Below are 72,089 nucleotides of genomic sequence, written 5' to 3'. Positions count from 1 at the left end.
TCCTTAACTTCATTAACTTCGTGAACATCAATCCTGATGTTAAGTTTCTCGCTGTTCTCATTTCTACTACTTCTCATTACCTTCGTCTTTCTCCGATTTACTCTCAAACCATACTGTGTACTCATTAGACTGTTCATTCCGTTCAGCAGATCATTTAATTCTTCTTCACTTTCACTCAGGATAGCAATGTCATCAGCGAATCGTATCATTGATATCCTTTCACCTTGTATTTTAATTCCACTCCTGAACCTTTCTTTTATTTCCATCATTGCTTCCTCGGTGTACTGATTGAAGAGTAGGGGCGAAAGGCTACAGCCTTGTCTTACATCCTTCTTAATACGAGCACTTCGTTCTTGATCGTCCACTCTTATTATTCCCTCTTGGTTGTTGTACATATTGTATATGACCCGTCACTCCCTATAGCCTACCCCTACTTTTTTCAGAATCTCGAACAGCTTGCACCATTTTGTATTGTCGAATGCTTTTTCCAGGTCGACAAATCCTATGAAAGTGTCTTGATTTTTCTTTAGCCTTGCTTCCATTATTAGCCGTAACTTCAGAATTGCCCCTCTCGTCCCTTTACTTTTCCTAAAGCCAAACTGATCGTCACCTAGCGCATTCTCAATTTTCTTTTCCAGTCTTCTGTACATTATTCTTGTAAGCAGCTTCGATGCATGAGCTGTTAAGCTGACTGTGCGATAATTCTCGCACTTGTCAGCTCTTGCCGTCTTCGGAATTGTGTGGATGATGCTTTTCCGAAAGTCAGATGGTATATCGCCAGACTCATATATTCTACACACCAACGTGAATAGTCGTTTTGTTGCCACTTGCCCCAATGATTTTAGAAATTCTGATGGAATGTTATCTATCCCTTCTACCTTATTTGACCGTAGTATTCTTACGCCAGCCTTTCAGACTTCCCGACGTTGCACACCAAATTCCCGCCATAATGACTCGTGCTTTTTGTACATGCCTTTTCCCTCCTGATGTAAAATGGTTTCGCGTTGCATACACAGTGTGCTATTTTCAACTCTCTTGACTTTTTCTTCACCTTCTCCATTTATACGTAGGGGTTCATTTTAGCAGAAGACGTTGAAATATCTCGAAAACTGCACAACGAACTAAAAAATTTATGATTCCTATTTGTTTGCCTCGCACGGGGTCATCCAGAGGTGCGACACTCGACCACCCAGTTCGCAGCTCGTGGGCTCAGGGTCGCGTTCTCGCTTCCCCAGCACGAGGTACCGGGTTCGATTTCCGGCGGGGTCAGGGATTTCCACCTGCCTCGAAATGACTGGGTGTTTGTGTTGTCATCATTTATCACCATTCAAGAAAGTGGCGAGATTGAGCAAAAGTTGGGAATTGGTACGGGCGCTAATAACCGCGCAGTTAAGTGTCCTACATACCAAACATCACCATAATCATCATCATCGACCACCCACCCCAAATCGTGCGTGGGTGGCGGGGGCATCTTTGAATCTTCAGTGGGAACTCCAGTTTCTTATTGCAGATTTCGGTTCTACGACCAAATCTACATACGTTTTGTTTGAAGAATTTTCTTCGTCTCGCCACGGATAGTGCTCTAATCGGAGGGACATAAACAGGCAGGTACACGATCGTAATTTATCACATGCCACTCAATGGCCCTTGAATGTCCAACGATACGTGGGATTCCACCTCGATACTGCGAGGGTAGAACAGGCCAGTATTTCATAACTCATAATAGGAAATTCCATTCGCAGAGTTGTATTTCTCTGATATATGTAACTGGTGGCTACTCGACGCGCCACTTTGGCTGTGGGTCGAGACGAACGCTACTCTACTTTTCCAATTAGAGTAAGCGTTCAAAATTAGTACTGCCAGCTTCAATACATTTAGTGATCTGCTTGTCAAATGAACGTACACAGGACAGAAGCATATTGGCGGGAATGCCAGCTGAGGTGTTTCTGACTCGGTCGACCACGTCTTCACGGCCTGTTAGCACTAGTTGGTACACCTTATCTCTTAAATGTTCTCACAGAAAGAAATCCGGCAACGACAAATCCGGCGACGTCAAATCTGGCGACCTAGTGAGCCAATTAATTGTGACACCTCTGCTGATCCATTACCCAGCATAAACACGGTCTAATTCCTGCCATGCTTCAATTGCGTAATGCACTGGGCAACCGTCATGCTGAAGTCGTGTACGTTGTCGAACGTCCAGCGGAACATCCTGCAGCAGTACCGGTAATTCCTGTTCCAAAACATTTCTCTGTTTACGTCCATCCAACGAGCTGTCAATAAAATACTAACAATGAGTTTGTTCACCATGATGCGACACCATACGTCAACCGACATACGATGTCGGTGGTCAACTTGGCTTAATCAGTGGGGACTGTCTACACTCCAGTAATAGATGTTATGACAGTTAAGCTACCATCGTTTGTAAACGTAGACTCATCGGAAAATAGTTGCTGAGCAAAGAACAGGGGCGCCGTTCGCATTTGTTGACGTGCCATTCACAAAACACTACCCGGTTATGGAAATAGGCACCATGAAGTTCTTGACGCAGTGACACGTGCCGTGGAGAATACTTGTGACGATGCAGTATTGTGACAATACTACCTTCGGACATATCGAAATAGCAGTGTAATTGCCGTGCGCTTATCCGTGAGTTGTAGTGCATTACTGCTTGTACAACTGGTTCAATAGCTTCTCCTGTAACACGTTTCCTTCGATCCCTTTAGCCGGTCTGTTCGCTGCCATCAAACTTAAACGCGGTCACAACCTTGTAAAAGAACGAACGAGAGCGCGCTTTATCTGGAAAACGCTCGGCATACAAGGCAACAGCAGCCACAATATGTCCTATAAATTCTTCGTAAATCAAGATCATTTAAATTCATCGTTCACTTGCAGCTGTGTTCTCCAAATGATTGTTAAGTGTGCTGGCAATGAACACTGCAGAGGTGTTTTAATGTTTAGAAAAAAATGGTTCAAATGGCTCTGAGCACTATGGGACTTAACAGCTATGGTCATCAGTCCCCTAGAACTTAGAACTACTTAAACCTAACTAACCTAAGGACAGCACACAACACCCAGCCATCACGAGGCAGAGAAAACCCCTGACCCCGCCGGGAATCGAACCCGGGAACCCGGGCGTGGGAAGCGAGAACGCTACCGCACGACCACGAGATGCGGGCTAATGTTTAGAGCTGCTATCTATTCCACGTCTGCAGGATACGTGAGATCCGGTCGCGGTGTACTGCCCGTCATGATGCGTCTTAGTTCGCTACACGGCTACGGTGGCGCGTAGAGTAGTCCCCTAGGTCCACGGACACTATGTGATCAAAAGTATTCGGACATCTGGCTGAAAATGACTTACAAGTTCGTGTCGCCCTCCATTGGTAGTGCTGGAATTCAGTATGGTGTTGCCCCACCCTTAGCCTTGATGACAGCTTCCACTCAATCAGGCATACGTTCAGTCAGGTGCTGGAAGGTTTCTTCGAGCATGGCAGCCCATTCTTCACGGAGTGCTGCACTGAGGAGAAGTATCTATGTCGGCCAGTGAGGCCTGGTACGAAGTCGGCGTTCCAAGACATCCCAAAAGATTTGTATAGAGTTCAGGTCAGGACTCTGTGCAAGCCAGTCCATTACAGGGATGGTATTGTCGTGTAACCACTCCGCCATAGGCCGTGCATTATGTACAGGTGCTCGATTGTTTTGAAAGATGCAATTGCCATCCCACCCCCCCACCCTTCAACAGTGGGGAGCAAGATGGTGCTCAAAAATCAATGTAGGCCTATGCTCTAATAGTGCCATGCTAAACAACACGGGGTGCAAGCCCACTCCATGAAAAACACGACCACACCATAACGCCACCGCCTCCGAATTTTACTGTTGGCACTACACACGCTGGCAGATTACGTTCACTGGACATTCGCCATACCACACCCTGCCATCGGATCGTCACATTGTGTACCGTGATTCGTCACTCCATACAAGTTTTTCCTATGTTCAATCGCCCAATGTTTACGCTCCTTATACCAAGCGAGGCGTCGTTTCGCATTTACCGGCGTGATATGTGGCTTATGAGCAGCCGCTCGACCATTAAATCCAACTTTTCTCTACTCCCGCCTAACTGTGATAGTACTTGCAGTGGATCCTGATGCAGTTTGGAAATCCTGTGCTACGGTCTGGATAGATGTCTGCCTATTACACATTACGACCCTCTTCAACTGACGGCGGTCTCTGTCAGTCAACAGACGTGATCGGCCTGTACGCTTTTGTGCTGCACGTGTCCCTTCACGTTTCCACTTCACTATCACATCGGAAACAGTGGACCTAGGGATGTTTAGGGGTATGGAAATCTCACGTACAGTCGTATTACACAAGTGGCACTCGATCACCTGATCATGTTCGAAGCCCGTGATTTCGGTGGAGCACCACATTCACAATGTCTAATGACTACTGAGGTCGCTGATATGGAGTTCCTGGCAGTAGGTGGCAGCACAATGCACCTAATACGGAAAACGTATGTTTTTGGGGGTGTCCGGATCCAGTTGATCACATAGTGTAGATACTCCGTAAGCCATGTACGGTGCCTGGTGGAATGTACGCTGTACCTATATCAGTCATTTCCTTTCCTGTTCAACTCGCACATAGAACGAGGGAAAAACATCTGTCTGTATGCCCCCGTACAAGCCCTAATTTCTCCTATCTTACCTCCGTGATCCTTGCGTGCAGTGTATTCTGGCGGCAGTAGAATCATCCGTGAGTCAGCTTCAAATGCCGGTTGTCTACATTTTCTCAACAGTGTTCCTCAAAATGAGCGTCACCTTCCCTCCAGGGATTCCCACGTAAGTTCCCGAAACATCTCCGTAACAGTTACGTGTTGCTCGAACGTACCGGTAATACTTTTAGCAGCCTGCCTATGAATTGCTTCGATGTTCTCCTTCAAACCTACTTGGTACCGATACCAAGCACTCGAACAGTATTTAACGTTGCGCATGGGATTTCCGATTAGAAGTTATGAAATATTCCCCTGTCCTACCCTAGCAGCATGGAGATGGGGTCCCATGTGCCATTGGATATATGAGGGCCATGAGTAGTATGTGTAAGTTACGATTGTATATCCATTTCTATTCCTCCAATTTATATGGCGAAACGAGGAAAATTCATCAGACAAAACGTATGTATATTTTTCCGTAGAATCGTAATCTGAAATAAAACACGAGGGCTCCCACTGGCCGGCCGGAGTGGTCGAGCGGTTCTGTGCTCTTCAGTCTGGAACCGCGCGACCATTACGGTCGCAGGTTCGAATCCTGCCTCGGGCATGGGTGTGTGTGATGTTCTTAGGTTAGTTAGGTTTAAGTAGTTCTAAGTTCTAGGGGACTGATGACCTCAGATGTTAAGTCCCATAGTGCTCAGAGCCATGTGAACCATTTGAAACCGTTCCTGCAGGATTTTTTCCGGTCGTAGCTATGTCGGAGATTTGATGTTTTACGGGATTCCTGATATTCACAGTACACTCGTAAAATGGTCGCACGCGAAAATCCCCACTTCATCGCTGCCTGGGAGATGCTGTATCCCAAAGCTCGTGCGCCGACTGTAACACCACATTCAAACTCACTTAAATCTTGATAAAATGCCATTGTAGCAGCAGCAACCGATCTAATAACTACGCCAGACACTTGTGTTATGTAGGCACTGCCGACCGCTGCGCCGTATCCTGTTTATACATCTCTATACAGGGTGTTACAAAAAGGTACGGCCAAACTTTCAGGAAACATTCCTCACACACAAAGAAAGAAAATATGTTATGTGGACATGTGTCCGGAAACGCTTACTTTTCATGTTAGAGCTCATTTTATTACTTCTCTTCAAATCACATTAATCATGGTATGGAAACACACAGCAACAGAACGTACCAGCGTAACTTCAAACAATTTGTTACAGGAAATGTTCAAAATGTCCTCCGTTAGCGAGGATACACGCATCGACGCCCCGTCGCATGGAATCCCTGATGCGCTGATGCAGCCCTGGAGAATGGCGTATTGCGTCACAGCCGTCCACAATACGAGCACGAAGAGTTTCTACATTTGGTACGGGGTTGCGTAGACAAGGGCTTTCAAATGCCCCCATAAATGAAAGTCAAGAGGGTTGAGGGCAGGAGAGCGTGGAGGCCATGGAATTGGTCCGTCTCTACCAATCCATCGGTCACCGAATCTGTTGTTGAGAAGCATACGAACACTTCGACTGAAATGTACAGGAGCTCCATCGTGTATGAACCACATGTTGTGTCGTACTTGTAAAGGCACATGTTCTAGCAGCACAGGTAGAATATCCCGTATGAAATCATGATAACGTGCCCCATTGAGCGTAGGTGGAAGAACATGGAAAATGAGCTCTTACATGGAAATTAAGCGTTTCCTGACACACGTCCACATAACATCTTTTATTTATTTGTGTGTGAGGAATGTTTCCTGAAAGTTTGGCCGTACCTTTTTGTAACACCCTGTATTTGAATTCGTATGCCTATACCAGTTTGGCGCTTCAGTCTAAATTACGGCTCACGTTGCTCCGGAAGCATGTAGTAATACTGGCAGTACTTTAGTTTAGATATATACCACTAGTGTGAAACTTCTTACAGACTTTTAAACTGTTCAGTGGCAGTAGTATGGAAGTCGCGAAACAGTACCATTGGTTCTCATCTGCGATGCAGCTGAGCGGTTGTGCAGAGAAAGACGACCGGGGAAGGAAAGAGGAGAAGAGCCGGGGAGCAAAGTTTGTCCTCGGCTGCCGTGAGGCGCGGCGGTCCCTACAAAGAAGGGCGGCCGTAATGGCACACTGCACCTCGACTCGCCCGTCCCGGAGGCTCCACCCAGGCCATCGTCACGCGATCCGCCACTACTCTACTAGTCCGGTCGCACGGCAGGCGCCCGTCTTCACTCCCACGTCACCGGCGGGCTGGACGGTCGATACCATGGTGGAGCGGAGTCTCTAAGGAATCAGGAAAAATTAACACGGTTTGCCTGATTCGTAGAAGACGTCTCGCAAACAGTAGACGGAGGTTGCAGTATTCCAGAAATGGTTCGCGAGCACCAATACTCTTTCCCGCGTTAGCTAGAACAGGTGAAACATATCGCGTGTGCCCTGCCTATAGCGTAACTAATGCATTTTGTGATATTTTGTCTCATGTGACGAAGTCTGGCACGGAGTGGCAAGCTGGCGAACAACACAAGTAAGACACCGGAAAGCAGTACTGTTCATCCCTAGTGCAACGATTAACATCATCATTTGAGAGAGTAATGCTGCACTGTCATGGTCCGCCTGTGCTGGGTGTTAATTACATTACTCACTAGCTGTTACCCGCAGGTGTGCTCGCGTGTTAGTAGTTTTGTTATGCTGATGACGGTGAGTGAGTACGCTACTGTACGTGCAGTAACATCAGCTGACCTCACGTGTCTGCTTGTTCGGATAAGCATAGCTCGTGATGTGCGCCCCACTCTACCCTCTCCCAAGCTGCTTCAACGCACTGTGTGTCGGCATCCGTGACGTCGCTGCTGAGCAGTGCATACCATGGAAGTAAGAATAGAGGGAGACACCGTGACGTCACAGCTATGAAGCTATGTGAAGCCGAGGGTAGCCATCTCAATCCGACCAAAACTGTAAGCGTGTGTGCATAGGCTTGTCGCTCGCTTTTGGAAGGATTTTGCGCTATTATGGTGACTTGTGTGGTGTTCGGATGTACGAATCGTTCTGATTGTGATGCGAAATCGAAGGGAATAACATTTCATGTGTAAGTTGTCTCGTTAAGTGTGATTTTACAACCTCATTTTGAATGAACGTGTGCTACATCGGTACTTGCACTATAACGTGTTTTTCTCCTGTATGATTTTAGATTTCCTAAAAATGAAAGTCGGAAAGCTCTGTGGGAGAATGCCGTGAGGAGGAAGAATTGGCGTGCGTCTAAATGGAGCACTATATGTTCTCAGCATTTCCGAGAAGAGGACATAGACCGAACTTCCCTTTCAACAGTAAGGCTCCGAGAAAATGCTGTACCATCAGTTTTCCCTACACACCCAAAACATTTGCAAAAGGTATGTTAATTCAAAGAATTAAATTCTTAATTTTCACGTTCACGTTTCAGTATAATACGTACGTATCGTCGATAATCGAAGTGTTGAGTAACTCACTTTGTCTTCATCATGTACCAAATTAAAAGCTAACACTACATTAACTGGCGTAAAGTATAGGCCTAAACAGGACACTGTGTAGATTTGCCATTCTATGTACCGTATTTCAGTAAATACTGGTGGTAATGAACAGTGTTTCCCAGTAATGTAACGTAACTGAAATGTCCCAGTACGTATTACAAACAAGATGTATTTATGGGTCTTTGGAGGGAGGGTATAGATAACTTAGTTTTCTGTTTCTATTATTTAGTTTGTGATACACGTTTATTACTGAATTAACAAAATTGTATCGTTTACATTGAAGGCTAGCTATTCGTAATATTACATTAAAAACTATTTTTAATCAGAAGAAACGCGGAATTTCGTCTTTACGAGATTTTATTTTAAACAAAAACTTTGAAACAACCAATCTGATGACGTTACATGCGTATATGGTACAATTAGCGACTGTAATACACGCAGCGCTATAGCACACTGGCAATGTTTTGGTCAGATTGTCATGGCAGCGAGCCACGTCCCCATGGCTTCAAAACGTAGTACGGCTGGGATACGTAGCGCCATCTCCCCTTATTCTTACCTCCATGGTGCATACACAGGGAAATGGGAGGGAGCGTGCATCTCTGCATAGTGTTACTGAAGAACCTATGTTTTATACTGTGTGTACATTAAGCTACACACAGAGTGGAAATATGGATTAACCACACTCAGAATTCAATAACCACTACAGTCAATTCATTACTTTTAATGGTATCATGTAGCACCTATCAACAAACAAAAGCATTCTCACAAATATGATAAAGACCAAACGTCGAAGAACAAATAGCTTTCTGAAAGAGTAAATATGTTTGCCGAATTCTCGTGATGTTCTCCAAATTAATAAACGTAACGTACTACGCAGTTTATAAAGTAGCCTTCACACTTCTTCATACCAAATTATGACCAACTTGTCCGCGGCTCGTGGTCTTGCGGTAGCGTCCTCGCTTCCCGCGCGCGGGGTCCCGGGTTCGGTTCCCGGCGGGGACAGGGACTTTCTCTGCCTCGTGATGACTGGATGTTGTGTGTCTTTCATCATAGTTGACTCGCAAGTCGCCGAAGTGGCGTCAGCTAAAAAGGACTTTCAATTTCGGTGGTCGAACACCCCGCATGGGGTCTCCCGGCCAACAATGCCATACGATCATTTCATTTTTTCGACGAAATTGGTTCAGCAAGTTACTCGTGAAAAGTTGCTCTTACACTTATAGTATTAATATCGATAAAACCTTACATTATTAAATTTTTTAAGTTTTCGTGGTCCGATTCTGATGAAATGAAGCCTATACGGTGCCCCAAGCTATGTTCAAGTTACGAGTAAAAACCACATGAAACAAATTAGTTTGTTCAAACAGAAGAAAATACAGATACGAATGGTTTAGATAAAGCTTTAAATCACGGTATTATTTCCAGTGATCCGATTTTGAGTAAATAAAGCCTGCACGGTGCACCAAGCTATGGTCAAGTCACACGTGAAAACTATTCGAATATTCGTCTATCACTTTTGGAGATTAGCATGTTCAGGTAGACAGATACGACAGTTTTAGATAAAACTTTAAATCATGATATTTTTCTTCGTGATCAGATTTTGTTATGTCTCAAGTTATGCTCACGTTAACTCTGAAAACCTCTTGAAAATACGCCTAGTACTTTTGGAGAAGCGCGTTAAACAGACAAATGTTAAACAAACAGACAGACATGACAATTTTATACATTTATTATTAACATATATTACGTAATTTACTCTATGGAGCATCGGGCATGGTGGTCTACTGAAAAGCGAAAGGTCGAGGGAGAAATTCCCGGTCGGAAGACAGAAAATATGTCTGCCTTCAACTTCTCAGTGTTACTAAGATTCACCAGGAACGATATTGTTGTGGTCTTCAGTCCAGAGACTGTTTTGATGCAGCTTTCCATGCTACTCTATCCTGTGCAAGTCTCTTCATCTCCCAGTAACTACTGAAACATACTTTCAAGACACTGTCCATTCCGTTTAACTGCTCTTCCAGGTCCTTTGCTATCTCTGACAGAATTACAACCTGAAAGGTTTCATTTCATCTCTATGGATTTTTAATTCCTACTCCAAATTTTTCTTTTGTTTCCTTTACTCCTTTCTCGATATACAGATTGAATAACATCGGGGATAGGCTGCAACCCTGCCTTACTCCCTTCCAAGCCCCTCCTCACTTATAACTGAGGTCTGGTTTCTGTACAAATTGTAAATAGCCTTTCGCTCCTTGTATTTTACCCCTGCCACTTTCAGAATTTGAAAGACAGTATCCCATTCAACATTGTCAAAAGCTTTCGCTAAGTCCACAAACGCTAGAAACGTAGGTTTGCCTTTCCTTAATCTATCTTTTAAGATAAGCCGTAGGAACAGTATCCAAACTGAACTTCCCCGAGGTCGGCTTCTACCAGTCTTTCCATTAGTCTGTAAAGAATTCGTGTTAGTATTTTGCAGCCATGACTTATTAAACTGATAGTTCGTTAATTTTCATACCTGTCGACACTTGCTTTCTTTGAGATTGGAATCATTATATTCTTCTTGAATATACATGTCTCATACATCTTGCCCACCAAATGGAGGAGTTTTGTCATGGCTGGCACTCCCAAGGCTATAAATATTTCTGCCGGCTGGTGTGGCCGTGAGGTTTTAGGCCCCTTCAGTCTGGAACCGCGTGACCACTACGATCGCAGGTTCGAATCCTGCCTCGGGCATGGATGTGTGTGATGTCCTTAGGTTAGTTAGGTTTAAGTAGTTCTGAGTTCTAGGGGACTGATGACCACAGATGTTAAGTCCCATAGTGCTCAGAGCCATTTGAACCATTTTTTTTTATCAGTACTTCTAATGAAACGTTTTTGACTTAGGTCTTTCAGTGTTCTCTCAATTTCTTGACGCAGTATCATACCTACCATTTCATCTTCATCTACGTCGTCTTCCATTTCCATAATATTGCCTTCAAGTAAATCGCCCTTGTAGAGATCCTCTATATACTCATTTCATCTTTCTGCGTCGGCCGACCGGTTCTAGGCGCTTCAGCCTGGAACCGCTCGACCGCTATGGTCGCAGGTTCGAATCCTGCCTCGGGCACGAATGTGTGTGATGCCCTTAAATTAGTTAGGTTTCTAAGTTCTTCATTTGAACCACCTTACTGCTTTCCCTTCTTTGCTTAGGACTGATTTTCCGTCTGAGCCCTTGATATTCATACAGGATGTTCCCTTTTCTGCAAAGATCTCTTTAATTTTCTTGTAGGCAGTATCTATCTTACCCCTAGCGATATATGCCTCCACATCTCTACAGTTGTCCTCTATCCTCCTTGCTCAGCCATTTTGCACTTTCTATCTCATTTTTGAGACGCTCGTATTCCTTTTCACCTGCTTCATTTACAGAATTTTTATATTTTCTCCTTTCATCAATTAAATTCAATATCTCTTCTGTTATTAATAATAATAATAATAATAACTATATCAGTATCTTACAAAATTCTATTCCAGTGCCTTCTCGATAGAACACAACAACAACTAGGACCAAAAACTGGAGAATATCAGGCAGGATTCAGACCAGGCCGTTCATGTCCAGAGCAAATTCTGAACCTAAAACTAATCTCAAGACATCAGAGAATAAGTGGAAAAGATGTGGTTTGCACATTTGTTGACTTTAAAAAAGAATACGATTCAGTTGATCGTCAATCATTATTCCAAATATTAAAATAACAGGATTCAGATTTTGAAACACTTGCAATCATACACAGACATTGATAGACACAAAATCTAAAGTCAAATTTATGGGGGAAATTTCTGAACGTTTTCTGATCAAAACAGGAGTAAGACAAGGAGATGGACTCTCTGCACTACTGTTCAACTGCGTCCTTGAAAAGGAGATACAAGAAATCAGTCCTCAAGATTGACCACCAGTTACTCTCGGCAGAGGAAAATTAACAGTATATTGCTTAGCATTTGCAGACGATCTAGCCATCTTAAGTCACAATGTTTCAACAGCAAAAAAAAAAAAAAAAAAAAAAAAAAAAAAAAAAAGAACTGAAAGAAACTGCGGAAAAAGTCAGCCTGCAAGTATTTTGAAAAGACAGAATGTATGACTTGCAACAAACAAGCACCAAAATTCATGGAGACAAAATATGGCAAAATCAAACGAGTCCCGCAATTTAAACATCTCGGTCAAACGATTCAGGAAAATGGAATAGAAACAAAAGCCAACGAAGTCAAATGCCGAGAGATGGACACTGCTTGTCGACTCACTCAAAATATCTACAGTAAAAAATGTGTCTCCAAGCACACAAAACTGCGACATAACAATACTGTCACAAAACCTGAATGCCCATATGGTTCAGAGACACTAACTTTATACAGGAAAACAGACATAGAAAACATTCAGAAAAAGGAAGGGAAGATCATAAGAAAAATGTTAGGCCCAAAACTTGTAGACGAGCAGTATCGGCTCAGAGGCAAATAGGAAATCAAACAATACTCTAATATTCACAGTGACGTTAGAAGACGCAGATAAGATTTTATGGAAACATCAAAAGAATGAATCCGGACAGACTCACAAAGCAAAGAGTTGAATTCTATGAAAACAGGAGTAGATCTAAAACAGACCCAATGAAATGGGTTGGCTAAATCAAAACAGATATGAACATAGCAGGAATTACACCAGAGGATATCCAAAACAGGGAAATTTTCAGATCCAAAATTCACAAGTGGCCAATTGACCAAGAGGAGAAACCAAAGAAGCAGACTGGAACAACGTGGTCTCAAGAAAGAAAAGAAGCCCACAGCAAAAGATTGAAATTAGTATAGTCACAGAGAAAGGGAAATCCACGCCACTAAGTACTCTGCGTAGTCCTAATGGGCTCATTCGCGCATATATATATATATATATATATATATATATATATATATATATATATATAATCATTTAAGACTGATTATGCCTTTCAGCGTTCAGTCTGGAGCATAGCACCACTTATACAGTTCATCCATGATCCCCTATTCAGTGCTAACATTGATGCCTCTTCTGATGTTAAACCTATTACTTCAAAATCATTCTTAACCGAATCCACGTACCTTCTCCTCGGTCTGCCCCGACTCCTCCTACCCTCTACTGCTGAATCCATGAGTCTCTTGGGTAACCTTGCTTCTCCCATGCGTGTAACATGACCCCACCATCTAAGCCTGTTCGCCCTGACTGCTACAGCTATAGAGTTCATTCCCAGTTTTTCTTTGATTTCCTCATTGTGGACACCCTCCTGCCATTGTTCCCATCTACTAGTACCTGCAATCATCCTAGCTACTTTCATATCCGTAACCTCAACCTTGTTGATAAGGTAACCTGAATCCACCCAGCTTTCGCTCCCATACAACAAAGTTGGTCGAAAGATTGAACGGTGCACAGATAACTTAGTCTTGGTACTGACTTCCTTCTTGCAGAAGAGAGTAGATCGTAGCTGAGCGCTCACTACATTAGCTTTGCTACACCTCGCTTCCAGTTCTTTCACTATGTTGCCATCCTGTGAGAATATGCATCCTAAGTACTTGAAACCGTCCACCTGTTCTAACTTTGTTCCTCCTATTTGGCACTCAATCCATTTATATTTCTTTCCCACTGACATTACTTTCGTTTTGGAGATGCTAATCTTCATACCATAGTCCTTACATTTCTGATCTAGCTCTGAAATATTACTTTGCAAACTTTCAATCGAATCTGCCATCACAACTAAGTCATCCGCATATGCAAGACTGCTTATTTTGTGTTCACATATCTTAATCTCACCCAGCCAGTCTACTGTTTTCAACAAATGATCCATGAATAATATGAACAACAGTGGAGACAGGTTGCAGCCTTGTCTTACCCCTGAAACTACTCTGAACCATGAACTCAATTTACCGTCAACTCTAACTGCTGCCTGACTATCCATGTAAAGACCTTTAATTGCTTGCAAAAGTTTGCCTCCTATTCCATAATCTTGTAGAACATACAATAACTTCCTCCTAGGAACCCGGTCATATGCCTTTTCTAGATCTATAAAGCATAGATACAATTCCCTGTTCCACTCATAACACTTCTCCATTATTTGCCGTAAGCTAAAGATCTGGTCCTGACAACCTCTAAGAGGCCTAAACCCACACTGATTTTCATCCAATTGGTCCTCAACTAATACTCGCACTTTCCTTTCAACAATACCTGAGAAGATTTTACCCACAACGCTGATTAAAGAGATACCTCTGTAGTTGTTACAATCTTTTCTGTTTCCATGTTTAAAGATTGGTGTGATTACTGCTTTTGTCCAGTCTGATGGAACCTGTCCCGACTCCCAGGCCATTTCAATTATCCTGTGTAGCCATTTAAGACCTGACATTCCACTGTATTTGATGAGTTCCGACTTAATTTCATCCAACCCAGCCGCTTTATTGCACTGCGATCTATTGACCATTTTTACCACTTCCTCAAATGTGATCCCATTTCCATCATCATTCCTATCCCATTCTACCTCGAAATCTGAAACATTACTGATCGCATTTTCACCTACATTGAGCAACTCTTCAAAATATTCCCTCCATCTTCCCAAGGCATCCACAGGATTCACCAGCAGTTTTCCTGACCTGTCCAAAATACTTGTCATTTGCTTCTTACCTCCCTTTCGAAGACTGTTAATTACACTCCAGAATGGTTTTCCAGCAGCTTGACCCATAGTCTCCAACCCGTTTCCAAAGTCTTCCCACGATTTCTTCTTGGATGCTGCAATTATCTGTTTGGCTTTGTTTCTTTCTGCAACATAACTTTCTCTGTCTACTTGGGTTCTGGTATGTAGCCATTTTTGTTACGCCTTCTTTTTCCTTTTACAGGCTGCCTTGACTGTATCATTCCACCAAGCTGTTTGCTTCTTCCTACTTTTACACACTACTGTTCCAAGACATTCTTTAGCCACTTCTAGTACTGTGTCCCTGTACCTTGTCCATTCCTTTTCCAATGACTGTAATTGGCTACATTCAACTAACTGGTACCTTTCTGAGTCGCTGTTATGTACTTGTGCCTGATTTCCTTATCCTGAAGTTTCTCCACTCTTATCCTCCTACATCGGGACCTAACCTCCTGCACTTTCGGCCTCACAATCCCAATTTCACTGCAGATTAAATAATGATCAGTGTCATCAAAGAATCCCCTGAATACACGTGTGTCCCTCACAGCCTTCCTGAATTCCTGATCTGTTATTATATAGTCAATGACAGATCTGGTTCCCCTGCCTTCCCAAGTATACCGGTGAATGTTCTTATGTTTAAAAAAGGAGTTTGTGATTACTAAGCCCATACTGGCACATAAATCCAAGAGTTGTTTCCCGTTCCTGTTGGCCTCCATATCCTCTCCAAATTTACCCATAACCTTTTCATACCCTTCTGTTCGATTTCCAATCCTGGCGTTAAAATCACCCATGAGCAGAACACTGTCCTTGTCCTTTACTCTAACAACTAAATCACTGAGTGCCTCATAAAAACTATCCATCTTATCTTGATCTGTCCCTTCACAATGCGAATATACTGACACAAAACTAATTTTCTTGCTAGACACTGTCAAATCTATCCACATCAGTCGTTCGTTTACATACTTTATTGCAACTACGCTGGGTTCCATTTCTTTCCTGATGTAAAGCCCTACACCCCATTGTGCTATTCCTGCTTTGACTCCTGACAGGTAGACCTTGTATTCTCCCACTTCCTCTTCTTTCTCACCCCTTACCCGAATGTCACTAACAGCTAAAACGTCCAGCCCCATCTTACTTGCAGCCTCTGCCAGCTCTACCTTCTTCCCAGAGTAGCCCCCATTGATATTAATAGCTCCCCATCTCATTACCATTTGTTTGCCAAGTCGTATCTTAGGAGTCCCTGGTTTGTCAGTTAGAGGTGGGACTCCGTCACCTCCAAAGGTCCGAGGCATTTTGCCCTGATTGTTGCCAGCATCATATTTAAAGTACCAGGGAAGCAGGTTGCTAGCCTTACTTGCCCCGAGTCCCATTGGGTTTTACCCCTAACGGCTGAGGGACTAACCGGTGGATTTGGTAGTCTTTGCCGTATGAGCACAAAGGTGACCACGACTCAGAATATGTCCGAGATGCCCAGCCTTATTCCAAAGTAATTGGTATCCCGACTGTCGGGACCACTTACTTGGCCACTCATACGTTGCCCGTGGTTCATGAACTAGGACATGACTACAGGAACCCACACCATGAATCACACACACACACACACACACACACACACACACACATATATATATATATATATATATATATATATATATATATATAATAAAAATTTACGCATTCATTCATGCCTAGTTTACAATACAACGAACACAGTTCAGTTACTGTTTTCTACAATGGCTACAGATTTTGGTGAAGTAACTTTATATGACTTGAACTGCCAAACTCCCTATTGCTCCATGGTGGTAGGTTGTAGAATTAAACGAGGCGAGTTCCTTACATGAGGTTATGTCGAAAGAAAGTTACTAATATAGTTTAACCTACACTTTACAAGTTTTCTAACTTGGCTGAACTTTTGCGTTGTTGTTGACGTGGACGTTGCGTATTGTAGTAGCATTTCTGCGACACTTTTACATGTCGTCATACAGGGCAATAAATTTCTTCTTCCCTCCTTAGCATATCGCCACCACAATTCTGACAAGCAACGCTGTTCTTTCAAATATCACGTTTTCACACCACATTACAAATACACGTACCGCCACGCTGTGAACCAGCCTCAGACTATTACAACTCGATGCTTTTGCAGTAATCAACGTGTTTGTCTAAACAGTGCAGTTTTCTTACAGATATAATAAAAATGTTTACATACTTCCATTTTATCACCACACGTTCTACTGTTACTGTACTGATTAACTTTATCTACGTCGGAATCGACAATGCTTCGCAGATGCTAAATGCAGGATGGGTGAGAAGTCGCTTCCTAGTTATAAATGTCCTTATGGTTTGTCATTGTTGATATTTGCTAACGAACGCTGTTGTTTTGTTACAGGATCCCTGAAAATCCACTGGCAGTCCGTAGCATCTTTTTACGGTGAACGAAGAGATGGCAGGGAAGCTGACTTTACAAGAGTGCGCCCAGGTCGCTTCGCAGTATTAAGTGTGCCGATCGGTAGCCGTTGTTCAACGATGGTGGCGGGGTGTTCGTGGCTCTCATGACACAACTGATGCTAAAACCATTAGAAATTATCACACCAAGCTAATAATAAATGGGCCAGTTGTGGAAAAAACCACGAAGAGAACGACCTTCGGTAGCGCAATCTCCATAAATCGTAGCGGCAGTGAGGGACATCTTTACGGACTGCCGTGGTAAATCAACACGCCACGTAGCTCGTGAGAGTGGAATCCACAGGCACATGATGCATATTGTGTTAAGGAAGAACCTCATCTGGAAACAATGAAAACGCTTTTATGTTCCGAAGGTATCGTTGGAGGACTGCGACAGGCGGATGGAATATGGGGAAATTATGCGTTATAGCATAACAATTGGCCGGATTTGTTCATGAACATTATTTGGGGCGATGAAGCGGTTTTTCTCGTCGGGAAATTCGTCAGTCGATACAGCTGCCACTCTGGGCAGAAACAATAACAATTGAAAAACTACAAAATCGACCAAAATTTACAGTCTGGTGCGGTATGAGTACGGGTCGCTTCATTGATCCATTCATATTGCGAGAAGCCATGAACAGCGACCGGTGTCATCATATGTTGAATAATATTGTGTGGCCACTGATATCACAATGGGACAATGTTGTGGGTACCTTTTTCGGCCAGATGGAGCACCGCCTCATTTTTCCTGCGATCGTTCGTGACTCTCTAGACGAACAATTTCCAGGACGCTGGCGGGAATGGCGGCCACCACATGTATGGTCTCTAACAGGTCCAGACCTCACCACTTGTTACTGCTTCTTCTAGTGTTGGGCCAAAGAAGAGGTGTACCGAACAAACCAACGCTCTCCGGACGAATTAGATGAGAGGATCACAGTTGTCCTTGGGAATGTACCTATGACTTTCCTGAACGAATTAGTTGATGACATTCCTGTACGTTTACACCATTTGGTCGACAACGCAGGAGCGTATCTGAAATTGTGGGGTGGTACCCGTATTCTCATGGTCCTGAGAACCGACTACAGCTTGTTCCTTATGCAAATACCTGTTCATAAAAAACTACGGAAATTTGAAACTCAGGGGCGACTTCTCAACCAACTTCTACGTATGGGCACTGAATATACCTCCTAATCTGGCTATTCATGGGGATTGTGTCAGGATGAAAATTTCAGTTCCTCGTTGCTGTTTCGCCCACTTTGAAGGTGCGGAAGTCGAGATTAATCTTCTACATAAATAAAAATGTAAATGTTCGTTTGTTCAAAATCTTATATCGCTAAAAGTTCTTGACCAACTGCTTTGAAATTTTAACATAACGTTAAATTACAATAAAGGTGTGCTCTGAGGTACCTAATATTTCAACATTTCAATATAAGGGAAAAACTTGTTACCAAAAATCTCAAGATGTACCTCTCTAATATCCTTCAAATTTTTACACGTTGCTACAATAAACAGACATACACACACACACACACACACACACACACACACACACATATATATATATATATATATATATATATATATATAATATAGGGTGTTACAAAAAGGTACGGCCAAACTTTCAAGAAACATTCCTCACACAAATAAAGAAAAGATGTTATGTGGACATGTGTCCGGAAACGCATAATTTCCATGTTAGAGCTCATTTTAGTTTCGTCAGTATGTACTGTACTTCCTCGATTCACAGCCATGATTTCATACGGGATTCTCTACGTGTGCTGCTAGAACATGTGCCTTTACAAGTACGACACAACATGTGATTCATGCACGATGGAGCTCCTGCACATTTCAGTCGAAGTGTTCGTACGCTTCTCAACAACAGATTCGGTGACCGATGGATTGGTAGAGGCGGACCAATTCCATGGCCTCCACGCTCTCCTGACCTCAACCCTCTTGACTTTCATTTATGGGGGCTTTTGAAAGCTCTTGTCTACGCAACCCCGGTAACAAATGTAGAGACTCTTCGTGCTCGTATTATGGACGGCTGCGATACAATACGCCATCAGCGATTCCATGCGACGGAGGGTGGATGCGTGTATCCTCGCTAACGGAGGACATTTTGAACATTTCCTGTAACAAAGTGTTTGAAGTCACGCTGGTACGTTCTGTTCCTGTGTGTTTCCATTCCATGATTATTGTGATTTGAAGAGAAGTAATAAAATGAGCGCTAACATGGAAAGTAGGCGTTTCCGGACACATGTCCACATAACATATTTTACGTTTCCTGAAAGTTTGGCCGTACCTTTATGTAACACCCTGTATAAGCCCGTCGAGGCGACAGCAGCGTCACCTGGTGAGGAATGATTGCTAGTGAGGCACATGCAAGGTGCATTTAATATCAGTGAGCGTGCTGTCCGTGTGTAGAAAGAGAACGCATGCGGTGTAACTGAGTTTGACCGAGGGCAGATTGTGATGGCCCGGAGGCTCGGCATGTGCATTTTGTAAACTGCAGGACTTGTTAGTGTTCGAGGAGTCCTGTGGTGAGTGTCTTCAACACGTGATGAAACCAAGCTGAAACGACGACCAGACGTCGTAGGGATGGGCTGTCATCGCTCATTACAGATGTCGGACGTCGTAGGCTGGACTGACTGGTAATACAGGGAAGGCGGCGAACTGTGGCGGAACTACCATAAGACTTTACTGCTGTGCGGAATACAAGTGTATCTAAACACACAGTGCATCGAACACACCTAACGCGGCTGACGACCCATTCGTGTGCACCAATGTTAGCACAACGACATCGGCAACTACGACTGAAATGGAAGCGGGGCCATCGACACTGGATGTTGACGCAGTGGCAGAGCGTTGCATGGTCTGATGAATCCGATACCTTCTTCATCATGCCGATGAGAGGGCGCGAATCCACCGTCTCTCAGAAGAACAGCTCCTTGACAGCTGTATTGCGGGACGTAGACAAGCTAGCGGCGGCTCCCTTATGTTTTAGGAAACTTTCACGTGGGCTCCAATGGAGCATCCAATGGAGCATCATGACCGCCAAGGAGGATCGTACAATGCTTGCAGACCACGTACACCCCCTCAAGACAGTGTGTTTCCCGACGGCAGTGGCATTTTTCAGTAAGACAATGCGCCATGTCACAAGGCCAGGAGTGAGATTGAGTGGTTCAAGGAACAGAGTGGCGAGTTTCAATTGATGTGCTGGCCCCCCAACACGACAGATCTGAACTTGATCGAGCACATCAAGTATGTGATTGGTGTCAGATCTCATCGCCCCACCCCGTAATTTACGGGAATTAGGTGATTCGTGTTGTGTAGATGTGGTGCCAATTCCCTCCAGCGACCTACCAAGGCCTCATTGCTTCCATGCCGCGACGCGTCGCCGCTGCCAAAGATGGACATACCGGCAGTTAGGTAGGTGGTTATAATGTTCCAGGTGACACATACACAATACTGGAACATTGTTAACAAAGAGGGAAGTTGTATTTACGGTCTACTGGTTTGCGATTAGAATACTACTGCAGAATCTGACTTTGCTGTAACAATAAAAAAAGGCTCAAGGTCAGAGAGAGGAGGGAAGAGGAGATGGGCAGAGGGCTGGGAAGAAATGAACATAGAAAACGGGAAGGCCAGAGAAAGGGGCAGGAGGAGATGGGGAGAAATGGGGGAGGAGACGATGGATTGAGGAAGGGGAAGAGATAGGGGGCAGGATGAGATGGAGAGAGGTGGGGAGGAGATGATTGAGAGGAGCAAGAGGTGACGGGCAGAGGGAGTGGGAAGGGACAGGAGACGGATAAGGGAAGGGGGAGGGGGAGATAGACAGAGACATGGAAGAGAAGGTAATTAGGACGCATATCCAATTACCACATATATTAGAAACGTGTGCATTCTTTTTCCTTTGTGTCCCATTTATTTAGACTGAGCCACAGCACAAAGTGTGGCTAGGAACAGCCAGCACAGAATATGCAGAATATGAGTGAATAAGACTCCTTTGTTCTCAGTTTTGGTTTTAATTGTTTTTAAAGTTATTTTTTAATGTGATCATTACAGGACTATTAAAAACCTTCAGAATACGCAATATTTTTTGGATACTGTGAGAAAAGAGTATGAATTGGTCTTCTGAACTACCAGTTGACCATGACAAGGGCACCCATACGACAGTTTGTAGAGAGAGCAGGGGGCTACACCTGACGACACGGAGTGTTTTTACTATTTTGGAAGACGAATGGCGACTTGTAAGTAGCCATAAACAAGTTCCAGTTACGATCCTGTTAAAAATTTTGCCCTGTTGCTAAAACACTGCGCAACGATGCTATAATCTACATAAAAAAGAGAATAACGCGTCATTTTAACTACCTTTTTAAAATCTGTGGATTTTCAGCAGCACAAATACAGGAGCAGCATTTGTAGACTTAGAGAAAGCTTTTGACAGTGTTAACTGGAATACTCTCTTTCAAATTCTGAAGGTGGCAGGGGTAAAATACAGGGAGCGAAAGGCTATTTACAGTTTGTGCAGAAACCAGATGGCAGTTATAAGAGTCGAGGGGCATGAAAGGGAAGCAGTGGTTGGGAAAGGAGTAAGACAGGGTTGTAGCCTCTCCCCGATGTTATTCAATCTGTATATTGAGCAAGCAGTAAAGGAAACAAAAGAAAAATTCGGAGTAGGTATTAAAGTTCATGGAGAAGAAGTAAAAACTTTGAGGTTCGCTGATGACATTGTAATTCTGTCAGAGACAGCAAAGGACTTGGAAGAGCAGTTGAACGGAATGGACAGTGTCTTGAAAGGAGGATATAAGATGAACATCAACAAAAGCAAAACGAGGATAATGGAATGTAGTCAAATTAAGTCGGGTGATGCTGAGGGAATTAGATTAGGAAATGAGACACTTAAAGTAGTAAAGGAGTTTTGCTATTTAGGGAGTAAAATAACCGATGATGGTCGAAGTAGAGAGGATATAAAATGTAGACTGGCAATGGCAAGGAAAGCGTTTCTCAAGAAGAGGAATTTGTTAACATCGAGTATAGATTTAAGTGTCAGGAAGTCATTTCTGAAAGTAATTGTATGGAGTGTAGCCTTGTATGGAAGTGAAACGTGGACGGTAAATAGTTTGGACAAGAAGAGAATAGAAGCTTTTGAAATGTGGTGCTACAGAAGAATGCTGAAGATAAGGTGGGTAGATCACGTAACTAATGAGGAGGTATTGAATAGGATTGGGGAGAAGAGAAGTTTGTGGCACAATTTGACTAGAAGAAGGGATCGGTTGGTAGGACATGTTTTGAGGCATCAAGGGATCACAAATTTAGCATTGGAGGGCAGTGTGGAGGGTAAAAATCGTAGAGGGAGACCAAGAGATGAATACACTAAGCAGATTCAGAAGGATGTAGGTTGCAGTAGATACTGGGAGATGAAGAAGCTTGCACAGGTTAGAGTAGCATGGAGAGCTGCATCAAACCAGTCTCAGGACTGAAGACCACAACAACACAACAAATACAGGAGCAACGTCCTTATACTTTAATACACATAACGAACTAAAAATGCACCCGTCATGAGATTTTACACTGCTGTTGATATAAAAAGCAAACTGTATGGGAAATTATTATGCGTAGTTTAGTTTATGTATTCGACACTGAAGTTTATCTCAAAAAAAATCTGTGAATTTCTATTCTTCTTGCTGAACAGGTCTGTTACTTTGTCCTCGAAACCAGGGTTTTCTCTCTTTTCTTGCGGACACTTTACGAAAGCACAAGCTTGACAGACGGTCCTCGCTAGTAGTACTTCTCATCAACGTCTTCACTCTAGGCAGTGCGCAGAAAGATGGCTCTACGGTGCAAGTTTGGGGGAGGGGGCCTTATAGTTTACTGTTAGGTAAGTATATCGTGGAACTTTGTTTTTCCTAAACACGTTATATTTGTCCAGATGTCATTCCATTATGTTGCTTCTGCTTAAAAGTCGTCGATTTGATAAAACTTTCGCACATTTTGTGCCTCTCACGAAATCCCCTCTCTTGTCCTTATTCAGTAAACATGAGTGAAGAATTCTAGTTTTCAGAGGCATGTCTTTATCTTTCTAAAATTTTGTGATGTGTTTATAGAATCCATGTATAGAGTGTAAATTGCCAGTTTGAAGTAGTCTCCAGGCGATGAGCACTGAAATTTCACATTGCAAATCTTTGAACTTTTATACAGTTGTCAGCTTTTACTGCCTCGAAAGTGCTTCTGATTTCACTGTTGCTCTCTTTTTCTGCTTGTGAAAGTTCGCTAGCAGGTCAGCGTTGACGTACTTGTATATGGTCTAGGGATCCATATCGGTATACTGGAATTTGTTCACTGGTGGTTCTAGATGTGGAGAATAACGAGTTCCTTGCCAGGCCGTGAAGGCTCAAGGATGTGCACCGGCCTCTGTCTTGCGGCGCCATGCAGATGCGGTGTAGAAGGGCATGTGGTCAGCACACTGCTCACCCCGGCAGACCGTGGAGCCGCTATTACTCGGTTTGGTAGCTCCTCAGTTGGTACCACGAGGCTGCGTGCATCCCGTACCACTTCTCCCACCAAGGAAAAATACCCTTGGGAATTGAACCGTGGTTCTCCGTATAGCAGCCATATACACTGACAATTAGCTAGGGAGACGACAGATGCGGAGAATACCTTAGTGAAGTGTGTCGACAGATAATAAATGTAGTAGATGACGTCTGCCATCTAACAGACTGGCATGGGAGCTAGTGGCTTGGTTGGTTTCACTGTTATTTGTAAGGCGAGTGAAACTATCTTTTATTGCCAAGAAGTTTTCTTTGAATTCCCTGACTGATATGTACAGGGCTATTACAAATGATTGAAGCGATTTCACAGCTCTACAATAACTTTATTATTTGAGATATTTTCACAATGCTTTGCACACACACACATACAAAAACTCAAAAAGTTTTTTTAGGCATTCACAAATGTTTGATATGTGCCCCTTTAGTGATTCGGCAGACATCAAGCCGATAATCAAGTTCCTCCCACACTCGGCGCAGCATGTCCCCATCAATGAGTTCGAAAGCATCGTTGATGCGAGTTCGCAGTTCTGGCACGTTTCTTGGTAGAGGAGGTTTAAACACTGAATCATTCACATAACCCCACAGAAAGAAATCGCATGGGGTTAAGTCGGGAGAGCGTGGAGGCCATGACATGAGTTGCTGATCATGATCTCCAACACGACCGATCCATCGGTTTTCCAATCTCCTGTTTAAGAAATGCCGAACATCATGATGGAAGTGCGGTGGAGCACCATCCTGTTGAAACATGAAGTCGGCGCTGTCGGTCTCCAGTTGTGGCATGAGCCAATTTTCCAGCATGTCCAGATACACGTGTCCTGTAACGTTTTTTTTTCGCAGAAGAAAAAGGGGCCGTAAACTTTAAACCGTGAGATTGCACAAAACACGTTAACTTTTGGTGAATTGCGAATTTGCTGCACGAATGCGTGAGGATTCTCTACCGCCCATATTTGCACATTGTGTCTGTTCACTTCACCATTAAGAAAAAATGTTGCTTCATCACTGAAAACAAGTTTCGCACTGAACGCATCCTCTTCCATGAGCTGTGCAACCGTGCCGAAAATTCAAAGCGTTTGACTTTGTCATCGGGTGTCAGGGCTTGTAGCAATTGTAAACGGTAAGGCTTCTGCTTCAACCTTTTCCGTAAGATTTTCCAAACCGTCGGCTGTGGTACGTTTAGCTCCCTGCTTGCTTTATTCGTCGACTTCCGCGGGCTACGCGTGGAACTTGCCTGCACGCGTTCAACCGTTTCTTCGCTCACTGCAGGCCGACCCGTTGATTTCCCCTTACAGAGGCATCCAGAAGCTTTAAACTGCGCATACCATCGCCGAATGGAGTTAGCAGTTGGTGGATCTTTGTTGAACTTCGTCCTCATGTGTCGTTGCGCTGTTATGACTGACTGATGTGAGGGCATTTCAAGCACGACATACGCTTTCTCGACTCCTGTCGCCATTTTGTCTCACTGCGCTCTCGAGTGCTCTGGCGGCAGAAACCTGAAGTGCGGCTTCAGCCGAACAAAACTTTATGAGTTTTTCTACGTATCTGTAGTGTGTCGTGACCATATGTCAATGAATGGAGCTACAGTGAATTTATGAAATCGCTTCAATCATTTGTAATAGCCCTGTATTTCTGTGACAACCTAGTTTCACAGGACACTGGAGTCTTAGGTGTTGTTTTTCTACGAAATACCGTTTCTTCAGATCCTAATCACTTCTTTTATTGTTCTTACAGTGTTACAAATCTCCTGCACAGTGTTAACGTCATTCACAACTAAGTTCGTTCTGCGCGATGCAAAGTGAAAACAAACAGCTGAAGGATACTTTTCTCTTAAATTATCCTGCACTTTAGTTTCATAAACTGTTATTGTCAAACAGCTATCAAACGCCAAGCCATCAACTTGTTCATTTCAAGGCCCTAATTTTCAACAAATCTTAATATAGATGAAGAAATACCCTCAGCATCTAATGTAGTTAGCTCTGCAAAATCTAAACATTCTTTTTTTACTGTAAATTTCAGTTTCTCGCTTACAAATACTACTCCCACCGACTGCTGTTCTTTCCTACTAATGTCAGCCGTTTCATCAGCCAGTAATGAAAGCAGATGACCTCTTTACCTCATCATCAATCTCATGCTTCAACACACAGCCACATGTAGAATTCAATTGTTTTCAACAGTGGTCCGGAACCGCGCGACTGCTACGGTCGCAGGTTCGAATCCTGCCTCGGGCATGGATGTGTGTGATGTCCTTAGGTTAGTTAGGTTTAAGTAGTTCTAAGTTCTAGGGGACTGATGACCACAGATGTTAAGTCCCATAGTGCTCAGAGCCATTTGAACCATTTTTTCAACAGTGTGTGATGTATATTTTGCTGTTCCATGATGGTTTTGTAAATGATCGTCGTACACTTTGTCTTCCGCACTTACTCTGAACAAAAGTAAGTCTTCAAAGTTTCCTTCACTCAGATTCTTTCCTCTAACGTCTAATGGCTATGTCATGAGTACCACAAAAAATTTAAAGTAGCAAGAATTGATAACAGTTTTGTTTCTATTGGTGTTTCCAAGCTCTATGGTCCCACTGTCTAAACGTTAAGGCACTTTTTTCTTTCTCCTTTCTAAGGACGCATGACAGCACACAACATCTCGTGCTGCCGTGTGCTAACGTCGTGCATGCATTAGCTGGTGCAATGACTGGCTCTTTCTCTGTGAGACAAATGTATTTGTCATTGGATATTCAGCCACTAATATAGACGGCTTGATGATGACGTATTATATGTCCGAAATTGGTGGCCTCTAACATAAATCAGAGATGAACTTACTTATGGTGTTTACATAACTGGATTTGGTAAATTATTAAAAAATTGTCACCTACCCACATCATTACCATCCGGAGCTCCATCCCCGTATTGCTGACCTACTTTATGTCAGTGTTCCCCCCCCCCCCCCGCCCTCCACCACTCTGAAGCAAATTAACGTGGTGTTGAAATTCTCTAAGATTTTTCCTATAGTTTTTTTATTTCCCAACATTAAATCAGTTCTCATAAATCGTCTAGTCATTTACTTACTTGCTCAATATGTGCGTTTAGTCGAAGCAACACGATGGGGAACAATCTTGCAAAAGATTCAAATCTCTCTGAACACAGTTGAGAGACTGACGCCAAGTGAGGAATACGACACTTACCTCCCTGAGGGCAGCAGAACCGAGCCGCACGGGGCCCTTGAGTGCTCGATCGTTTTAACGATTTCTTCCATGTGACATCCTTGAATTGACACTTACTTGCCACTTTGCTTTCATTGATAGGTAAGAGGCAGGAAAGTGGTAAGGTGCCACGAATAATTTTGACTAGGGTGTCAGCACAAAGTCAATTTAGCTTATTCTTATACCAAAACACCAAAATTTTGTCCAGGATATTAGCAAAAAGTTAATTTAGCTTAGTCTTATACCAAAACTCAAACATATAATTTCCTGAAAACATACTTCAACATTTAATTGTAAAAGAACATTTATGCAGTTCAGTAAAAGAATCTTTGTGAGGTTAATAAGAACAAAGCCTTCACACACAGAATCAATAGAACAATTTTTACTTAAAGGCAATAAGACGTAGTTCTGGTTCACTGGTATTGTCACAAGCTCACTGGAGCCTTGGAATAATTGTATATAATGCAGAACTGTAACAGAGAAAGAGACACACAATTAAAAAGAAGAAATAAGGGCGATAAAACACCAGTTTAAACAAGATGTTGAAACAGAATATCAGTATGAGGAAATTGTGGTTAAGCATTGCAGAAACTATGTTATTCATTGACACTCTCGAGATTATCATAGAATTTAAGATACGCGAACAACGTTCATAAAAGATCCTCAACTGGGGTAATAAAAACATTTAGTGGTACTGATCTGTTAGCAACCCATCCGGAAGGAGATAAGATAAATGTCATAACAATAAACGCTACTGACAAACAGGCACATGACATTTTAGCCAGGGCAAGCTGCTATAAGTACATTTTTCCTGCCAGTTTTCTGGTGAGATCTGGAGAGACAATTTCAGCATAAGTTTCTCACGAAATAGTTTTGTTGTGGCCGTCCTGGGGTAGCAGTTTCATAGCACTCGATGTCGTGTTGGAAACTCCATCCACTAACAACCCTCTTAAGGCGCATGCCAAAGTTAACAGCCAGGCCACGACTGCAGGAGGTGAACCGGAAGTAGACGGCGCCAATCAGAGGTCTCCCACTTTGCCGCAACATGGAATCATATGGCAGTGTAGCAACTCCTGCCATCACTGGTGAAAATCTGCCAACTAACTCCAGCTCGCGACTGACTTTGGGAGCGCGACCGATCTGCTTAAGTCGGAGTAGCGCTGGCTGCTTCCTGCGGGGGCGGAAAATAAACAGGTTCTCGGAAGTCAAGCAAAGATACAGTAAGACATATAATCGATACCGTGCCTTCGCTAGGGTCACCATATTAGACTTGACGGACAAAGGTACACAAAGTGGGGGACGTGGGTGATCACAAAGTTCTTTAACTAGCTCAACAGTATTTTATAATATTACTTGCTGAGTCAAGAAAATAAATGTAAAGGATTTTTAATTCTCATACACGAAGTATTTATAAATGTTCACCAACCAGAGACTCATTTTTACATCCTAAAAAGTCACTGATCAGTGATGGCAACCAACCATGACACATTGGCTTCATGGTTCACCGATTATCTAAGAAAAGCGATGGGAGAGCAATAAAATCGTATTTTTTAATCAGGATTCAGTGAAAATTTCTTGCAGGAGATATTCGAAAAAAGGTGTAAGGATGCTGTTGGAATGTGCTTCATTGATGCGACTATATATGCATGAGAGTCTTTTCAATTATTCGCATCTTTTAATGTCACTTAAGAGGAGGATTTTTTTCTTTGTTAATTTTCTCTAACAAGAAGGCACATTTCAACTGGCGACCATGACAGGACCTCTGTTGTAAAATGTTGTATCTCACTATAATTTTACATTCTTTTCCATGTACATCCATCAATTTTCGAATACAATATGTGCTTAAATGGAAGAAGAATAGTTAAAATCAGGAATAATTGAGAATATAAACAAGGATTATTTGGAAGAGTAAAATTACATAAAATCATACAAGATCACAGGACATTGTTGAGAGCCGCTTAAGGAAAACTATAGACATTTCATGATCCACGCTTTGAATTTTTGATTAATTTTTTTTTAATTTTTTCACTTTGTAGATTGCATTCTATTATAATGTTGAGCATAACATAGCTGCTTCTGATAGCTGAAGCAAGTATGAAATTCAAAATTCTCCATTAAAATGTCATACTGTGATCTGTATTACGCCGCAGAACCTACACTACGAAAATTACTAATATGGAGTGTTGATTCGAGCTTGTTTTCATACATGTGTGCACTCCATTTTGTAGATTCATTTTCTTTAAGCTTACAATTCAGTGCACGTTCTTCTTAAATAAATACAGGAATTGTGAAATGCAAAAGTTTCATAAAGCAGTAGTGTCTATTTTTGTGTGTGTTGTTGCTAAATTTGGTAAACCTACAAAAATTGCGTCTGCGAAATGCAATGGAGATGAATTTCATGTCGTTTGCAGCAATACAGGTAATCAGATAATGGGAGACGTGACATCGATCCACAGAACCTGAACCAGAAATCCAGTGACAACCAATTTTATTATTCGCATCTTTTAATATCGCTTAACTGGAGGATTTTCCTTTGTATAATTTTCTCTAACAAGAATTCACATTTCAAATCCCCCCCCTCCCTCTCCCCTTGCACCGATACCGTAGAGATGGCGCAGATAAAATTAAGCAACTAATCAATCGCTAAGAGGCGTAAAATTAGTCGTTCTTCCCATACTTCGTGGTAAATGAAACAGAACAAAATCTGTAATGTGTAACATACTAAAAAGTACCCTCTGTCACCCACTTCATAGAGATTCACAATGTACATCTGTAGATATGATTCATTAAACGTCTTCCCAGCTGTCAGACAAAGAGAATCAGAACAGATCATGACGTCATATGTTTTCATTATCATCTACTGTGGGAACGTTCTATAAATGAAACTGATAAAGTCAAAGACAATGACGTGGGATCATGTACCCCTTGGCCTGTTTTATAGAATACCTGACTAGGACTCCACACGGAGTGCAGACCTTAATTTTTAGCTTGGGTAAGTAGAAGACCATAGCTACAGTCTCGAACAACAGCCGAATATAAATGGAATTTTTAACCTGGTGTATAATTTTTACAGCTAACTTCGAATAAAATACTGCCTTTGGGTATCGAAACATCCCTGACGTCATCAACATCAATCTCGCCCAGTTTTAGCGTAATGTGTTCCGTTGTTGGTGCTGCAAGGACCCATATGCGGCGTTGTGCAGGTAGACACAAGACATTGTTAGATCACACTTACTGCAGCTGAATAAGAGGATAGTAATGCAGTTTCCGTGATTAATGCGTGGTACACACAGATGTGGTTTGTTCGCTCGATTAACAACGCATTACGTAATCTGCCGATGTAATTAGAGTGACACGTAATTCGTCAGAATGTGGTAATGAGACCGCTGGCATGTGTCGACGGTAGGCCAAGGAATTCGCGAAACTGAGATAGCAGCGCACTGGAGCCAGGGTTAATAAACCAATCTAACCGCCGGCATTTCGCTGCGAGTGCGTGACAGGAGTCGTTATTCGATGTAACCTGCAGAACGACCTACACAGCTCATATATCTGTCTCCGGCAATTATTATTTACTGTGCACTTTTTACTACTGTTTCTGGATCCCTCTCTTATTCTGCTCAGTGAAGGCAATAGTCTGTTACTTGAGCATTTCCACACTAAATTCAGTTTCAGCTTTCAGTGCAGTTTTCACTCTGTACGTGTTGTTTAACACCACTGTAGCAGAGGTACGTAGTGGAGTTTCTAAGTCATAAAAAATATGTTTCGGAGAATTTTGATTCAAATATCCGTGCAGCTGTCTTGAATTAAATTTTCCGTAACGTTTCTAAATCACTGCTCGTTGATTGTTTAATGAATCCTTTCGCAAGGCTACAGATTTATGCAGGTGCCGACTGAGCCTGGTATGGATAGTTGAGGTGTCGGCATCTTTAAGGGGTGTTAAATCAGAAGATTAAATTTTTAATGTTCCATAAGGAAGTTTAATATGTGTAAGAAGTGTGTCTGGGGGGAACTTACGTTGTTTCGCAAGACCGCTAGTTAGTTATCACGTTAGAAATGTAACTTTGTCATTACCGAGGTCCAAAAAGAAGTCTTGAAGAAAAACATACCGAAGCTAACTGCGTGCCGGATAGAGACTGCGGTATCGGCTGATGCTCTGCGGTTGTGATTCCCTCCCCCTCCTCTCCCCCTCTCCACCCCGAAACCCACTTCTCGCCACCTTCCATCGCCCCTTCCCCACCGCGCCTCCCGTGTCCATTATTCGCTATACACATGAAGTGCATAGACAGCTGACTATTCCTCAGCAGTTCAAGGGTACTAATAACCATCACCCAGACAAAGACCTACTTGGCACGTCGGTCATAATGAAACTCAATAGAATTCAGTTTTCTAGCCATGTCTTCTGACTGGTTTTGATACGACCTGCCCTAAATTCGTCTCTAGCGTCAACGGCTTCATCTTAATGTGGCACTTACATGCTATATCCTCCATTATTTGTTGGATGTACTTTTTCCTACAATTTTCACCATCTGTAACTCTTTCTAGTACCATGCTTTCTTAACGCATTTGCTAACATCCCTGTCCATTTTTGAACCGTTCTCGTAATTTCTCGGTGGAGAAATTACGACGCTAACCGGTTTGATACCCGAGAACTGCTTAAATTGGAAATACGCCGGGACAACTTCAGATCGCATATCCCTGTCCCTTCTTCTTGTCAGTGTTTTCCACATATTCTTTTCTTGGCCGATTCTGCAGAAAAGCTTTAATTCTTTATCTTATCAGTGCATCTAATTTTCAATATTCCTCTACAGAACCAGATCTCAAACGCTTCGATTCTATTTTCTTTCCGGCTTTCCCAGAGTTAATTTGTAAGGTTTTCATATGTTTTCTGCTATTGTAAATAATTCACCTATACTGCACTGGGACAAAGATGAATGAGCGCACTGCGCGACTGGTGAATAAGATCCATGACTCTGTGTTTAGTTTTATCTGTGCTTTACCTACTAGTCAGTCAACTGAAGAAACCTGGAGCAATCTTATTTGAGGCATAGTAGCGAGCAGTTGAATTTTTTTGAGAGTAATGCTGTTATTTTGAATCTGGGAGAGACTATCTTGAATACTTTATTATGCAGATTAAATCTTGTTTATAAAACTGTTTCATTCTTTGTATTAGTGGAGAAGGTTTTTGGAGCAATTTTTGAAGGCAACCCGTCCATGTGCAATAATAAGAAGTTTGTCAGAACTATTAACTGAAGAAAGTGTAAGTAGCCTGTTTGTATGTTCGTCTGTTAGCATCGCTATAGACTGTATTAATATCGTTGACAGCGCTCTGCGCCCTTGGCAGGAGATTATGTGGTTGGACGGACGAGAGGATAGAGAAGGGTTTGGACATCATTTTTATAGTGGAGACTTAGTGTTGGTACGTCATGCATTGTAAAATGAGGATGGATGTATTTGGTAATATTTGGGTAGTTGAATTATTGTCAACTATATAATTTTTGGAACTGGATGTCACATGGAAAATGTAAAATCTTCTAAATACACTGTTTGCTCTTCAACAAAATCTTTTTTTTTTTGCTAACCATATACTTCGTAGTAGTTAGAGTCTATAGTAGTTAGAAACTTTTTATGTAGCTGGCTGTAGTTGCTGGTTGCTGTAACTGCTGTAATTCGTGTTATGAAGATTTAATGTGAGGTAAGGGACTTACAAAAATGTATGGGTTATTGTTTCAATTTCTTGCAATTCAGGGCCATTCTTTTGGGTTAATTAATTGAAGCCATGTAGTCACTGCACAACAGTCAGATTTGCTTTGGGCTTGTATATTGGGAGTAATAAATGAATATGTTAAGTTTGAGTTGCCTTTGTCAGGGAAAACTCCGTAGGTCAGTGTTTAAACGATGAATACAAGCAAAGGATCAGTAGTCTCATCAAGTAAAGACTCAGTAGTTTCACCTGATCAGTAGTTTCAAAAGTCTTTGTCCCTCATATTACTAATAATATTTATGGTTAGGATTAATTTGATATATTTGTTCTCATTACGTCACAAATTACGCTATTGGTTAAGATGTATGTAATTTTTGTAATGAGAATATTTTTCAACTGTTAGTGTCTTCTTATGTTCCACATAATTAAGTACTGAGTATTTATTCAAACAACAGAACCCGTGGTCAGACTGTTCAGTATCGCAAACGTGGTGGACTCGGACACAAAATTATCACAAAATTTCCAAAAATTACTACAGACGATGAAATAGTTACACTAAGAATTACACTAATGAGTTCCCGGGGTGGCTAAGTATAGTACCTACGTCCCTACTAAGGCACCCACACATGCCACCTGATGTGAGCAATAACTTTCAATGTTCGCACAAAAAAACCAACGAGAAATCTACAAAAACGCTCCCCTTTCATTTCAGAAAATTTATATTAATGTTTTAAAATGAAAGAACATTGAAGGAATACTGTTACTACTGCCGCGCTCATTCCCTGTCTGCACGGCACGTGCCGCGAACACAACACATAAAGAAAAACATCAAAATTCACAAAATATAAAACTTACGGCGAAATAATTCCTATCCTTAATCTACACCACTTCCTATCCTTATTTGCTCACAGAATGCATTCCTCTATACACTGAAGGTGCCACATGGAAAAGCGCGCCAACATGCGCTCCGATACGCATGACAAAGAAAATACCATAAATATTAATTACCAAATTTATACCACGAATTGAAATCATTTATACTATAACGAAAAACAACCGTTCTGCTATCTGCTGATCGTCTGAAAGCCCCAAGAGGTATTTGCTCATACTCGTACAAAGCCGTTATGACTGTGACCTAGAAAAGCATTTATTGCCTCGCTCAGTATTTGTACACCTGCAGCTGCAATGTCCAGAAAAGTATCAAGTGCACTATCGCATTTTTAACACATCTTCCCATATCGTGACCGCAGCGCCTATGCGGCTTGTCCTCTCTCCAGCGCGCTCAAGTTAAGTGACACCCCAGAGAGCTACTGGCCGGATCCCAGGTCTCTTGCTCGAATCTCTCGCTCTCATTGGCTGAGAGCCGACAAGTGCCTTCTCTACTCTAGCCATACTGATCTGTCTCAAGCATCTCAGGCGATTCCTGCTTTGAGCCGTGCTACTTTCTGCGCTGGGAAGCCTATTGCCCTACTACCAATCTTTGGAGTTACATATACCTTTCTAGTTCTTATTTGTTTCACACATTTCCACTCTCTCACATATCGCAGGACGCTCATAGAAAGGATCAGGAAATATGATCTTACACGACGTTTATTGAAATAAATACTGGTTTGTTCCATTCCTATGTCCAAGAGTTGGGGTATGCAAATAAAGAAAAACAAGATTGATGTTAACAGTAACTTGTAATTAACTAAATATTCATTATCTATCTGCATCTGTCATTCATGTTGCCCAAAAGTGAGTTTCGTCAATGAAGCGTATTACTAGTACCGCCTCAGTACCTGCTGACCCAAAAAATTTAACATTAAAATTTTTTATTGCCTTTTCCCTTATTGGTGTACCCTACCTTTTCAGAATTCTATAGTGCTTCTAAACATTTAACTTCTGATAATTCTAACTCATACTGACCCCTCATAGGAATGCCAGGAGAAATCTGCCCTGAAATAAAAGTGACATTCATGCTCAATATATTGTTTTGGGCTGATGTGCTGACGTTCTCGAAAGCAAATACACACCACCAGATGCAGCAACTAGGGAAATATAATCTACTATTTTTTACATTTTATTTCTGCTTGTGCGAAGCAGACTGTTGCTACATGTGATTTAAGGTGTAATACACACTAGAAAAAATATTCATAACTCCTCTAAGAATGATGGATATGAGTTTTACTTGAAAGAAAATCGTTCTTGAAAAGTTAAATTCAGATTACTGACAAGTCGGACTGAACAGCATAAGAAGACTCTAACAACTGCGAAATTCTCTCATTACACAAATTACAGACATCTTAACCACTTATGTAAATGTAAATGTCGTGTGACAAGGGCCTCCCGTTGGGTAGACCATTCGCCCGGTGAAAGTCTTTCGATCTGACGCCACTTCGGCGACTTGCGCGTCGATGGGTATGGAATGATGATGATTAGGACAACACAACACCCAGTTCCTGAGCAGAGAAAATCTCCGACACAGCCGGGAATCGAACCCGGGCCCTTAGGACTGACATTCTGTTCCGCTGACCACTCAGCTACCGTGGGCGGACAAACCAATTACGTAATTTGTCACATAATGAAAACAAAGAGACTAAATTAACCCTAATCATAAATATTATTACTTATATGAGGGACAAAGATTTTCTTGAGTTAATAGTTCTGACAAACAAACATCTTGTTCTTGCACATGCACGTATTACCCTTAAAAATTCCTCCAAAAACTTCTCCATTAATGCAAGGAATGAAATAGTTTCACAAACAAGGTTTCATCTCCATAGTAAAGTGTTGCAGATAGTTTCTCCCAGACTCACAAATAACAGATCTCATTTTCTGAAAAACTCAACTGTTCGCTACTATGCCTCAAATAAGATTGCCCCAGTGCTGCACAACTGACTGAATAGCCAGTGAACCACAAATAAAACTAAACATAGAATTATGGATCTTATTCACTACTCTTGTAGTGCGCTCATTCTTCTTTGTCCCAGTAGAGTAAAGGTGAATTATTTATAATAGCAGAAAACATATGAAAACCCTACGTTATCCCCTGCCCCCCTCTCCCCATCCACAAAAAATTTGTACAGATTGCTGTGGTAAAGTACGGAGAATGATTTATTTTTAAACATTACAAAGAAGTGAATAAAATAAGTTACAACTGTCAGTAACATTACAAGTGTTACGATGCAGGTTATAAAATGTACAAGAAAACGCTCTAACAAGTTCTACATATGAAAGTTTTCTTTGCGCAATTTGCTGCCTTCTGTAGATTATTGGTAAATATTGTATCACTTGAAACCAAAGAAGATTTGCTTCAATGTTTCATATCATTAATCTTGTGGCCAGTATGGGAATACAATTGAAGGTATATTTTAGCACTAACGTACATACTGTTTAATGTCTCTTGTTATTAATCCTGTGCCTAAGAAAGGAAAGGGAATGCAACTAGCACAATATTGTCATCTTTCTTGAAGCACTGATCATGTTATATCAGAGCTACTCAGTAAGGTAAGTGACTGTCCATGAGTGAGAAAACTCTGAGGGGTGGTGGTAATGTAAAATCAAAATGAGTGTACTCGGGTAAGTAGTTTTCCACTGACAACTCATATTTTCAATTAAAGGCTCGTAGATATCTTCCCAATCAGCACGGCTTTTTTCTATAAATGTTTTTTGAATTTGTGGTTTTCTACAATACACAACAAAAATGTAAACTGCACGTGCAGTATTTTGTCTCTAAGAAATGACCTTATTCCTAGCAAATATGTGAAGTAGTACACGAAAATGTAAGATGAAGCTTATGTATAAAACATTAATATTTGGATTACAATAACCAATGTGATCAGAAAACAGCGAAGTACATAATGCAGTATGCAATTTTCTGTCCAATTTTCTGTCCAAAACACAAAAGTCAAATTTAACAAGGGGAGCAACTGGCAAAACATCATTATCTTCTAATGGTTAGAAATGGCCAAGTAAGTATACAAGAAAATGTAGTATCCACATGATAATAGATCTTATGTTACCTATCACTCACAGAATGTCTGGTTACACAGAATTAACAAGTAACATGTAAAACATAGGAGCATTAGTAATAAAAATACATGCATAAAAACATACACAGATAATAATGGGAAGAAGGTATATACACCGGAAAGAAATGACAAACAAACCAATGTATCCAGAATGAGATTTTCACTCTGCAGCGTAGTGTGCGCTGATATGAAACTTCCTGGCAGATTAAAACTGTGTGACGGACCGAGACACGAACTCGGTACCTTTGCCTTTAGCAAGCAAGTGCTCTACCATCTGAGCTATCGAGGTACGACTCACGACCCGTCCTCACAGCTTTAATTTGCCGGTACCTCGTCTCCTACCTCCCAAATTTCACAGAAGCTCTCCTGCATACCTTGCAGAACTTAGAGTCTCGATCCGGCACACAGTTTTAATCTGCCAGGAAGTTTCAAACCAATGTGTCATGGTTTGCGTAAAGGAAAAGAAAGGGAATTAAGTGCACTTCAAAGTCAAAGTCTCAGTCAGTCTGTGTGATTTTTCATCATAGGGTCGTGTAGCATTACAGTGTAATGATCAGCTTTCCAATTTCTGTACTGTGTGCATACTATACATTCACTGAAACCTGATACTTCTTTAACAATATCTTTTATCTTAGTTCACTTGCCAAAAACATCATATTCACATAATAGTACGTTTCATGTCAATTTACCTGCCATAAACATAATTACAATTTACCTGCTGCAACCATCATATTCAAACTTAATCATTATTCAACTTGCCTACAATGTATATTTCCACATTACAATCAACATCTTTCTTCAGCCATAGCATATATGAAAATTTATTCGACCTGCCTACTCACAAGTTTTACTACTTCCATTTCTTAGTACCAATTTGTTTCTTATTTCTAGGTGCACCTACTATACTGTCAGCTTACTGTCCACCTACACCCATTTTTCATAATTCTGTTATTAGTCATGATAATTATTTATAACCTCTAGCAGTAAATGCTTATCCTAAGTGAGCTCTCATAACATTATAGGAGACGTGATATATATATATTCACAAAAATATTTCGTCTGTAAAGCAATACAGCCAAACATATTACCACACATTTATGAACATGACAAATATTTCATCAAAAAGTCAATGCAGCAAAACATCTTATCGTATCCATATGCAACAAAAAAGATTTAAAAATTATGGTAAACAAGTAAACGAAAGTACGTGGTTTTAAGCTGAAAGAAATCATACAGAAAAGTTTCATATTAAAAGAAATGCTGTAATTAAAGCAAAGTATTTCACCACAAAAATGCAAGAGACCAGTATCATCACAAACGCAAATAAGATAACAGAGTCAAAACTTCGTTGGTGTACCAATAATTGTGTAACGTATGAGTGAGTTCATATAAGGCAGTAACTATGTTAAATGATCAAATTATGTGACTAAATTATATAAATATCACAACAGTAAACTAAGCAAAGACAAGAAAATTAATTAATAAGTGATAAAATGCAAAAAAAGGAAAAACGTTATGGATTAGTAGCATATTGGGCATTAAAGCACTCATTTTTTCAATAAATAATCTTCTCACGCGTATTTTCTATCTGTACCTAATGTCATTATGAAAACTTGTCATTTAATGGAGCATCCTATATGCAACTACATCTCACAAATGTGGGACATATTTATAGCAGCCAAGTTCGTTTTAATACATATTTATATCATCATTTCTGTCACAGTCTGACCTGCAGACAAAAACGTGTTTAGTAAGTTGCAGAAGAAAAAAGTACATACTCAACAGGATAATGCCTCTTGCTCGTCATATGCATCAAAATACTCGCGTAAAAAGTGATCACAAAACATCATAAAGAACATAAATACCCACATCAAAAAAAGTTTTACATTACCTCGGTTCCGAGAGTTCGGCAACCTGTACAGAGAATTGGAATAGAGCTCAACATAAACACCATTTCCACCTCTTTTATTGCTCGTGAAAACCACACATTGCATGTCGTACCACAATACAGCCAGACCTTCAGAGGTCGTGGTCCAGACTGCTGTACACACCGGTACCTCTAATACCCAGCAGCACGTCCTCTTGCATTGATGTATGCCTGATTCGTCGTGGCATACTATCCACAACTTCATCAATGCACTGTGGGTCCAGATTGTACCACTCCTCAACGGCGATTCGGCGTAGATCCCTCAGAGTGGTTGGTGGGTCACCTCGTCCACGAACAGCCCTTTTAAATCTGTCCCAGGCATGTTCGATAGGGTTCATGTTTGAAGAAAATGCTGGCCATTTAGTCGAGCGATGTCGGTATCCTGAAGGAAGTTATTCACAAGATGTGCACGATGGCGGCGCGAATTTTAGTCCATGAAGACGAATACCTCACCAATATGCTGCCGATATTGTTGCACCATCGGTCGGAGGATGGCATTCATGTATCATACAGCCACTACGGAGCCTTCCATGATCACCAGCGGCTTACTTCGGCCCCACATAAAGCCACCCAAAACAGCAGTGCACCATCACGTTGCTGCACCCGCTGGACTGTGTGTCTAAGGCGTTCAGCCTGACCGGGTTGCCTCCAAACACATCTCCGACGATTGTCTAGTTGAAGGCATATGCGACACTCATCGGTGAAAAGAACGTAATGCCAATCCTGAGCGGTCCATTCGGCATGTTATTGGGCCCAGCCGTACCGCTTTCCGTGGTGTCGCGGTTGTTAAGACGGACGTCGCCATAGACGTCGGGAGTGAAGTTGCACATCACGCAGCCTATTGCGCACAGACAGTCGTAACACGACGTCCTGCGGGTGCACGAAATACATTATTGAACATGGTGGCGTTGCTGTCAGGTTCCTCCGAGCCATAATCCGTAGGTAGCGGTCATCCACTGCAGTAGTAGCCCTTGGGCGACCTGAGCCCTTCCTGTCACAAAGTGACAAAGCGGACTCGATCGAACGGCTGCGTTGACCGTCTAGGCATGGTTGAACTACAGACAACACAAGCCGTGTACCTCCTTCCAGATGGAATGACTGGAACTGATCGGCTGTCGGACCTCCTCCGTCTAACAGGCGCTGCTCATGCTTCGTTGTTTTACATCTTTGGGCGGGTTTAGTGACATATCTGAACAGCTAAAGGGACTATGTCTGTGATATAATATCCACAGTCAACGTCTATATTCAGGAGTTCTGGGTACCGGGTATGATGCAAAATAATTTTTTTTATGTGTGTATGTCTGAAATGTATGTCATACTAGTTGCACTGCGCGGTTACCCCTTAGCCATTGGTTTTAATTTTTTTAATTTGCCAGAATGCAGCAAGACTTGTATCTTCAGTGGATGGTTGTAATTCCCTTTAATTATGGTACTGTGCTACCAAGTGCTCTGATAGCATCCACTGAGGTTACAAGTACAAGGCCATTCACATGAACCCCAAATGAATCTGGTAACTTTTCAAGGAAACAATGTGCACAACGGATAGCTATCCTAGCACACCAAACCAACACATGCGGAGGGGGGAGAGAGGTGGTGACTGCGTGCTAAATGGTTCAAATGGCTCTGAGCACTGTGGGACTTAACATCTGAGGTCATCAGTCCCCTAGAACTGAGAACTACCTAAACCTAACTAACCTAAGGACATCACACACATCCATGCCCGAGACAGGATTCGAACCTGGGACCGTAGCGGTCGCGCGGTTCCAGACTGAAGCACCTAGAACAGCTCGGCCGCTCCGGCCGCTGACTGAGTACTCAGAGAATACCTCAGCTACAGATATAACTACTGTCTGAAACTGATAAGAATGCTGCCTATGACAGTTTTACTATCATTGAACATCTTTATAGGGTCAGTAAATATCTTCCTTTGCTTATTGTGGGTTATTGAGTGCATTTGGTTAGGAAGGGACTATCATTTTTGGTTACAACTTCATAATTTTGACTGTGATAGATTTTACATTTATTCTTTAAACAAAACTCTCGTTCATTTAATTCTACATACATTTGACTCTACACACAAATGTAAATGAACTATGCAAATGGTGCCTTATTTCAAATTACTGTGGGCCACACTATGCGGAGATTGGTGGGATGAACATTCTGCGCTCTCTCTCTCTAACCATCCCGATAACTTTATTTAAAACATGACACACACACACACACACACACACACACACACACACACACACACATAAATTTACTCACGGAGCCGATATTCTATTGGCTACGCAAAGCGAAAAAGCGAAAGGCTATGCAATGGGCTGCAAGTTGAGAGTTCCATAAGTAAAACAAAGACTGGACCAAAAGAATTACACGTTATCCAACTTATTAGTTAGTAAACCTAAGTTGCGTTTCCACAGACATTTCCGTGATCAGTAACGTCGCGGCTCAGCCGATTCCAGCGCAATTTGGCAGAAGCGAGCAAAGACGCTTCTCTCATCGGAAATGTTACGGCAAAAACTCTGGTCTTAACGCTACAGGGATGGCTGAAGGTCATGGTCATTCGAAATAATTAAACAGGGAGAGTCAGAAATATCAGGTGTAGTGCCTACGCAAGCAGATTAATTTTCAGTGAACAGTGTTGGTAATTTCACACAGTAAATTTTTTTTGAGTAGAGCAGTAATTTATTTTTGTTGTTATTCGAAGTCAAACGTTGCACTTCATATCATGAAACCTCCATAATTTACTCTTACTTTGGTACGGAGCTTCAGTTATGTAGTTTGTACTGAGCACATAGTTAGTTTCTTTTGGCACTTAATTAGATTCATCTTCATTATCTCAAAGTCTATATTTCAGGAAGTTTAAACATTTGATTCACGCCACTGTTCACATGCGCAACAGAGACAGCCAACCAACAGTCAGTATTAGTCAGTAGTTAAAGGTGACATCTAATATACACGTTAGACGAGAAGAAATTTCTGGGAAACAAAACATCCAATCTTCACATATACAGACAAATTTTTATAGAAAGCTCACACTATTTACTACAACACAACGCAGATCTTCAAAAGTTATTCGCAGAAATTTCTATGTCAAATTACGGCCTTTGTTTGACATTCGTAGACTTCGGTATACAAGAAGGGTAAAAGAACGTCCCAACAAAATTTCAGACTAATATCCTCAACATTGGTTTGCTGCATAATTATAGAGCATATCCTGAGTTCGCAAATAATAAATTTCCTAGAGACGTAAAAGTTCATGTCCACGAATCAACATAGCTTTACGAAGCATTTCTCGTGTGAAACTCAGCTTGCTCTTTTCTCATATGATGTACTGTGAGCTATGGATGAAGGGCAACAGGCAGATCCCATATTTACCGACCGAGGTGGCCGAGCGGTTCTAGGCGCTTCAGTCCGGAATCGCGCGAGTGCTATGATCGCAGGTTCGAATCCTGCCTCGGGTATGGGTGTGTGTGATGTCCTCAGGTCAGTTAGGTTTAAGTAGTTCTAAGTTCTAGGAGACTGCTGATCTCAGATGTTAAGTCTGATAGTGCTCAGAGCCATTTGTACCATTTTTAGATCCCATATTTCTAGATTTCCGGAAAGCATTCGCCTCGGTACACCACTGCAGACTATTAACGAAGGTACGTGCATACGGAATAGGCTTCCAAAAATGAGACTGACTCGAATATTTCTTAAGTAGTAGAACCTCGACGATGAATTTCCATCGGAGACAGGGATAACATCAGTAGTGCCCCAGGGAAGTGTGATGGGACCGTTGCTATTTTCTGTATGGATAAATGACCTGGCAGACAGGGTGGACAGCAGTCTGCTGTTGTTCGCTGATGATGCTGTGGTGTACAGGAAGGTGTCGAAGATACGTGACTGTAGGTTTGTGCAAGATGACCTAGACAAAATTTCTAGTTGCTGTGATGAATTGCAGCTGGCTCTTAATATAAAATAAAAGTAAATGCAGATGTGTAGGAAAAACAAACTCGAAATATTCGGAGACAGCATTAGAAGTGTCCTGCTTAACGCACTCAACGTTGTTTAAATATTTGACCGTTACGTTGCGAAGCGATATGAAATGGTTCCGAGCATGTGACGGAGAATTAAAAAAAAGTGTAGTTCATCTGTAAAGGAGACCGCGTATAGGACAGTAGTGCGACGGATTCTTGAGTACTGTTCGAGTGTCTGGGACCCGCACCAGGTCGGATTGAAAGAAGACATGGAAGCATTTCAGAGGCGAATTGCTTTATTTGTTGCCGAAACGTTCGATGACTATGTAAGTGTTAGGGATATTCTTCGGGAGCTCAAGCGAGAATCCCTGGAGTAAAGAAGACATTCGTTTCGAAGAACGCTACTGTCAAATTTTAGAGAACCGGCGTTTGAAGCTGACTACGTAACGATCCTCCTGACGCCAACATGTATTTCGCGTAGGGACTGCGAAGATAAGATACGAGGAATCAGGCTCATACGAAGGCAAACAGATAGTCGTTTTTCCCTTCCGTGCGAGTGGAACAGGAAAGGAGAAGACTAGTTACACTCCTGGAAACTGAAATGAGAACACCGTGAATTCATTGTCCCAGGAAGGGGAAACTTTATTGACACATTCCTGGGGTCAGATACATCACATGATCACACTGACAGAACCACAGGCACATAGACACAGGCAACAGAGCATGCACAATGTCGGCACTAGTACAGTGTATATCCACCTTTCGCAGCAATGCAGGCTGCTATTCTCCCATGGAGACGATCGTAGAGATGCTGGATGTAGTCCTGTGGAACGGCTTGCCATGCCATTTCCACCTGGCGCCTCAGTTGGACCAGCGTTCGTGCTGGACGTGCAGACCGCGTGAGACGACGCTTCATCCAGTCCCAAACATGCTCAATGGGGGACAGATCCGGAGATCTTGCTGGCCAGGGTAGTTGACTTACACCTTCTAGAGCACGTTGGGTGGCACGGGATACATGCGGACGTGCATTGTCCTGTTGGAAAAGCAAGTTCCCTTGCCGGTCTAGGAATGGTAGAACGATGTGTTCGATGACGGTTTGGATGTACCGTGCACTATTCAGTGTCCCCTCGACGATCACCAATGGTGTACGGCCAGTGTAGGAGATCGCTCCCCACACCATGATGCCGGGTGTTGGCCCTGTGTGCCTCGGTCGTATGCAGTCCTGATTGTGGCGCTCACCTGCACGGCGCCAAACACGCATACGACCATCATTGGCACCAAGGCAGAAGCGACTCTCATCGCTGAAGACGACACGTCTCCATTCGTCTCTCCATTCACGCCTGTCGCGACACCACTGGAGGCGGGCTGCACGATGTTGGGGCGTGAGCGGAAGACGGCCTAACGGTGTGCGGGACCGTAGCCCAGCTTCATGGAGACGGTTGCGAATGGTCCTCGCCGATACCCCAGGAGCAACAGTGTCCCTAATTTGCTGGGAAGTGGCAGTGCGGTCCCCTACGGCACTGCGTAGGATCCTACGGTCTTGGCGTGCATCCGTGCGTCGCTGCGGTCCGGTCCCAGGTCGACGGGCACGTGCACCTTCCGCCGACCACTGGCGACAACATCGATGTACTGTGGAGACCTCAGGCCCCACGTGTTGAGCAATTCGGCGGTACGTCCACCCGGCCTCCCGCATGCCCACTATACGCCGTCGCTCAAAGTCCGTCAACTGCACATACGGTTCACGTCCACGTTGTCGCGGCATGCTACCAGTGTTAAAGACTGCGATAGAGCTCCGTATGCCACGGCAAACTGGCTGACACTGACGGCGGCGGTGCACAAATGCTGCGCAGCTAGCGCCATTCGACGGCCAACACCGCGGTTCCTGGTGTGTCCGCTGTGCCGTGCGTGTGATCATTGCATGTACAGCCCTCTCGCAGTGTCCGGAGCAAGTATGGTGGGTCTGACACACCGGTGTCAATGTGTTCTTTTTTCCATTTCCAGGAGTGTATTATACAGGATTCCCTCCGCCACGCACCGCACGGTTGCTTTTGGAGTGTGTGTGTAGATGTAGGCCAGGAATGTTCCGGTTGTGTCAGTCAGTAGCAACAGACGCATAGTCTAAGATCGATGAGGGTACTTGGTACCCACTGTACACTTTCCTGTGCCTTTTGTCACCAGGCTCTATAAATAACTACGGTTAATAGCAAGGTGTCTTGTTTGAAAATGGTCTTGTCAGTCCGAAACCGGTAACCACTACAGTTGAACTTTATATCAATACAACTGAAACTGACGAAATAAAAGAAATATCCAGTTTCCGCATTACTGAACACTTGCGGACCGCAGCAGCATACCACGAATACGCAAATGTCCTCTTTGCCTGTGATAGCCCGATTTATTTATACTCCTTGACTCGTCCGTCAAAATTTCTTAACTTTGTCTACCCTGTGTTCATTAATTTTCAGTATATTTCTTATGTCTTTCTGCTACTACTGATTATTTTAGTCTTTCTTCGGTTCACTCTCAACCCATAATGTGAGCTCATTAGACTGTTCATTCCACTGAAAACTTCCTGCAGTTTTTCCTCAATTTCGCAAAGAATAGCACTATCATCAGTGAATCTTATCACTGATATCTTTTCATCCGGAATTTTAATGATTCTCCTGAGCTTTCCATTTATTTCCGTCAATACTTCTTCAACGTATATAGGTTGGTATACCACCGCTGTGCTGGCCGTCTCGAGACACGTCTTTGTTCATCTTCTGAGTCGATTTCGAAGCCGGCATTTCTTAACTGAGTTACCTTACAGGCCTACATTACTAACGTCGATTTGCAGTAGGGCTTTAGAACATATACTGTGTTCGAACATTATGATGTACCTCGAAGGATTCTTGTGAAACACAACTAGCTCTTTATACTCATGAAGTAATAAGTGCTATCGACAGGGGATGTCAAATTGATTCCATATTTTTAGATTTCCAGAAGGCTTTCGACACCGTTCCTCACAAGCGTCTTCTAACCAAACTGCGTGCCTACGGAGTATCGCCTCAGTTGTGCGACTGGATTCGTGATTTCCCGTCAGAAAGGTTACAGTTCGTTGTAATAAACGGAAACTCATCGAGTAAAACAGGAGTAATAGCCGGCGATCCCCAAGGAAGTGTTATAGGCCCTCTACTGTTCCTGATCTATATTAACGACTTAGGAGACAATCTGAGTAGCCGTGTTAGATTGTTTGCAGATGATGTTGTCATTTACCGTCTTGTAAAGTCATCAGATGATCAAAACGACTCGCAAAATGATTTAGATAAGATATCTGTATGGTGCGAATAGTAGCAATTGACCCTGAATAAAGAAAAATGTGAAGTTATTCATATGAGTAATAAAAGAAATTAGGGATTAAAATTATAAATAACGTAAATTGGAACGATCACATAGATAATATTGTGGATAGAATAAACCGAAGACTGCGATTCATTGGCAGAACAGGTAGTAGGTGCAACAGGTCTACCAAAGAGACTGCTTACACTTACACTACGCTTGTCCGCCCTTTTCTGGAGTATTGCTGTGCGGTGTGGGATCCGCATCAGGCGGGACTGACGGATGACATCGAAAAAGTACAAATAAGGACAGCTCTTTTTGTATTATCGCAAAATAGAGGAGATATTGTCACAGACATGATACGTCAATTGGATTGGCAATCATTAAAACAAAGGCGTTTTTCGTTGCGAAAACATTCTGTTGGCACCCACCTACATAGGGAGAAATGATCATCACTATAAAATAAGAGAAATCTGGGCTCGCATAGAAAAATTTAAGTGCTCGTTTTTCCTGCGTCCCGTTCGAGAGTGGAACGGTAGAGAGACAGCATGAAAGTGGTTCATTGAACCCTCTGCCAGGCGCTTTATTGTGAATAGCAGGGTAATCACGTAGATGTAGATGTAGATGTACCTTGCTTTTCCTAGGGAGTATGTGGATGACATTTTTTATGGAAGTTGGATGGTATGTTTCTATTCCCATAGGTTTCACGCCTGAAGAAAATCCGAAGGTATTTTAACGATCCCTTCAGCATTGTTTGTTCCCAAGTGATTCAAAACACAGTTAAACTCTGGCTTTCACTGATTCCCAAAGTTTTCCATGTCGTCTGCGTTTCTTCTATTACGTCATCAAACAAGTCCTTCTCATAGTAGAGGCCTCCAGTGTACTCCTTTCACCTCACCGCTCTCTCCTCTGCGTTTAAAGCGGAATTCCTGTTGGACCATTAAGGTTGCAGCCCTTGATTTTAATTGCATCGTAAGTTCTTTTGATTTTTCTATATGCTGAATCAGTCCTTCCAACGACCATTTCTTTTTCGATTTCTTCACATGTTTTGTTAGCCATTTCGCCTTGGCGCCCACACACTTCCTGTCTATTTCATTCTTAAGTGACTTTCATTGGTGTACTGCTGTTTATCCCGGAATATTTTTGTACTTCCTTCTTTCGTGGACCAACTGCAGCATATCTTCTGTCGCGAAGTTTCTCCACTGTTACCATCCATCCTTGTACCATTGTCTGTCTGTCCAACTTCTCTGATTACCTTTTCAGATATGTCCAATCGTCTTCAACTGAACTACTTATTGTAGTATTCATTATCACTGTATCTTTAGTCTGAGAGAATTTCAAACGTTCCTCCTCATTCCTCAGTACTTCATCCCACACTGCTTCTTCTTTAAGCTTTCTTTAAACTTCACTCTACTCTCGTGAGTCTACATCGACACCTGGCTACGCCTTACAAGGCAAAATTTGCCTCCAGAATCACTGTCTGGCCGTGATATAATCCAGCTGTAATCTTCTCCTATCTCCGGTCATTTTCCAAGTATAGCTCCTCTTATGATTCTTGAACAGTGTATTTGCAATTACTAGCTGAAATTTATGGCAGAACTCAACTATTACATCTCAACTCTCTTTCCTAATACCTAGCCCCTATTCACTCGTAATCCCGCCACTTACATCTACGTCTACATCTACAACTACGTGATTATTCCACAATTCACATTTAAGTGCCTAGCAGAGGGTTCATCAAATCACCTCTAAGCTGCTTCTCCACTGTTCCACTCTCGAAGAGCTCGCGGGAAAAACGAACACTTATCTCTTTCCGCGCGAGTTCTGGTTTCTCTTATTTCATTATAATTATCATTTCTCCCTATGTAGGTGGGTGCACTGAGGAGAAATTGGGTGATTAAGGTTTCACAAGAAGGTCCTGCCACCGGGAAAAACTTTTATGTTTTGATGACTGCCATTCTAATACGTGTATCACATACGTGGCACTCTCTCTTCATTTCGTCATAATGCGAAAATAACTGTCCTTCTTTGAATTTTTTCGGTGTCCTCCGTTAGTCCTATCTGACGCGTATCCCAGACCTCACAGCAGTACTCCAGAAGAGGGCGGCCCAGCTTAGTGTAAACAGTCTCTTTAGTAAATCTGCTACATTTTCTTTGTGTTCTGTAATAAATCGCAATGTTTGGTTTGCTTTCCCCACAACATTGTCTATGTGATCGTTCCAATTTAAGTTATTCGTAACTGAAATCCCTAAGTGTTTAACTGAGTAGATTTGTGTAATGTATCTTGTAACTGAAATTTAGAGCATTCTTTTAATACTCATGTGGACAACTTCTCACTTTTCATTATTTATAGTCTACTGTCACTTTTGCACAATACATATATTTTGTCTACATCATTTTGAAATTCGTTTTGATCATCTGATGACATTACATGATCGCATCATCTGCAAACAATTTAAGAGGTGTGCTCAGGTTGTCTCCTAAGTCGTTTGGATGAATCAGGAACAAGATGGCCTACACCTTCCCTGCTACCACCTACCAGCCCACAATGATTATTAGATTATCATCTACCTTTACATATTGAATTACCTCTTTAGTATCGTCATATACTTTCTCTGTATATTCTTTTGCTTGTCTCACGGCATTTATACCTGAAGTACTGATCTTGGCCTGGTGTGATGTCGATTCTGATGAGAAGGCCTCTGTCACTGGACTGTTCACTCCATGCCCTACATTCCAATTCGTAAATAATCTTGCTCCCCTCACACCATCTTCTGCTGCTGCTGCTAATATTACGCCAAACTTGTCCGACCAGAAATTATTATATTCTTTTCATTGCTCAGAACTGATCCCGGTATAGCTACTTGGAGCCTGTATTTTCATTTGCAGGTTTTCTAGCTTGCCAGACAGGTTCAAATTTCTCACATTCCAAGCTGCGACACGTATGACGTTACTATTTCTTCAATATTTTTCTCTTTGTCATCTCGTTCTCATCAGATCCGAATAGGGGACTCGTCCGAAATCTTTTGCCAATGGAGTAACCATCATGACACTTTTTCAATTACAGGCCACATGTTCTGCGGAGCCGGCCGCGGTGGTCTAGCGGTTCTGGCGCTGCAGTCCGGAACCGCGGGACTGCTACGGTCGCAGGTTCGAATCCTGCCTCGGGCATGGGTGTGTGTGATGTCCTTAGGTTAGTTAGGTTTAAGTAGTTCTAAGTTCTAGGGGACTTCTGACCTAAGATGTTGAGTCCCATAGTGCTCAGAGCCATTTTTTTTGTTCTGCGGAATATGTTGTGAGACTAATGCAGTGGTTTCCAGTGTTTTCTGCTTTCTCTTACCGTTGATGACTGCTGATTCTTCCACTTCTTAGGATTCCTTTTCGAGTCAAATTGTAAGATATTGCACTGAAATTGTGTGTATTTCCCCGCCCTGTTTGACAAGGCTTTTGGCTGAATGAGAGTGATCGCGTATTCCAAAAGTCCTCGACACCATTGCTGATGATTTTTATTCAAAATTTAAGCAGTGGCTGTGTTCGAACGCGGGACCCAGGGCGATTTGATTGCTAAAAACATGCAAGAAGAATTTTTTGAGAGCGGCATACTACTTAGCCTGGTAAATTTTCATCTAACTCTAATTCGGACTCCAACGTTTCTTCCTTACTTTATGAAATGCTGCTGTTAAGTTGGTTAGCGTTGGGTTCATAAATGTGTTGCTGACTTCCACCGCAATACATATTTGTTTCATTTTTTAGTCAACAGGATGATGTTGGAAGCTCCTGCTTCTTCAGTGTTTCGAGACAAACCAGTACAATTCCATCTTTAAAATTAATGCAATCTGGCGTAAGTAATCACAACAAAACTGACGACCAACTAAAAATTTTGTGTAATATCTTACAGAAATAAAACAAGGCCCACCGAAGAAGACACGCACGTGTCAAAATATGTTCGGATAAAGAACGGCTGAAAGCAAGGGGAAACCACGGCCGTAGTTTTTCCCGAGGGCATGCAGCTTAACTGTATGGTTAAATGATGATGGCGTCCTCTTGGGTAAAACATTCCGGAGGTAAAATAGTCCCCCATTCGGATCTCCGGTCGGGGACTACTCAAGAGGATGTCGTTATCAGGAGAAAGGAAATTGGCGTTCTACAGGTCGAAGCGCGGAATGTCACATCCCTTAATCGGGCAGGTAGGTTAGAAAATATAAAAAGGGAAATGGATAGGTAAAAGATATAGTGGGAACTAGTGAAGTTCGGTGGCAGGAGGATCAAGACTTCTGGTCAGGTGACTACAGGGTTATAAACACAAAGTCAAATAGGAGGAATGCAGGAGCAGGTTTAATAATGAATAAAAAATAGGAGTGCGGCTAAGCTACTACAAACAGCATAGTGAACGCATTATTGTGGCCAAGATAGATACGAAGCCCACGCCTACCACAGTAGTACAAGTTTATATGCCAACTAGTTCTGCAGACGACGAAGAAATTGAAGAAATGTATGATGAAATAAAAGAAATTATTCAGATAGTGAAGGGAGATGAAAATTTAATAGTCATGGGTGACTGGAATTCGTCAGTAGGAAAGGGGAGAGAAGGAAACGTAGTAGGTGAATATGGATTGGGGGTAAGAAACGAAAGAGGAAGCCGCCTGGTAGAATTTTGCACAGAGCACAACCTAATCATAGCTAACACTTGTTCAAGAATCATAAAAGAAGGTTGCACACATGGAAGAAGCCTGGAGATACTGACAGGTTTCAGATAGATTATATAATGGTAAGACAGAGATTTAGGAACCGGGTTTTAAATTGTAAGACATTTCCAGGAGCGGATGTGGACTCTGACCACAATCTATTGGTTATGAACTGTAGATTAAAGCTGAAGAAACTGCAAAAAGTTGGGAATTTAAGGAGATGGGACCTGGATAAACTGACTAAACCATTGGTTGTACAGAGTTTCAGGGAGAGTATAAGGGAACAATTGACAAGATTGGGGGAAAGAAATACAGTAGAAGAAGAATGGGTAGCTTTGAGTGATGAAGTGGTGAAGGCAGCAGAGGATCAAGTAGGCAAAAAGACAAGGGCTAGTAAAAATCGTTGGGTAACAGAAGAAATATTGAATTTAATTGATGAAAGGAGAAAATATAAAAATGCAGTAAATGAAGCAGGCAAAAAGGAATACAAACGTCTCAAAAATGAGATAGACAGGAAGTGAAAAACGGCTAAGCAGGGATGGCTAGAGGACAAATGTAAGAATGTAGAGGCTTATCTCACTAGGGGTAAGATAGATACTGCCTACAGGAAAATTAAAGAGACCTTTGGAGAAAAGAGAGGCACTTGTATGAATATCAAGAGCTCAGATGGAAACCCAGTTCTAAGCAAAGAAGGAAAAGCAGAAAGGTGGAAGGAGTATATAGAGGGTCTATACAAGGGTGATGTTCTTGAGGACAATATTATGGAAATGGAAGATGATGTAGATGAAGATGAAAGGGGAGATATGATACTGCGTGAAGAGTTTGACAGAGCACTGAAAGACCTGAGTTTCAACAAAGCTCCGGGAGTAGACAACATTCCATTAGAACTACTGACAGCCTTGAGAGAGCCAGTCCTGACAAAACACTACCATCTGGTGAGCAAGATGTATGAGACAGGCGAAATACCCTCAGACTTCAAGAAAAATGTATTAATTCCAATCCCAAAGAAAGCAGGTGTTGACAGATGTGAAAATTACCGAACTATCAGTTTAATAAGTCACGGCTGCAAAATACTAACACGAATTCTTTACAGACGAATGGAAAAACTAGTAGGACCCGAACTCGGGGAAGATCAGTTTGGATTTCGTAGAAATATTGGAACAGGTGAGGCAATACTGACCCTACGACTTATCTTAGAAGCTAGATTAAGGAAAGGCAAACGTACGTTCCTAGCATTTGTAGACTTAGAGAAAGCTTTTCACAATGTTGACTGGAATACTCTCTTTCAAATTCTGAAGGTGGCAGAGGTAAAATACATGGAGCGAAAAGCTATTTACAATTTGTACAGAAACCAGATGGCAGTTATAAGAGTCGATGGACATCAAAGGGAAGCAGTGGTTGGGAAGGGAGTGAGACAGGGTTGTAGCCTCTCCCCGATTTTGTTCAATCTGTATATTGAGCAAGCAGTAAAGGAAACAAAAGAAAAATTCGTAGTAGGTATTAAAATCCATGGAGAAGAAATAAAAACTTTAAGGTTCGCCGATGACATTGTAATTCTGTCAGAGACAGCAAAGGACATGGAAGAGCAGTTGAACGGAATGGATAGTGTCTTGAAAGGAGGATATAAGATGAACATCAACAAAAGCAAAACAAGGATAATGGAGTGTAGTCGAATTAAGTCAGGTGTTGTTGAGGGAATTAGATTAGGAAATGAGACAATTAATGTAGTAAAGGAGTCCTGCTATTTGGGGAGCAAAATAACTGATAATGGTCGAAGTAGAGAGGATATGAAATGTAGACTGGCAATGACAAGTAAAGCATTTCTGAAGAAGAGAAATTTGTTAACATCCAGTATAGGTTTAAGTGTCAGGAAGTCGTTTTTGAAAGTATTTGTGTGGAGTGTAGCCATGTATGGAAGTGAAACGTGGACGATAAATAGTTTGGACAAGAAGAGAATATAAGCTTTCGAAATGTGGTGCTACAGAAGAATGCTGAAGATTAGATGGGTAGATCACATAACTAATGAGGAAGTATTGAATACGATTGGGGAGAAGAGGAGTTTGTGGCGCAACTTGACTAGAAGAAGGGACTGGTTAGTAGGACATGTTCTGAGGCATCAAGGGATCACCAGTTCAGTATTGGAGGGCAGCGTGGAGGGTAAAAATCGTAGAGGGAGACCAAGAGATGAATACACTAAGCAGAAACAGAAGAATGTAGGTTGCAGTAGGTACTGGGAGATGAAGAATCTTGCACAGGATAGAGTAGTATGGAGAGGTGCATCAAACCAGTCTCAGTACTGAAGACCAAAACAACAAACAACAACAAAGAATAAACAAAAGGGAAGACTTTTTTCTATTTTAGTATTATAATAAATAGGTTCTGTTTGCTTAAAATACCTGTTTTGTAAAAAAAAAATAGCTATAAACCATACACACAAATTCTTCCGGCTATTAACATGTGTTGGCATATAATCAATAAGTTAGACAACGAACCGAGTATTTCTGGTACCGAGTAGGTGGTTTATACACAGTTTTTTCCTCTCGGCCTTTGAAAACACGATACGGATGGAAAAAGAAATAAACAGATGAATATGACTGACCAGGAGTGATTTTTATAAAAAAACTTCAGAACAAAACTGCGACATGCCATAATAGAAATGGTAACCGTCAGCATACGTTGACAGTTTTGACTTATGATGGTGAGACATGAAGATTTCAACGTAAGAACACTTTTAACCAAGGGTTACGAGGAATGGAGAAATGCCAGATAGAAATTCCTGGAAAAGACAAGGGAACAAATGCAGAGACCGAGGAACAGGCACACATTTTTCAATAAGAATAAAATCGTATATGTGATGGCGTGTAGAATGAGTTATTCATTCGTCAGTATTCTCATCATTACTGAGATGCAGTAATGTCGAATTCTCGTTACCTTCGGTATTTTCTGTGATAATTATTTTCATTATTACTCGAGCTAATATCATTCTAAGTAGTTAATTGAATACAATGCTAGGTCTTACACCTGGTCATAACACTTAATCGCATAATATCTTCCAGCTGTTTTATGGATAGCGTGAATTTTCACCCATCTTCATTTACTCCATTGTAATAAGAGATACATGTAAAAATAATTTCTGTTGTACCTGTGAGTTCGAAACACACAGCCGCGCGGTCTGAGGCGTTTTGTCACGGTCCACGCGGCTCCCCCCGTCGGAAGTTCGAGTCCTCCCTCGGGCATGGGTGTGTGTGTGTTGTCCATAGCGTAAGTTAGTTTAAGTTAGATTAAGTAGCTTAGGGACAGATGGCGTAAGCAGTTTGGTCCCATAAGATCTTACCACAAATTTACAAATTTACAATTCGAAACACACAATACTAACAGTTGCATTTTACCAAAAGGCATTTAAGATTTTACAGGGTTCCAGGAGAAAAATAAATTGCGGGTAGAAATCCGAGTAAAAAAACCGTAATCGACCGAGGCAAGAGAGCACCGCATTCATAGGAGACAAGTTCTTTTTGCGCAGCAACTAGTTCCATCTTCTCCACTGGCGATCGTGACAATCAGTCGCTATCGCTGAATAACAATTAACAGTTCGAGACGTTTCACCTACGGTCCATCAGCGTACAAAATACTGTTAGCTGCCGGAGGTGCGGCCTTGCAGCAGGCGCCGCCACTTATAACTTCAACGTTCTCTGACGTCGTTGGATGGCGGTTCCAGAGACGTGAACGAATACTCAATTTATTCCTCAAGACATGCTCTACAACCGTGTAAGTTACTCGCAACATATCCAGGACACCATGTATAAAGTTGGGGTTGTTTGCGGGAGGAGACCAGACAGCGAGGTCATCGGCTCAACGGATTAGGGAAGGAAGTGTGCCGTGCCCTTTCAAAGGAACCATCCCGACATTTGCTGGAGCGATTTAGGGAAATCACGGAAAACCTAAATCAGGATGGCTGGACGCGGGATTGAACCGTCGTCCTTCCGCATGCGAGTCCAGTCCTGTATTAAAGACTTCGTAACACTGCAGAGTAACAATTCCGTTCCTGCACGCGGTGTAGCTAACATTTAACTGATGATAAAGTTATATACGCTCAAAATTTTAAATCATGAATACCAGCACTGTTCATTACAATCAGTTAACTTATTTCAACTATCGCTCTTCTCTATTGCACTAAGAAACTCTTGCGCAACTGACTTTCTTTATCTACTAACAACATTTAGCTAGAATAGTTGAAAGTATGTATCACAAAACTTACAGTTGTTAGACGGCTGCGCAAAAGCTGAGATAACCTAGAATTTTATAGCCACTCTTTTTAATACTTAAAGCTATACGCACTATGTCATTAGTTAACGACAGAAGGAAATACATTTTGACTTACACAGCAGATCATATTACCGCCTCTTAAATACTGTTGCCTTTCTACTCGTGGTAACACTAGTTCTTTTCGTGTCCTGTCTGGCGGGGAGCAATCTCGCCACGCCCTCGCTAGGTCCTTCCAGCCGCGCATAGTAAAGCTCAGTTAAGCTTCAATGTGTGTAGAACTGAATGTCTAGTACTACATTTTTTTCCACTTTAGAATGGCGTTTCCACCATGTATGCATTCGTAATGGTTTTCCAATAGCGTTGAAACGTTACTGTTCGACACGATAAGCGCAGGCAGCATGTACAATACCGATCCGATAGTTATTACCCTTACTGGCTTTTGCACTGCAGGAGGAAGATCTACAGGGGCGGTAAGGATCACTCGAAACCAAATTCAACATGAACTCCGGTGATGTGAAAACGAAATTAAGAAGTACTCCTATCATCCTCAACGCAATACAACCTTCATTCTTTACCATTCACCTACACCTATATCGGTAGTCCGGAAGCCACATTACGGTTTATGGCAGTAGGTACTTTGTGTATTACCATCACTTCGCCCTTTTCTGTTCTAATCGTGTAAGTTCCGAGGGATGAAAGATTGCTCGTAATCCTCTGTATGAGCTCTAATCTCTCTAATTTTGTCTTCATGGTGTTTTCGCGAGATATGCATAGGAGGGCACGTCAACGAATGTACGCTCTCGGAGCTTTCAACAGTATACCATAAGGAGGATGCATATCGCCTCCTTGCAGCTTTCGCGCTTACTAAATGAACCTGCAATGAAACGGGCTGCTCTTCTTTGTATCATCTCTATTTCCTCTATCAGTCCTATCTGGTACGGATTCCTTACTGATAAACAATATTCAAATATTGGTCGTACAAGTAAGCTACTTTCTTTGCTGGTGGACTTCATTTCCTGCGGATTCTTCCTTTGAATCTCAGTGTGGCATCTCCCTTACTCGCGATTAATTTTAAGTGATTGACCCACTTCAGATCGCTCCGTATCATCTTAACCATTTACATCTACACGGCTACTCTGCAAGTGTCTGGCAGAGGGGACATCGAGCCACCTTCACAATAATACTCTTCTATTCCACTCTAGAACAGAGGGCGAACAGAGCACCTATTTCTTTTCGTGCGAGCTTTGATTTCCCTTACTTTATTACGATGATCGTTTCTCCCCATGTAGGCCAGCATCAACAAAATCGTTTTGCATTCGGAGGAGAAAGTTGATGATCGAAACTTCGTAAGAACATCCGGCCGCAACGAGAAACGCCTTTGTTTTAATCATATCCAACCCAAATCGTGTATCATATCAGTGACACTCTTATCTGTATTTCTCGATAATACAAAACGGGCTGCCCTTCTTTGAACTTTATCGATGCACTCCCTTAGCCCTATCTGGTACGAATCCCACATCGTGCAGGCAGTCTCTTTAGTAGATCTGTTACATTTTCTGTTCTGCCGATAAAACGCAGTCTTTGGTTTGCCTTTCCCACAACATTTCTATTTCATATTTAAATAGTTCGTAACTGTAATTCTTATGTATTTAGTTTAATTTACAGCCTTTAGATTAGACTGATTTATCTAATAACCGAAGCTTAACGGATTCCTTTTAGCAATCTTGTGAAATGCCTCAAACTTTTCATTATTTAGGGCCAAATACTAACTTTTCCACCACACAGATATCTTATCTAAATGTTTTTTTCAATTGGTTCTGATTTTCGGATGACTTTACTAGATGATAAACGGCAGCATCATCAACAAAAAACCTAAGACGGCTTCTCAAATTGTCTCCTAACTCGTTTATATGGATAAGGAACAGCAGAGTGCCTATAACACTACCTTGAGGAACAAAAGAAATCACTTCTGTTTCACTCGATTACTTTCGTCAGTTACTAAGAACTGTGGCCTCTCTGACAGGAAACCACGAATCCATTCGGGTAACTGAGACGATGTTCCATAAGAACGGAATTTCATTACAAGCCGCCTCTTGGGGGGTACGGTGTCAAATGTCTTCTGAAAATCTAGAAACGCGGAATCAATTTGAAATCCTTTGTCGACAGCACTCAACATTTCTTGTGAGTAAAGAACTATTTATGTTTCACAAGAACGATGTTTTCTAAATGTGTGTTGACTTTGTGTTAATAGATCCTTCTCTTCGAGGTAATCCATAATGTTTGAAAACAATGTATATTACCAGATCTTGCGGGACTTCGACGTTAATGTTATTGGCCTGTAATTTAGAAGATTACTTCTATTGCCTTTCTTGAATACTGGTGTGACCTGTGCAGCTTTCCAGTCTTTGGGTACGGATCTTTCGTCGAGCGAACGGTTGTATATGATTGTTAAGTATGGAGCAATTGCATCAGCAAACTCTGAAAAAAAGAACCTAACTGGTATACCATTCGGACTGGAAGACTAGCTTCTATTAAGTGATTTAAGTTACTTCACTACTCCGAGGATATCTACTTTCAAGTTACTTATGTTGGCAGCTGTTCTTGATTCTAATTCTGGAACGTTTACTTCGTCTTCTTTGGTTAAGGAATATCGGAAGGCCGTGTTCAGTAACTCTGATTTATCAGCACTGTCATCGACAGTATTTCCATTACTATCGCCCGGAGAAGGCATTTATCGACTGTGTATCGCTGCTAAAATACTTTCTATACGAACAGAATATCTTTGGCTTTTCTTCCAGGTCTCAAACAAAGTTTTGCTGTGGAAACTGTTACAAGCATCTCGGATTGAAGTCTGCGCTAAATTTCGATCTTCTTTAAAAGATCGCCAATCTTGGAGATTTTATATTCGTTTAAATTTGGCATGCTTTTTCCATTGTTTCTGCAACAGTATTCTGACCTACTTTGTGTACTATGGGAGATCAGCTCCGTCGTTTGTTAATTTATTTGGTATAAATCTCTCAATGTTGTCGATACTATTTCTTTGGATTCAAGCCACCTATGGTCTGTGCTTGCATAATTAATTTGGAAGGGATGGAGGTTGTCTCTCAGGAAGGAGTCAAGTGAATTTTACTGCTTTTTTGGATATCTTTTTCATTTATTTTTGGAGGATTTGGGAGTTACGGTATTCAGTCTCGCTACGACAACCCTGTGTTCACTAAGTCCTGTGTCTGTTTTGATGCTCGTTATTAGCTCAGGATGATCCGTTTCCAAGAAGTGTGTTTTCACAACCGTTATTACTCGAGTGGGCTCATGAAATAATTGCTCGAAATAATTTTCAGAGGTGTTTAGCACAATTTCGGATAATGTGTTATACGTATCCTCGGATTTAAAAATGTATTTTCGCCAACATATTGAAGTTAAATTGAAATCACCACCAACTGCAACTGTGTGAGTCGGTTATGTATTTGAAATTGGACTCAAGTTTTCTTTGAACCTTTCAGCAATTGTATCATCTCAGTTGGGAGGTCGGTAAAATGATTCAATTATTATTTTATTCCGGTTGCCAAGATTGACCTCTACCCATACTAACTCACAGGAAATATCTAGTTCAATTTCGCTACAAGATAAACTACTTCTAACAACAACAAACACGCCACCGCCAACTACATTTAGCCTATCCCTTCTGAATACCGTTAGGTCCTTCGCAAAAATTTCGGTGAACTTATCTCTGGCTTTAGCCAGCTTTCAGTACCTATGACGATTTGAGCATCAGTGTCTTGTACTAGCATTTGAAGTTCTGGTACTTTCCCAACACAGCTACGACAATTTACGACTGTTATACCGATGGTTCGTAGATTTAAATTCTTCCTGTTTTCGGCCTGCATCTTTTGAGACTGAAGCCTTCCTTGCTGCAAAACATTTGGTTATTTGTTAACTTATTTATTCACCAAACTAGTTTCGGCGACAAATATTGGCAGCATCCGTGGGTTCTTTAAATCTAATAGCATAGTTACACAAACACAGTAACACATTATTACATTTTTGCAGTTCGTTTTTTGAAATACAGTTTTCTGTGGATACCTTCATACTACCTTATTAACTGTATGTTATGGCATATTTTAAAGAATTGTTGTCGCTGTTTGCGGCGTATTTTTGTGCTTTTTCTGTTGCCGTTTTTTCTCAGCGTCCATCATGTCATCTGCAACTGTGTGAGCGGCTGTTAGTAAACAAATAGTAAAAGGTGAACTTACGTATGTCAGCGTTATACACTTGGGGATGCGGTATTGGTGAGAAATATAGTTTTGGTGTGTACTGGGCTGTTACTTAGTTATTCCTATAATCACGTTCGTTGGATGGCATGTAGCTGATACTGTACATAAAAAAACAAAACATTCACACTTTGTTTATGATCCAGAACATTACGCTATCTTACCGTTCGCGTGTGTCGCGAGAGATGTATCTCATGTTGCGAGAATGCTATGAAAACGGTAAGGGGAGTTTCTGCTCCTTATTTATGTCCCTGTGTGTGATGGGGAAGTGGTTCTTTTGTGCGTGTGTGCTGTCTGTTCTATGTCCTGGGACACTTCTCTCAGAGTGGTAAAGAGTGTGTTGTTGCAAAGTGTTGTGTTTTCGTTTATTACATTTTTCCGTTCCACTATAGCCTTTTGTATGTAGTCATTTTCCTCTATTGTTAGTTGTCGTTATAGACTGTTGTTGTGTTTCAGAGTGTGTAGATCGCTTCGATATTAGTGGGGTTATGGCTTTGGTTCATTAGGTGTTCTGCGAAAGTGGAATGTGTGCTGTCACTCTTCAGAGCTCTCATGTGCTCTGTGTACCTCGTTCGGAAATTTCTGGTTGTTTTGCTGACAGTAGTTACATGTGAAATTCCAGAGTTGCTGAATTTGTGAGAGACTTTTTTCTGGTCTTAGTCTTATTTAAACTATTTGTTTGTTCTAAATGTTATTGGGACCTCTTGATTTTTCAAGATTTTGCCAATTAAATGCGATATTTTATTATTGTATGTTAGTGTGTACCATCTGTCTCTTTTTCCTGATGTAGTGTGGTCTGCTGTGTTGTCTGTGTGTTCTGCTTCTGGGTTTTCAGATCCTCTGGTTGTACTCTTGAGTGGGCTGCCGGCATTTTTTAATGCGAAAGTTTTGTTTTCTGTGTATAGAATCAGCTACATGCCGTCCAACGAACGTGAGTTCACGAATAACTAAGTAACAGCCCAGTACGCACCAAAACTCTATTTCACAACACTACCGCAACCACAAGTGTATAACGCTGACATATGTAAGTACACCTTTTAGCATTTGTATACTAAGAGCCGCTCACACAGTTTCAGATTACATGATGTAAACTTGATTCAGCATATCTGGAGTCACTTCTGCAGCTGATTTTTAACTCATCGTCCCTAGTGACGTAACTACAATAATGCGTGAATGAAGCCATTGCTACAAGAGTGTACCTTGTTGTTGTTGTTGCGGTCTTCAGTCCTGAGACTGGTTTGATGCAGCTCTCCCTGCTACTCTATCCTGTGCAAGCTTCTTCATCTCCCAGTACCTACTGCAGCCTACATCCTTCTGAATTAGGGTATTCATCTCTTGGTCTCCCTCTACGATTTTTACCCTCCACGTTGCCCTCCAGTACCAAATTGGTGATCCCTTGATGCCTCAGGATATGCCTTACCAACCGATCCCTTCTTCTAGTCAAGTTGGGCCACAAACTCCTCTTCTCCCCAATTCTATTCAATACCTCCTCATTAGTTATGTGATCTACCCATCTAATCTTCAGCATTCTTCTGTAGCACCACATTTCAAAATATTCTATTCTATTCTTGTCTAAACTATTTATAGTCCATGTTTCACTTCCATACATGGCTGCACTCCATACAAATACTTTCGGAAACGACTTCCTGACACTTAAATCAATACTCGATGTTAACAAATTTCTCTTCTTCAGAAATGATTTCCTTGCCATTGCTAGTCTACATTTTATATCCTCTCTACTTCGACCATCATCAGTTATTTTGCTCCCCAAATAGCTAAACTCTTTTACTACTTTAAGCATCTCATTTCCTAATCTAATTCCCTCAGCATCACCGGATTTAATTCCACTACATTCCATTATCCTCGTTTTGCTTTTGTTGATGTTCATTTTATACACTTCTTTCAAGACATTGGCCATTCCGTTCAACTGCTCTTCCAAGTCCATTACTGTCTCTGACAGAATTTCAATTTTTCTTTTGTTTCCTTTACTGCTTGCTCAACATACAGATTGAATAGCATCGGGGAGAGGCTACAACCCTGTCTCACTCCCTTCCCAACCACTGTTTCCCTTTCATGTCCCTCTGCCATCTGGTTTCTGTACAAATTTTAAATAGCCTTTCGCTCCCTGTATTTTACCCCTGCCTCATACAGAATTTGAAAGAGAGTATTCTAGTCAACATTGTCAAAAGCTTTCTCTAAGTCTACAAATGCTAGAAACGTAGGTTTGCCTTTCCTTAATCTTTCTTCTAAGATAAGTCGTAGGGTCAGTATTGCCTCACGTGTTCCAACATTTCTACGGAATCAAAACTGATCTTCCCCGAGGTCGGCTTCTACCAGTTTTTCCATTCGTCTGTAAAGAATTCCTGTTAGTATTTTGCAGCCGTGACTTATTAAACTGATAGTTCGGTAATTTTCACATCTGTCAACACCTGCTTTCTTTGGGATTGGAATTACTATATTCTTCTTGAAGTCTGAGGGAATTTCTCCTGTCTCATACATCTTGCTCACCGGATGGTAGAGTTTTGTTAGGTGTGGCTCTCCCAAGGCTGTCAGTAGTTCTAATGGAATGTTGTCTACTCCCGGAGCCTTGTTTCGACTTAGGTCTTTCAGTGCACAGTCAAACTCTTCACGCAGTATATCTCCCATCTCATCTTCATCTACCTCCTCTTCCATTTCCATAACATTGTCCTCAAGAACATCGCCCCTGTATAGACCCTCTATATACTCCTTCCACCTTCCTGCTCTCCCTTCTTTGCTTAGAACTGGGTTTCCATCTGAGCTCTTGATATTCATACAAGTGGTTCTCTTCAAAGGTCTCTTTAATTTTCCTGTAGGCAGTATCTATCTTACCCCTCGTGAGATAAGCCTCTACATCCTTACATTTGTCCTCTAGCCATCCCTGCTTAGCCATTTTGCACTTCCTGTCGATCTCATTTTTGAGACGTTTGTATTCCTTTGTGCCTGCTTCACTTACTGCATTTTCGTATTTTCTCCTTTCATCAGTTAAATTCAGTATCTCTTTTGTTACCCAAGGATTTCTACTAGCCCTCATCTTTTTACCTACTTGATCCTCTGCTGCCTTCACTATTTCATTCCTCAAAGCTACCCATTCTTATTCTACTGTTATTCTTTCCCCCCTTCCTGTCAGTTGTTCCCTTATGCTCTCCCTGAAACTCTGTACAACCTCTGGTTCTTTCAGTTTATCCAGGTCCCATCTCCTTAAATTCCCACCTTTTTGCAGTTTCTTCAGCTTTAATCTACAGTTCGTAACCTTAACTACCTGATTTTCAGTTTTCCGTCGTTCCTAGAGGCGGAATTCGGTTCTACAAAAATAAATGAATGAAACTCGATGTATTTATCTACAGGAGGGTACCGTGATCAAATGTCTAAGTCGTCTCAATAAAATTACATATGTAAGAGAAGTTGTAAAGCCCTTTTAGAATCACCCTATATTATGCTTTTTCGCCAGGCGTATCTCCCATTATTCTGGAGAGACCACGTCATGGTATAACTATGTTTAAACGTCTGACAGTAAGGGTAACGTTTATCTGCCAGCCCGAGACATTGCAACTTACATTATTATGTAAAAGAATAAAGAATGAAGTTTTGAAAATACTATTTGTATTTTTTGGAAATTTTTTATGTAACGTATTTTGCTGCCACATATACATTAAAAATCTTCTAAAGTGGCAACTTTGTCTCCACTTACATAGTTTGCAACATTTCCAAGCAGCCAGGCGTAAATGTTGTGTTTCGTGTTGGCGTATGAAGTCCGGTCTGGATAGATGATCTCCTGTGTGGATATTGTGATTTCCGTTGTTCTGTTGATAACTGCTAGTTTCCTTCGGGTCCTGTTCCAGATATTAGTGCGAACCCTGCAAACAAATGTACGTGTTAGCATTAGCTAACAGTATGAAGTAGTCACAATATGGATCAGGCTTCAGTTCAATCTTGTATAGTTTGCTTATTTGACGAACACTATACCACGAGCTGTACACACTGTTCGTCGATGAAGTTATACATTAAATTAGAAATTTGCTTTCACACCTGCTCATGATTTCTGCGACTGCTACAAGAAAGTTCAAACTCAGCAGGCTAATATTAACGGTGCGAGGGAGAAATCAAATCATGGTAGCACATTCAATTGATGATGCCTGTAAATTTAACACGGCGTCCGAAATGGCGATCTTATTGGAATACCAAATAAGAAAAGGAATGAAACCTGTACGTAATGAACTGCTGAATAGTTGAAGTTAGTAGCTACCGTTCCTCTACTGATGTTTCACAGCATATTAACAGCAATACTCTCGCTGAATATCTAGTACAACTACCACTGCCTTATGAGGTGAAACAAACCTGTTCAATTAAAATTATAAAGAATGTAGCAACCAGTCGCGGAAACATAATTTATTTATCTTGTTGCAAATCGATTGCAACTGATATCAGTAAACATTGGTGCATTTTTCTAACCGATACATGGCATAAGTTGAAGTACTGTCCTTGATAGATTTCTATCGTGAAGACTTCACGATAGAAATCTGCCAACGATAGTAATTCTACTTACGGCATGTATCGGTTAGAAAAATGCACCGATGATGACATATTAGTCGAAATCGATTTGCAACAAGATAAATAAATTATGTTTCCGCGACTGGTTGCCACATTCTTAATAATTTTATATTCCACGGTCGCTGCACAGAAAGGGAGTCTTATGGAGCCCAAAGTTCAAAACCAATTCATTGTAAAATGCTGAAAGGAAGCAGTTGATGACTAGTAACCTGTTAATTGCTTACAAAACTAAATCGTAAATCGTGGTTTTTCACCGGAAAGAAATCTGAAATCTAACTAATTGCTCTTGATATTTCACATTCAAGCCAAGCGATGTTTCTATATCGATTTACAAAACTGTACTTCCGCTAAATCCGTAACTTTAACCGTAACTGTGTTATTACGTTAAACAAACATGATCGTTGTCAATTATGCATTTATATCACTACGACTGACAGCGTTGCGCCGCTTTCCCTTTCCCTGAAGTAGGAAATAGATCGATAGCGTCAGCATCGTTATCTGTACCTTCAACAATCAGTGATGTCGCATAGTCTAATACAGTCACGACACTATGGTGCGAAAGTTGTTGCCGTTTGGCAGCTGGAGCGGCACTAGCACTCCAAGCGGTGAGAAAGCGTACAATCACATATGTCGTAGGGATAATGTTTGTTATAATTATTTTTTACTTAAATAACGAAATAGTTGTTATATTTTTGCGTTCCATGCATTAGTAAATTACCAAGAGACATGAATTATCGTGACATACGTGTAAAAGCAACCGATTCACACTAATTCCGTGACGTAAGTTTACAAATTATTCATGAAGAAATGCTTCCAAATATGTGTATATTTGCAGTTATTCTGCTGTTGTCTGCTGTTATTATCATAGGCACTTTTCTTGACACTTGACTCAGTTCGTCCAGTCTTAAACTTCACTCACCTTTCTAATACACACATAATTTTGTGAATGTAATCACTTTTATTTCAAAAGCGAATATGTTGTGGATTCTTGCCGTTTGTAACTCAGATTTAGCAACAGTTGTGAAACTGGATTCTTCTGTATTGGGATACAGTTTTATTGCTTTTATCGATTTATTGTCACGTCTCTGTGGTCTCACCTTAAGCTACAGTTGAGGTGGCTTATTTTGTACGTTAAATAATGTTTGTATTACGTTCTATATATGTTTCCTACGTTCCATATACATTGATGTGGCTGAAAATGTACTGGACAGAATTCTACTTCTTTTGGTACATATACATCTTTCTGCAAATCGTCAGGTCTTTTGGTCTTTACTAGCAATTTTTTGTTATTAAAGAAAAACTACTTTATTCAGCAAATGTCTGTGCGTTACAAGAAATCTTAAATAAACTACCCTAAAAAGTACCGTTCCTTATTTCTCAGGGTACTTACGAAACTAAGTAATGACAAATTTAGTGCCAATTTTTAGTTGCTGTCGATTTTCATGGCACTACAAACACTCCCTGCAATACAAATTATGGTACAGTCAACATAAATGTTAGTATTCGCACTCATCCGGAATCGTATTCAGAAGGGTCGCTTGCTGGACGCTTGGTGCGCTGCTATCACTGTTGGTAACAAAAACGAAACGGAGTGTCGCTAGACTGTGTCTGTAGCATGGAGGTAAAAAAAGAAGGGAGATGGCACAATTGACTTCCGCTGTACGATGTTTTGAAGTGGGCAGGGCCTGCCGCTATATTAAATAGCCCAAAACGTTAGCAGACTACTGTTTACCATAGTTTTTTGTTCATTATTTCTGTTGTATGCACGCAACATGTTTTGAATACTAAATATTACAGTGCTTACATGAATACCATAGTGTAAGGAAGCAGTTTCGAACATTTTTCTGTTCTTGAATGCGTATTTGCTCTGGTAGTACGGCATATTTGGCCTCGTTAATGTGCCAAGTTTTTGTTAATATACTTCGAATAACCAAGAAGAGAAGGATGTGATGAGAAAAGGGTGCTTTCGTAATGCATTTTATTCCACTTTTACTACATTTGTATCGATAGCAAATGAAGCTGTAATTCCAAACCCATTGTGTGTGTTTTTCTTCCTTTCTTTTTCTTTTTTTCTTGGTATTGTTTCTTGTTCGTCACATTTTCAGCTTTCAACTCGTAAGCGCAACATTTTTAGTGTTAACGCGTGCAAAAAACTTATCTACGTGTGCTTTTGTTTGTCCATAAACACTTGCAATGGGGAAAGAAGCAAGGCATGCTATTGCATCTTGTGCATGTGCAAAGTGAACGATTACTGAAATGTCAATGAAACAAAACTGCATAGAGATATATCTCCATGCAGAATAGTGTTCTTGTTTTGTTAGATTGTCAATGCATTAGTCTCACTGTAGTTTGCACATCTTCTCACTTTGAAATCTTACCTATGGTGCGTCATTCAGTTTGTGACCAATAATAGCAATTTACAAGGTATAAAAAACTTATAATTTTTAAACATCTTCCAGCATTCTGGAATGCTACAAATGTGATTAAGGTAATGGTCTCAAACGCTGAAGGCCCCATAATGGATATTTTGCTTCAACATGTCTGTAAGGAATATGATTAATAATGATAGCCTATCCTGTGTAAGACGTAGGTCTACCTTTCTAACTAGTAGCCTAATTCCTTCTTTTCCCAGAATATTTCTCGGCAGTAACACCGTCGGTTTTTCAGGAATAACCAAACATAGCGCAACTGGAATTTACGTCTACTTTGATCAACGGCTTGGTTTTACTTTTGAATTTCATTTGAGTTTTTCAAAGTATATAAGCCTATATACTATGTTCTGTGATATACCAATAGTTAGTTAGCTACTTAGTTAGTTAGTTTCATGTTCCATGTTCAGTCGCACGACAAATCGTAGTAAAGCTGAACAAGTCACTATATTGACATCAGTTATTTTTGTAAATATGGCTCCATGCTGATCATTTATTATTTTTTTCGTTTTTTAATTACAGACAGATGGACCGTCATTTCTACCCATCACCATTTACACATTACAGTAACAGATAATATTCTGTGAAACAGGAGGAGTTGCCAAAGAGAAACATTCTCAATTGGGTTTTAAATTTTACTTTTCTGTTTGTCAGATAGTTTACATCAACTGGTCAGTGACAGAAGTTTTGGTTGCAGCATTGTGAATGCCTGTTTGTGCTACAGATAACCTTAATGTGGCGTAATGAATGTCATCTTTCTTCTGGTATTGTAATGACGTACATCATTGTCCATGTTGAAGTGCAGTGGATTATTTACAAGAAACTTCATGGAGGAATTATCATAATGTGAAACGGATAGATTGTTACTCACAGCAGACAGGGAAGACAAAAAGACAGCTCACATAATTTTTCCGCTTAAGCCTTCTACAGAAAGCAAGCATACACATTCATACACACAATACTGACACACATATGTCCAATGACATTGTAATTCTGTCAGAGACAGCAAAGGACTTGGAAGAGCAGTTGAACGGAATGGATGGTGTCTTGAAGGGAGGATATAAGATGAACATCAACAAAAGCAAAACGAGGATAATGGAATGTAGTCGAATTAAGTCAGGTGATGTTCAGGGTATTAGATTAGGAAATGAGACACTTAAAGTAGTAAAGGAGTTTTGCTATTTGGGGAGCAAAATAACTGATGATGGTCGAAGTAGAGAGGATATAAAATGTAGACTGGCAATGGCAAGGAAAGCGTTTCTGAAGAAGAGAAATTTGTTAACCTCGAGTATAGATTTAAGTGTCAGAAAGTCATTTCTGAAAGTATTTGTATGGAGTGTAGCTATGTATGGAAGTGAAACATGGACGGTAAATAGTTTAGACAAAAAGAGAATAGAAGCTTTCGAAATGTGGTGCTACAGAAGAATGCTGAAGATTAGATGGGTAGATCACATAACTAATGAGGAAGTATTGAATAGGATTGGGAAGAAGAGAAGATTGTGGCACAACTTGACCAGAAGAAGGGATCGGTTGGTAGGACATGTTCTGAGGCATCAAGGGATCACCAATTTAGTATTGGAGGGCAGCGTGGAGGGTAAAAATCGTAGGGGGAGACCAAGAGATGAATACATTAAGCAGATTCAGAAGGATGTAGGTTGCAGTAGGTACTGGGAGATGAAGAAGCTTGCACAGGATAGAGTAGCATGGAGAGCTGCATCAAACCAGTCTCAGGACTGAAGACCACAACAACAAACATATGACCGCTGTCTCCGGCTGTTCTAGTCAGAATCTTTTTTAAAGGGAGAGGAAATGTGAACAATGAATAATTTTCCGTGAGAGGAATTCGGCGTCTGATCGCGCACTGTCATTCATAAGAATGAAGTCAGGGTCGAATGTACCCACGAAAAGACGCACATGGAGAACTAATACAAAGTCACAACCACATTAACCGGTAAGTGCACAGTGTTCAAAGATTTGGAGCCCGTGGAACATTAAGCCACTGCAAACTGTAACACCTGGACCACCAAAATGATCATATTCGACAATGTTTTTGTGTCCATAATGTATTTCCAACCCCTCCCCCAGAGGATCCGTCAGGCACACCCTAGTAAGAACCATGTCCCGCCTTTTGTAATGTCCAGGAGAATGAATGGCTTTGACTTAGTGTAGTTACTGTCTTTGAATAAAAGTGTCATTTCTATACGTCTCATTGCGTATTTCTTTCAGTTACCTTCAGTTCTTTCTTTGCATGGTCTTAGTTTCATTGAGCTACGTTACGTGGTATTTGCTGCTGTCGTCCTTACGTTTGGATACAAGTGTATTTGAAAAAAACTGGTGTTCATTCGATATCTTCGTTAGCAGTCATATACTACTACTCGCTCATCGAATGATCCGCACCTAAAGACTGGAAAGTTCGGCAAGTCACACCAGTACCCAAGAAAGGAAATAGGAGTAATCCACTGAATTACAGACTCATGTCACTAACGACGATTTGCAGTAGAATTTTGGGACATATATTATGTTAGAATATTATGAACTACCTCGAAGAAGACGATTTACTGACAGATAGTCAGCACGGATTCAGAAAATATCGTTCTTGTGAAACAAAACTAGCTCTTTATTCTCATGAAGTAGTGGGTGCTGTCGACAGGTGATATCAGATTGGGTACATATTTTTAGATTTCCAAAGGGCTTTTGTCATTGTTCCTCAAAAGCGACTTCAAATCAAATTGCGAGCCTACAGAGCATCGGCTCAGTTGTGCGACTACATTCGTGATTTCCTGTCACAAATATCACAGTTAATAATATCTGACCTCAAGGAAGTGTTATAAGCTCTCTGCTGTTCCTGATTAGTGTAAAACACATAGCAGACAATCTGAGCAGCTCTGTTAGATTGTTTGCTGTCATTCACCGTCTTCTAAACTCATCAGATGACCAAAAGCAATTGCAAAATGATTTAGACACGATATGTTGAGAGGTGGCATGAGCCCCCTCTCATATTTCTATCTTACGATTTTCCTCTCTAATTGCATGCAGTGAAAAGTCGCTATTCCTTCACACGCGGACTTCCCACGCAGCATCTCTCATCACCCGGGTGGTCCGGTGACAGGTGGACTCTGCTGATCTCTGGAAAGCGTTAAGCCGACGGGTGTGAGGAAGTCGAGTGAATGGTTTGCAGACGCCGACATTGTCAAAAGACACGCCCGGAGGGGTCTGAAGTAGCGGCTGGGCTAGAGGTTCCGTTACTTCGCAGAAACTTAGCGAAAACACTTTCTGGCGGGCTACCAGCGAGGCGTGGGAATGACTTGTGTACCCAGGCAGCTGTGGCGGGAAAATTCCCGCGCTTTCTGCAAAATAGTAACTGTGATTGGCTTGCTCAGGGCATAGGTCCGTGACGTAGCAAGATCGGCGCAGAAATTGGCGCCAAGAATCTCCATTGGTGGAATGGTAGTGTTCCGGCAATGGAGTGGAATTTTCCGCCGGTTTTCGAGTTGCTGATTGGAACGTTTAACCACGGCCACTGTCGTGGGGGCGGGAATGTTCTGTGTTCGGTTTTGTACGGGTGCTCTTGTGGGTAGTCAGCTTTCGCCTTTCGGTCAAGGACGTCGAAGCAACCAGCCACCGCCTCCGGTACGCCAGATCGTGTTCTGGCAGTTAAGAAGACAGTTTGGTAAGGTATGTCCGCAGCACTGGCAGACAGGGATTTTCCTAGGTGATAATCAGAGCTCAGCAGAGCGCGCCTGTTCGTCTTTTTCTAACTTTGTTCTGTCTTGGGTAGCAGCAATTTATGTTGGGTTGGCTATGTGTTTTCTCTAAGATTTGAGTTGCAAGGAATTGGCTGCACATACCACTTCGTCATAATCCTCACAATCTAGTTTAGGGACAACTTCACATTCACAGCGTTTGTTTGAGTATCCAATTTGAGCCAATTTGAAGTATTGTAAATGTTTCATGTGTTTTTGTTTATTATTTTGTGTTTAGTCTTAATAAATCATATTGTTATTTTGGACAGAACTTTCATTCTGTTAATCGGTAGAGCAACCCTATCATTCCTCACTATGTTAATGAAACCTTCGTTTATTTAACTTATTTATCAAATTAAATTATTGCAGGTGCCAAACTCTCTTCTACTCCACTGGCAGGGTTGATTAGAGTCAGTTCGCGTATTTTTTTTAACCCTTGTGCAACAGCAAAAGTCGGAGTTAGAATAGGGGGGGCTTAGAGCATCATTTACATATGTAGATTCTAGAAGAATTTAATGTTAAATACACTTCATGCCCCGGCACCTCGCAATGTGTATGGTCTTAAGATTGGTAATTGACTCTAAAGAATGAAAAGAGTAAAATCATCCACATGAGTACTAAAAGAAATCCGCTAAATTTCGATTACAAAAGTGACACAAATCTAAAGGCTGTAAACTCAGCTAAATACATAGGGATTACATCTACGAGAAACTTAAACTGGAACGATCAGATAGCTAATATTGTGGGGAATAAAAGGAAGGATGGCGATTTATTGCCACAATACTTAGAAAATGAACAGGATTACCGACTCCGTACACCACGCTTGACCGTCCTCTTCTGGGGTATTGCTGTGCAGTGTGGGGTCCACATCGGATGGGGCTGATGGAGGGCAGTGAAAAAGTTCGAAGAAGGGCGGCTCGTTTTCTACAACAGCGAAAAAGAGGAGAGGGGCAATACAAGAATTGGGGTGGCAATCATGACAAAGGCGGCAGGATCTTCTCGTGAAATTTCAATCACCAACTTTCTACACCGACTGCGAAAATATCTCGTTGGCGCCCAGGGAGGAATGATCATCGTAATGAACTAAGAGAAATCATAGATCGCACAGAAAGACATAAGTGCTCGATTTTCACTTTCGACTTCGGAGAGTGAAGCGGTTGAGAAAAGCTTGAAAGTAGTTCGATGAATTCTCTGCCAGGCACATAACTGTGAGTTGCAAAGTAACAATGTAGATTTACATGTTGATGTAGTTAAAAGATCTATTACAAGATACCATACTTTATTTAGTGAGAACTTTTCCACAATTCATCTGAGTAAAAACGGAATTACGTTATTTTAAATAGGTCCGGAAATATTTAAGGTGAACTGCTCACTTGTATCATCCTGTGCTGGATTCGTTTACAAGACTGAGTGCCAATTCACAACGTTCGAATTGCCTCAAAAAACAGAAAAGTCTTAGGGAATAAACATTCCTATGACAATAAACTGTCATTATTACGAGGTGCATTCAAGTTCTAAGGCCCCCGATGTTTTTTCTAATTAACTACTCACCCGAAATCGATGAAACTGGCGTTACTTCTCGACGTAATCGCCCTGCAGACGTACACATTTTTCACAACGCTGACGCCATGATTCCATGGCAGCGGCGAAGGCTTCTTTAGGAGTCTGTTTTGACCACTGGAAAATCGCTGAGGTAATAGCAGCACCGCTGGTGAATGTGCGGCCACGGAGAGTGTCTTTCATTGCTGGAAAAAGCCAAAAGTCACTAGGAGCCAGGTCAGGTGAGTAGAGAGCATGAGGAACCACTTCAAAGTTATTATCACGAAGAAACTGTTGCGTAACGTTAGCTCGATGTGCGGGTGCGTTGTCTTGGTGAAACAGCACACGCGCAGCCCTTCCCGGACGTTTTTGTTGCAGTGCAGGAAGGAATTTGTTCTTCAAAATATTTTCGTAGGATGCACCTGTTACAGTAGTGCCCTTTGGAACGCAATGGGTAAGGATTACGCCCTCGCTATCCCAGAACAAGCGGCGCGTTTCGTCACAGGGTTATTTGGTAACCGTGATAGCGTTACGGAGATGTTTAACAAGTGGTAGACTCTGCAAGAGAGGCGCTCTGCATCGCGGTGTAGCTTTCTCGCCAGGTTTCGTGAGGGTGCGTTTCTGGATGAGGTATC

This window comes from Schistocerca cancellata, chromosome 2 (genome assembly GCF_023864275.1).
Source record: "Schistocerca cancellata isolate TAMUIC-IGC-003103 chromosome 2, iqSchCanc2.1, whole genome shotgun sequence".
Classification (NCBI taxonomy): domain Eukaryota; kingdom Metazoa; phylum Arthropoda; class Insecta; order Orthoptera; family Acrididae; genus Schistocerca; species Schistocerca cancellata.
This window is presented reverse-complemented; position numbering follows the sequence as displayed.